General features: G+C 47.1%; 1 long non-coding RNA gene and 1 pseudogene across 1 annotated transcript; both read left to right on the forward strand.

The window, feature by feature from the left end:
• The first annotated feature begins 1,491 nt into the window (after positions 1 to 1,491).
• LOC134911713 (uncharacterized) lies at positions 1,492 to 31,599 on the forward strand. Its single transcript, XR_010176789.1, has 3 exons — positions 1,492 to 1,716; positions 2,072 to 2,178; positions 29,440 to 31,599. It is a non-coding gene; the product is annotated as an uncharacterized LOC134911713 (long non-coding RNA).
• A 31,559-nt stretch (positions 31,600 to 63,158) lies between these two features.
• On the forward strand, positions 63,159 to 63,277 carry LOC134913874 (5S ribosomal RNA; annotated as a pseudogene).
• The last annotated feature ends 8,812 nt before the right edge of the window (positions 63,278 to 72,089 follow it).

Consider the following 72,089-nt stretch of genomic DNA (forward strand, 5'->3'; position numbering starts at 1 on the left):
GACCAGTGACCACCAGTATTATACGATGTCTGCCTGAAAAACGCTCCATATCTGTGCTCAGTGTGCTGCATATATCTGTGCTCACACTGCTTTATTGTGGGGACTGGGGACCAGCAGTATTATATAGGAGGAGTACAGTGCAGAGATTTGCTGACCAGTGACCACCAGTGTTATACGTTCTCTGCCTGAAAAACGCTCCATATCTGTGCTCAGTGTGCTGCATATATCTGTGCTCACACTGCTTTATTGTGGGGACTGGGGACCACCAGTATATAATATTGGAGGAGTACAGTGCAGAGTTTTGCTGACCAGTGACCACCAGTATTATATGTTCTCTGCCTGAAAAACGCTCCATATCTGTGCTCAGTGTGCTGCATATATCTGTGCTCACACTGCTTTATTGTGGGGACTGGGGACCACCAGTATATTATATAGGAGGAGTACAGTACAGAGTTTTGCTGACCAGTGACCACCAGTATTATACGTTCTCTGCCTGAAAAACGCTCCATATCTGTTCTCAGTGTGCTGCATATATCTGTGCTCACACTGCTTTATTGTGGGGACTGGGGACCACCAGTATATTATGTAGGAGGAGTACAGTGCAGAGTTTTGCTGACCAGTGACCACCAGTATTATACGTTCTCTGCCTGAAAAACGCTCCATATCTGTGCTCAGTGTGCTGCATATATCTGTGCTCACACTGCTTTATTGTGGGGACTGGGGACCACCAGTATATTATATAGGAGGAGTACAGTGCAGAGTTTTGCTGACCAGTGACCACCAGTATTATACGTTCTCTGCCTGAAAAACGCTCCATATCTGTGCTCATTGTGCTGCATATATCTGTGCTCACACTGCTTTATTGTGGGGACTGGGGACCACCAGTATTATATAGGAGGAGTACAGTGCAGAGTTTTGCTGACCAGTGACCAGTGACCACCAGTATTATACGTTCTCTGCCTGAAAAACGCTCCATATCTGTGCTCAGTGTGCTGCATATATCTGTGCTCACACTGCTTTATTGTGGGGACTGGGGACCACCAGTATTATATAGGAGGAGTACAGTGCAGAGTTTTGCTGACCAGTGACCTGTGACCACCAGTATTATACGTTCTCTGCCTGAAAAACGCTCCATATCTGTGCTGCATTGTAGTATATAGTAGGAGTACAGTGCATAATTTTGCTGACCACCAGTATATAATATATAGCAGTACAGTACAGAAGGCCACTGCTCTACCTACCTCTGTGTCGTCAATTATAGTATCCATCCATACCTGTGGTGCATTTCAGTTTTGCACAGTTTGCTGACCACCAGTATATAATATATAGCAGTACGGTACAGTAGGCCACTGGTCTACCTACCTCTGTGTCGTCAAGTATACTATCCATCCATACCTGTGGTGCATTTCAGTTTTGCACAGTTTGCTGACCACCAGTATATAATATATAGCAGTACCAGGGGCGGAACTGTGGGAGGCAGTGGAGTCGGCTGCCGCCGGGCTCCTGACCACAAGGGGGCGCATCTCCTCCACTGTCTCCCGCAGCCTGAGAACTGCGCTGCTATTGTGGACGGAGGAGCAGTCACTGACACGGAAGCTGCCTCCTGTAGGGAGAGATGGCACTGGCTGCAGCTAGGGGGAGCTCCAGAGCACAGCTCCTCTTCTAGCCAGCCGAGGGAAGCTCTCTGCTCCGTCAGCCTGATGATGAAAGCCAAAGGTAGACACTGTGTGGGGGGTAGGGGAGAGGTGTATTTGGGGGGAAGCACTGTGTTTTGTGTGTGCTTGTTTTTAAGTGAGGTGTGTGTGTGTTTTTAATGAAAGTTGTGCATTCAAGTAAAAGGCATGTGTGTGAGTGATGTGTGTGTGTGTAAGTGAGAGACATGTGTATGTAAGTGAGAGGCATGTATGTGTGTGTAAGTGGGAGGCATGTGTATGTAAGAGAGACTTGTGTGTGTAAGTGAAAGAGACGTGTGTGTGTGTGTGTGTGTGTGTGTGTTTAAGTGAATGAGGCGTTTGTGTTTTTTTTATATATATATCTAGTGTTCACGCTAGGTGTCTGCACCTTTTTTTAGACAGATGAATCCCACCCTGCCCGTTTTTGTGCGCCCTACCAACCCGCCGTTTTCTGCCTGCCGTACCCCGCCACGCCGCCAGACCCAGCCGTGCGCCGCCGGACCCGGTAAGCACATGAGAGTCCCCCTGGGCTAAATTAACCTTGTAAGTATTTTGCAGCTGTAAACTTCAATCTCAGTGCTCTCTACCTGGTGCAGTGTGCCTCAGTGCTCTCTACCTGGTGCAGTGTGCCTCAGTGCTCTCTACCTGGTGCAGTGTGCCTCAGTGCTCTCTACCTGGTGCAGTGTGCCTCAGTGCTCTCTACCTGGTGCAGTGTGCCTCAGTGCTCTCTACCTGGTGCAGTGTGCCTCAGTGCTCTCTACCTGGTGCAGTGTGCCTCAGTGCTCTCTACCTGGCGCAATGTGTATAACGTGCTCTATCTGTCGCAGTGTGTAGGATGTTCTATCTGGTGCAATGTGTATTAGGTGCACTACCGTGTGGTGTAATGTGAATTGCCACTATTATGAAACAACGCCGCTAGCTTTTTGGAGCGCGCCTTCGGCGCGGACTGTCCATGTTTTGGCCCATAGGTATGGGAGCACCAAGCATTATAGTATGTACCTAAGTTTGCCCATCCCTCCCCGTGATCAGCACCCTGCCGTAAAAAAAATCCTACAGTGAACACTAATTATATCGGCACACCACTGCGCCAAAGCATCTCCATCGAGACCTGCTGGCGGGTGAGGGAGCACTGTAGGTGTACTATAATGGTATGCTGGTGTCTGTTTTATTGTAATAACTGACTTGGTGTGCATCCACTTTGTATGTGTATCTATATTACTACTGGGAAAGGTACCTGAGCACGCTGCTACTGTTCACCCTTAGTGCCGGATAGCTACATATGGTATGTGTGTGTATGTGTATATGTAGGGGGGCACCAACATTTATCATGCCTCCGGGCGACTGGGACGAACTTACGCCACTGAGCAGTACGGTACAGAAGGCCACTGCTCTACCTACCTCTGTGTCGTCAAGTATACTATCCATCCATACCTGTGGTGCATTTCAGTTGTGCGCAGTATATATAGTAGTAGGCCATTGCTATTGATACTGGCATATAATTCCACACATTAAAAAATGGAGAACAAAAATGTGGAGGGTAAAATAGGGAAGGATCAAGATCCACTTCCACCTCGTGCTGAAGCTGCAGCCACTAGTCATGGCCGAGACGATGAAATGCCATCAACGTCGTCTGCCAAGGCCGATGCACAATGTCATAGTAGAGAGCATGTAAAATCCAAAAAAATAAAGCTCAGTAAAATGACCCAAAAATCTAAATCAAAATCGTCTGAGGAGAAGCGTAAACTTGCCAATGTGCCATTTACGACACGGAGTGGCAAGGAACGGCTGAGGCCCTGGCCTATGTTCAAGGCTAGTGGTTCAGCTTCACCTGAGGATTGAAGCACTCATCCTCATGCTAGAAAACTTAAAAGAGTTAAGATGGCAAAAGCACAGCAAAGAACTGTGCGTTCTTCTAAATCACAAATCCCCAAGGAGAGTCCAATTGTGTCGGTTGCGATGCCTGCACCTCTTTTTTCTTTAATTTTTCTTTGCATCATGTGCTGTTTGGGGACTATTTTTGGAAGTGCCATCCTGTCTGACACTGCAGTGCCACTCCTAGATGGGCCAGGTGTTTGTGTCGGCCACTTGGGTCGCTTAGCTTAGTCACACAGCTACCTCATTGCGCCTCTTTTTTTCTTTGCATCATGTGCTGTTTGGGGACTATTTTTTTGAAGTGCCATCCTGCCTGACACTGCAGTGCCACTCCTAGATGAGCCAGGTGTTTGTGTCGGCCACTTGGGTCGCTTAGCTTAGCCATCCAGCGACCTTGGTGCACCTCTTTTTTTCTTTGCATCATGTGCTGTTTGGGGACTAATTTTTTGAAGTGCCATCCTGTCTGACACTGCAGTGCCACTCCTAGATGGGCCAGGTGTTTGTGTCGGCCACTTGTGTCGCTTAGCTTAGTCATCCAGCGACCTCGGTGCAAATTTTAGGACTAAAAATAATATTGTGAGGTGTTCAGAATAGACTGAAAATGAGTGGAAATTATGGTTATTGAGGTTAATAATACTATGGGATCAAAATGACCCCCAAATTCTATGATTTAAGCTGTTTTTGAGGGGTTTTTGTAAAAAAAAAACGAATCCAAAACACAACCGAATCCGACAAAAAAATTTCAGGGAGGTTTTGCCAAAACGCGTCTGAATCCAAAACACGGCCGCAGAACCGAATCCAAAACCAAATCACAAAACCAGAAAAATGTCCGGTGCACATCACTAAAAATAACCCACCCAAATCTAGCTCTCTCTGCAAATGTTATATCTGCCCCCCCCCCTGCAGTGCACATGGTTTTGCCCAATTGCTAACAAACTTGCTGCTGCGATCAACTCAGAATTACCCCCTATATTCTGTATCCTGGGCTAGGTGCGTTTGGGTCATACAATATACTGTAGTGTGCACAGAGTTTATTTATAGCCTATATAAGTATATATATTACTCCTGTGTTACAGTCACATTATACCCTGTTTTATTCCACAGGTTATTGTGTTTGTCTGGCTATATAATCATACTGCATAGGTCCAATTGTTTACATTGTTCAGTGCTAAATAAAAAAGGGCACCAAATCTGCGGAGGCTCCTGCAACATGCAGAGCATGCTCAGTGGATTTATCAGAGGGGGAATCATTGCATGAGGGTCTATGTACTGCTTGTCATGCACCTCCCAGTCAGTCCGCAGCTCCTCAGAAGTCAGAAGCCCCCATGGGCAGCACTTGGTACTCTAGTGTAGCGCCTTGCACCCCCTATGGGGCCACCGTTGCCATTACCTCCACAAATTGTCCCTATGGTTAATCCACCTTTGGCGGAAAAATTGGCTAATCAACTGCAGCAACTAAATCAGTCTCTGGTTAGACAGAAATCTACCTCACTCCCGATCCCTGGTCCTTCTAAGAGGGCTGCTTACTCCTCACAGTCTACAAACCTCTCTGATGTCTCATCTGAAGAGTAAGGGGAGCATACGGTCCTGTTTGACACTGAATCCTCTGTTAGTGACGAGGAATCTTCCTTACTAATAGATGTCCCTGCCCTGGTGGTTGCCCTTAAGCATATCCTTCAAATCACAGATGAGGAGGATTCCACCACTGGTGCAAAAAAAAACTGATAAGTTTAAACAGCAGAAGGTGGTTAAAAAAACAGTATTACCCCATTCTGATCATTTAGTGAACATCAGACGGGAACCTTGGTCAAATCCAGGGAAGAAATTCCATATTCCCAAACGGACTTTGGCTCACTATCCTCTCCCTGCAGAGTTGTGTAACAAAAGGGAGACTCCACCACCAGTGGATTCTCATCTCACCCACCTAGTGGTGTCATCCACTCTGCCTGCCACCATTGTCAACAGATGAGACAACAGATAAGCGTTTTGAGTGATGCCTGAAATCTCTATACTCACTTACAGGGCCTATTCATAGACCCACTATAGCTGCCTCTTGGGCTGCAAAAGGTATTGAGGCGAGGGTTCAGGTGTTAGAAGAAGAGCTGCCCGATGATATCTCTGACAATGCCAGACAATACCTGTCTCATATTACCAATGCTTCTTATTACATTTAAGAAGCGTCCTCTGAGGCGGGTGCCCTGGCGTCCAATGTGTCGGCTACATCTGTCCTGGCACAACGCATTCTGTGGTTGAGGTCGTGGAAAATGGACTTGGACTCCAAAAAGATGCTGGAAGTCCTCCCCTTCACTGGGGACATTTTGTTTGGGGAAGACCTAAATAAAATTGTGTCTGAATTAGCAGCTGCTGACACAGCTTTGCCCCCCTCACGACTAATCCTTCTCAGGAGGCAAAAAGTACCACTTTTCGTTCCTTTCGGCCTCAAGGGTAAGCGAAAGGTAAGACAATCCTGAGACAATCTCGCGTTTCCAAAAAATCCAAGCCCAAGATGAAGCAGTCTTGGGCAGCCCGTCAGCCTGCTGCAAAACATGACAAGCCTGCTGCATGATGGGGCGGGACTCCCCCTGGGGGACCCCAGGGTGGGTGACCAACTTCTATAGTTCGCCCAGGTCTGGCTCACGACCACTTCAGATAATGCTTGGGTACTGGAAGCTGTCTCTCACGGGTACGCTGGCTCATTCAAGAGACGTCCACCTCACCAGTTCTGCACAAAGGCTCTCCCGTCGGACACATTGAAAGTGCAGGCTCTACAAACGGTTGTAAGCTCCCTACTGTATACTGGAGTGGTTGTGCCGGTACCTCAGTCCCAGAGGGGCAGAGGTTATTACTCGACCCTGTTTCTAGTCCCGAAACCCAATGGGTCCTACCAGCCTATACTCAACCTCAAAACATTGAACAAGTTTGTCAAGTCTCATATGGAAACGCTGCGCTCAATAGTGCTTGCTATGGAATCCGGAGACTATATGGTATCCCTGGATATACAGGATGCATATCTGCATATTCCTATTGCCATCTCGCATCAGCAGTTCCTGCTGTTTGCTATTGGCGACCTTCACTACCAATTCCAGGCTCTGGCATTTGGACTGGCTACGGCTTTTCGGATCTTCACCAAGGCCATGGCCGTGATGATGGCCCACCTCCGTCATGAGAGAATCAGAATCCTCCCGTACTTAGATGACCTACTGATTCTGGCAAGTTCACACAAAGTCCTCCTCAGTTTTCTACAACTGATGGTACTTTCCTACAAGCAAACGGGTGGCTAATAAATTGGAAGAAGTCCTCGCTGGTCCCAGATCAGAGCATGGTGCACCTAGGGGCATTCTAGGATACACACAGTCAGAGACTGTTCCTGTCTTCAGACTAAGTCCTGAAACTTCAGGACAGGATAAGGCGCTTTACTTCAGCACCCCAGAGTGTCGATACACTCGGTGATGCACTTACTTGGCCTGATGGTGTCGGTATGCTCAACGCTCAATTTCACTCTCGTCTCTCTGCAACGGTTGATCCTATCCAAGTGGGATGGCCTACCTCATCGGATCAGGTACCAAATGGTCTCTTTGACTCCGGAAGTTCGTCAGGCCTGTTCAGGTACAATCAGACAATGCCACCACTGTGGCATACATAAACCATCAAGGCGGCACTCAAAGCCGCATGGCAATGTTGGAATTGTCAAAAATCCTCTGTTGGGCAGAACGCCATCTGCCAGCCATATCAGCAGTATTCATTCCAGGCGTCCCGAACTGGGAAGCAGACTTCCTCAGTCGCCAGCACGTTCACTCAGGAGAGTGGAGCCTTCATCCAGAAGTCTTCCACCTCCTGGTGGACAGGCGGGGCCTACCAGACGTGGACCTCATGGCGTCTCGACACAATCACAAGGTTCCGATCTTCGGATCAAGAACCATGGATCCTCAGGCAGCATTCGTGGACGCACTGGTGGTTACGTGGAACTTTCAGCTGTCTTATATGTTCTCCCTGGTGTCACTCCTGCCCAGGGTACTGTGGAAGTTCAAGCAAGAATGAGGAATGCTAATTCTAGTCGCTACTGCGTGGCCCAGACGGCATTGGTTCTCAGAGCTGCAGGATCTATCGACAGAGCGTCCTCTTCTACTTCCTCAGCGTCAAGACCTCCTCGTATAGAGCCCTTGTCTCTACCCGGACCTGACCAGACTGGCTTTGACAGCGTGGCTTTTGAAGCATCACTCCTGAGGGCCAAAGGATTTACTGAGGCGGTTATTCAGACTATGCTGAAGGCACGCAAACGGCTTTTGCCCGGATTTATTACCGGGTTTGGCATTCTTACTTCACCTGGTGTGCTGATAAGAATTATGACGCTTATAGATTCAGTACTTTAAAGATTCTGACTTTTCTTCGTCTGGCCTCCCTCAAGGTTCACATTTCTGCCTTGTTGATATGGTTTCATCGCAAGATTGCCTCTATACCTGATGTTCATACATTCACTCACGGTGTTCTACGTATTCAGCCTCCCTATGTCCTTCCAGTGGCTCCATGGGACCTGTCTATTGTGTTGAAAGCCCTTCAAGAGTCTCCCTTCGAACCTCTTGAATCGGTGGACCTTAAATGGCTCACGGCTAAGGTCCAATTCTTGATGGCTATTGCCTCTGCAAGAAGGGTCTCAAACTTAGGCGCTTTGTCCTGTCGTCTGCCTTTTCTGATTTTCCATTGTGACAGGGTGGTTCTCCGAACCAGGCCTGGTTATTTGCCTAAGGTGGTGTTATCTTTTCACCTGAACCAAGAGATAGTGTTCCCAGCCTTTATCTCTTCTAACTTGTCGGCTTAAGAAAGGTCTTTAAATGTGGTTAGGGCTCTCCGTGTCTATGTGGACAGGACTGCTTCTATTAGATGGTCTGATGCCCTATTTGTCCTGTTTGGATTCCACAAACGTGGCTGGCCTTTGAATAAGCAAACCATGGCCAGATGGATTAGAATGGTGATTGCACATACTTATGAGCAAGCTGGTCTTCCAATTCCTGCTTCAATTAAAGCTCATTTTACCTGGTCTGTTGGACCTTCTTGGGCGGCCCTCCGTGGCGTGTCTGCAGAACAATTGTGCAAGGCGGCTACATGGTCCCCAGTGAACACGTTTCTTAGTTTCCATGCCTTTGATACCTTTGTCTCCCAGGATGCTTCCTTTGGACGCCGGGTTCTCACATCCGCTAAGGCGCGTCCCCTCCCTTGAGGAACTACTTTAGGACATCCACGATGTTTCTTTGTGGAAACCAATGTACAGTACCTTGCTGCAGAGCAGGAGAGTTATGGTAGTCTTACCATTGTTAACTCTCTTTCTGCAAAGTACATTGGGTTCCACAGAGAAACATCGGGTGTAGAGTGGATCTGGATCCAGAGGCACCAACAGGTAAAGGTTTAGCTGTCCCAGGATGCATAGGGGCCTCATCTATAACCCCGCTTCCAGGCACCGTGAGCTCAGTTTTGTTAACGTTAATGTTTAAGGTAGCCTAGCTGCAAAGGCAGATTGCTACCCACCATGTTTTGTGTTGCAGCGGCTGCGTGTGATGTGACGCAGCCGTTGCAACCTGCCCCGCAAGAGCCTGCATTGTCTGGACCGCCACCCACACACACCACTGTGACGCCCCTTAAACGCTGCCGCGATGCCCCCTCCCGCTCCGCAAATGCCTCTGCCTGTCAATCAGGCAGAGGCGTTCGCAGTTGTGAGATGCCGTCGCATAAACATGGTCAATGTTGACATCATTTATATGACGACATGATAAATGTCAACATTGTAACTGTCTAATATATCAAGCCCTTTTGATTTATCTGTATATCCAATGGGTCTGCTTCCATGATCTTTGTTCATAGGCACAAATGACGAATGTTTGCATACAGAGCATGATGTGAGTTTACGCTTGAGTCAGATGAAACTTGGTCGGGTCTGTCTTTGTGTGAAGTAGGTTGTTTCAGTACAGGAATGACAATGCGATCGCATGTAACTACCCTGATGTGCAGCTAAAGCTCTGTGTGATGAGTCATGCGTACTCCCCCCTCCCCCTACACCCATCCCACCCTGCACTGCTCCTCCCCCAAACGCACCCTCCCCTGCACCCACCCCTCCCCCACGGACAGCACCTCCAGACCCCCTCCTTCATCCGCGGACCCCAGCACCCGCCCCTCCCCCACTAGCAGCATCTACTTACCCCTTCCTCATCTGCACCCCCCCACTCCCCTCCCCCACTTGCAGCACCTCCTGGAACCCCTCCCCCATACGTGTCTCCACTGCAACCGCCCCTCCCCCACCCGCGGCACTCCCGCACCTGCCCCTCTCCCACCCGTGGCAACCCCGCAACCGCACCTCCCCAATCCCGGTCCCCTCCCCCATCCGCGTCTCCCACGCACCTGCCATCCCCCAACCACAGCACTTACTAGGTGATTCATCGTGCCCTGCGTGCAATGTTCGCGCCGTCTCAAGGGGCTACGGCCCCTTAACCATCCAGCACCCTTTGTCCGTGCAATTTTTAACCACTCACAAAATTATGATTGGAGGTAATACTCCATATAATCAAAATTAATAATTCAAGGACGTGCAAGGGTTAAAGGGGCATAGCCCCTTGTGACAGTGTGAAGAGCGCCCACAGGGCGCGATGAATCACCTAGTTCAATATAATAGTGGTGCTCTAAAGGATTGCAAACTGATATAGTGATAAATTGGGAGGGCAAAGAAGCACAAGACACTTGTAAGAGGGCCAAAGCTTGTCACAGCAAGACCAGAGCTTGAAGTTCAAGGTGGGGCAGATGATATGGAAGGCTTCACAAGCCCTCCTCCTATCTATACCTCAATAAAACTAGCCCCCCCCTATGCAGACAACACCCACACAGTACTGGCCGCACCTCCACATCGCTAATCACATGGCTGCAATAACACACAATAGGCCCTTCAAAAAGTTCAGCTCCAGGCCCATATGGACCTTAATCTGGCACTACATATGTCTACCATATGCCTTTAAACTACCAAATATAGATTTCATTCAAAGGTCACTGACCTAAAATTGTATTCAAAATAATATATATATATATATATATATATATTTATTTTTAAATATCCTTTGTGTCAGTGAAATTTGTTTTGCCACTCCTATACATAGGCAATCATATATATTTAAAATAATTGACTCGTGTAAAAAAACATTTCAACTTTATTAACAAGGAAACTAGTGAAAAGTTCAAATTTGTTTGAGCAAGAAACCCATTATTTGGGGGCCACTAGTGTCTAATCCTCTGGCCATCTCCACTGTTGGGGTTGGCTAGAATAAGAGTCCAAGGCCACAATTGTCTAATCCACCTGGCCACCCCCACTGTTGGGGGAGGCCAGAATATAAGTCCATGGACACAATTGTCTAATCCTCAGGCCACCCCCACTGTTGTCGGTGGCCAGAAGAGTACAGGGCCATAATTGTCAAATGCTCTGGCCGCCAGAATAAAGGCCCCCATACACAGGTCCGATTTGGCCTATTTTCATCCGATTCTGATGGATCGGGCCGACGGATCGGATGAAAACTGGCCAAATCGTCTGTATTTTGACATGAGGTCGGATCCAATGCGCGTTCCCGTGCGCATCGGATCGGAGTTGGAGATCGGATGTGCTGCACGTCCGACCACCGACTTGGGGCGGGCTCCGGCAGCGGGGAACGGGATCGCATGCGACATGTCACATGGAAAAAGGGCCTCATGCTATATATCACATGCGATCCTGCCACCCGCAAAGCTTCCAGGTAGCTCAAGGGGCATCGGCTGTGATTTCTCCCGTATGAGAAATCGCACCTGTGTATGGCGGCCTTAACCTTCATAGGATGTTTGGGTCTTTTTTGACCCATATCAAATTACACCTTAGATGTATGCTCCATTGCAACACCCTAGGAAGGTTAAGAGTCCAGTTAGGCCTTCATTATTTGGGGGCCACAAATGTCTAATTCTCTGGCCAGTATCCTCTGGGGGTGGCCAGAATAATGTCCATTATAAATACATTGTCTCTCTTTTATTTATAGAAATGTCTCTAGACCAAGAATGAGATTTCATCTCCGGTTTCCTGGACTGATACAAACAACATGAATGTCTCTGTTGTGTGAAATCCTGCGTCTATGCCAAAAAGATCAAGCGTAACCAGGCATATGAAGAGCTTGGCCGCTTCAGCAAGCCATTCCACGATGCAGCCTCTGTCCTCTGGGTATGCAAAAAAAATACAGAACCTGAGGACTGTCTTTCTCAAAGAATATAAAAAGACAGAAGGGTCAAAGAGGTCAGGAACCGGGACCGATGACATATACCAAACTAATCAGTGGTATTATCACCAGTTATTATTTACTGTGAATCCAGTCCAGGCATCTGTTGTCCTCATGGAAGAGGCAGAAGAGGACAGAGCGGAGGCAGTGGATCTGGCTAATCACCTGAAGCATAATCGGTAAGTAGAGGCCCAGCAATCTCAAGTGTCAGAAATTGTCACTGACCTGGATTGGGAGTGTTGTGAACTCGGGGGCTCCTCCGATGGTCGGAAAGAGGAACCACAGCTGGGTCGGAGCAGAGAAGGCCGGATATAGGTTTTCCTCATACAGGACTCTGACAATTATGTTTGATGAAAAAATGCTGAAGAACTTTATTTAGGGAAGGGAGCAATACAGCAACACATGGAAGAAAGAGGACTTGTGGGCAATGTCAAAGGCTACTGAAGAATTTGTGAGCGATGTTTAGAGATACATGAATAAATAACTTGTGAGCGATGGTGAAAGACACTAAAGAATTCGTGAGCGATGTTTAAAGTCACTGGTGAATAAAGAGCTAGTGAGCGATGTTAAAAGACACTGAAGAATTTGTGAGCGATGTTTTAGAGACACCGATGATTGAAGAACTTGTGAGCGATGTTTAAAGACACTGATGATTGAAGAACTTGTGAGCGATGTTTAAAGACACTGATGATTGAAGAACTTGTGAGCGATGATAAAGACACTGATAAATGAAGAACTTGTGAGCGATGATAAAGACACTGATGAATGAAGAACTTGTGAGCGATGTTTAAAGACACTGATGATTGAAGAACTTGTGAGCGATGTTAAAAAGACACTGATGATTGAAGAACTTGTGAGCGATGATAAAGACACTGATAAATGAAGAACTTGTGAGCGATGATAAAGACACTGATGAATGAAGAACTTGTGAGCGATGATAAAAGGCACTGAAGATTTTGTGAGCAATGTTCAAAGACGCTGATGATTGAAGAACTTGGGAGCGCTGTTTAAAGACACTGGAGACTTGGTGAGCGAGCAGAACGATATGCTGGGAAAGTTGACTGGATGCTGGAAACTCTAGGAGATAGCACAGCAGTCACAGGAGCACTGGAGATCACCTCTGGAAAAGCGATGATACTCAGGCGCCGGCGCTCTGCCCGGCATCTGGTTTTGAATCTTCCGCCCTAACAGGATTGGTGGAGCGGTTCTGTGACGCCACCCGCTCCCCGCCCACGTGACGCCGGGTGCAATGGCGGCGCCCACACTCCGGGGAACCGCAGGGAGCAGCGCCAGCCAGACGCTGGGACCCGACGACCGCCGGAGGCGGGGGCCACCAGACGGACCAGCAGACACGCAGGGGTAAGCGCGGTGGCCGCTGCCTCTGGTGTGTGACAGTACCCCCTCCTCCAGGAGTGGCCCCCGGACACTTCCCGGGCTTTGTTGGATGTCTGGAATGGAAGATCCGCACTAGTCGGGGAGCCGTGACTTCAGCAGCTTTGACCCAGCTCCTCTCCTCAGGACCATAACCTTTCCATTCTACCAGATACTGTAGATTCTTGTGAAGATAATGAGAGTCAAGAATAGCTTTAATTTCAAATTCCGTTCCAGCTTCAGTCTCTACAGAGGTTGGGCTAGGAGATTCTGAATGGAATCGATTCAAAACAAGAGGACGAAGGAGAGAGACATGGAAAGAAATTGGTACCCGAAAGTGGGAAGGCAATCCCAATTTGCAGACAACCGGGTTCAGGACTGGCAACACGGGGTAAGGACCAATGAACCTTGGAGCAAACTTCATAGCAGGCACTCTTAAACGGAGATTGCGGGTAGAGAGCCATACCCTGTCACCAACTTTGTATTGGGGAGCTGCCCGTCGCTTCCTATCCGCAAAGAATTTGTAGCGGCCGGAGATTTTCTTGAGGTTAGCATGAACCCTACTCCAGATTTGACTGAAGTGCCGGAGAGTAGAGGCTGCAGCAGGGACATCTTCCGGAGGACAGATGGGTAATTCTGGAACTTAAGGATGGAATCCATAATTAATAAAGAATGGAGACTCACCAGTGGAGGAGTGGTACAGATGATTATGGGCAAACTCGGCCCAGGGTAACAGTTCCACCCAATTGTCTTGCGAAGGAGAGAGATAAACGCGGAGAAAAGTCTCTAAATCTTGATTGACGCGTTCAGTTTGCCCATTGGTTTGAGGATGGTAAGCAGATGAGAACTTGAGCTTTATTTGTAAGGCAGAACAGAGGGCCCTCCAGAACCTTGCCATGAACTGCACCCCCCGATCAGAGACTATCTCCTGAGGTAACCCGTGCAGGCGGAAGTGTTCACGAATGAATAATGAAGCCAACTTGGGAGCTGACGGTAACCCGGTCAATGGAATAAAATGTGCCATTTTAGAAAAGCGGTCAATAATCACCCAGATGGTATTATGACCCTTGGAGAAGGGTAATTCGGTAACAAAGTCCATCGAAATATGGGTCCAAGGTCTCTTAGGAATGGACAGTGGATGAAGCAACCCCGCAGGAGGCAGACGAAGAGTTTTGTGCTGAGCACATTGAGGACATGAGTTGACATAATCCTGTATATCCTTCTTCATAGTGTCCCACCAGTATGACCTTCGTAGAAATTCCCAAATTTTTTGAACTCCAGGATGACCGGAAAACTTGGAGATATGAGCCCACTGCAACAGCTTCGGTCGAAATTTAGCTGGTACAGACATTCTCCCAGGAGGAGGACCCAGAGTGGTAGGAGCTGCCGAAATAGAGACTGGACTGAGAATTAAAGCCTTTTCAACTGAATTTTCTTCATCCGAGGCCGTTAAGGAACGAGATAGAGCATCAGCCTTAGTGTTAAAAGTCCCGGCTCGGTACTTAATGATGAACGAGAAACGAGTGAAGAAGAGCGCCCATCTAGCTTGACGGGGATTCAAGCACTGGGCCGTCTTGAGATACAGCAAGTTCTTGTGATCGGTGTAAATTGTAATTAGATGTTTAGCACCTTCCATTAAGTACCTCAATTCTTCTAGGGCAGACTTTATCGCCAAAAGTTCCTGGTCTCCAATGGTGTAGTTTCGTTCAGCGGGAGAGAACTTGCGAGAATGGAAACCACATGGATGTAACTTCCCATCAGAGGAGCACTGGGAAAGTATGGCACCGATGCCTACCGAGGAAGCATCGACCTCCAAGAAGAATGGTTTTGAAAAATTCAGTTGCTGGAGTACCGGAGCGGACATAAAGGCTGCTTTCAACCGGGCGAACGCTGCTACCGCTTCAGAAGACCAGTGACTTGGGTCAGACCCCTTTTTGGTTAGGGCAGTAATAGGTAAAACAATGGTAAAGAATCCCTTTATGAATTTCCGGTAGTAATTTGCAAAACCCAGAAATCTTTGTACCGCTTTGAAGGAGAGAGGCTGAGTCCAGTCCCGAATGGCAGTGAGTTTTTCCGGATCCATGCGGAGCTCCGTACCTGAGATGACATGGCCAAGAAATGGAATTGAAGGGACCTCAAAGGTACATTTGGAAATCTTGCCGTAGAGATGATTCCTTCGTAGGCGAAGAAGTACTTCCTTGACCTGTACTCTGTGCTCTGTGAGATTCTTAGAAAATATCAGAATGTCATCCAAATATACCACTACGCTTAGGTATAACATATCTCGGAATATCTCATTCACAAATCCCTGGAAAACGGCAGGGGCATTGCTGAGGCCAAACGGTATTACCAAATATTCATAATGCCCGTCCCTTGTATTGAAGGCCGTCTTCCATTCGTCCCCCTGTCGGATGCGTATCAAATTATAGGCTCCCCTTAAATCGAGCTTAGTGAAGACGTGGGCTCCGCGAACCCTATCAAATAGCTCCGTGATGAGCGGCAAAGGGTATTTGTTCTTAACGGTGATATCGTTTAAGCCCCGATAGTTAATACATGGTCTTAACCCTCCGTCCTTCTTCTTCACAAAAAAGAAACCTGCTCCCGCCGGGGAGGTAGAGGGGCGAATGAATCCTTTCAGCAAATTAGACTTGATGTAGTCCGATATAGCTTGGGTCTCGGGTAATGACAAGGGGTAAGTACGTCCCCGGGGTGGCATTTTCCCTGGGATGAGCTCAATGGGACAGTCCCAGGGTCTATGGGGTGGTAACTGATCGGCCGCCTGTTCCGAAAAGATGTCTGTGAACTCCCGATAGACCTCCGGAATGAGCTCTTCATCCGACTTGGAAGATATCCGGAGCAGGTAGACAGGAGTGAGACAATTAGAATGACAAAAAGAACTCCAGGACAGTATTTGTGACGACTTCCAGTCGACGTGAGGGTTGTGAATTTTAAGCCATGGAAGACCTAGAACCAGATCGTGGGGCATCTCCAGAATCACTAGGAACTCCAGATGTTCTTGATGCAGAGCTCCCACCTGCAGCTTGATTGGCACTGTGCGACTGGTAATAAGACCATTAGAAATTTGGGTACCATTGATGGCGGTCAACGTAATAGGCCGTTTGACAGACTGTAACTGTAAACCTAAGTTCTGGACACAAGAAAGGGAAACAAAATTCCCTGCAGCCCCAGAGTCCAGCAAAGCTTTAACAGGTTTGGCTATTGACTCAGGAAACAGAGACACGGAGAGTAAACAGTCCACTGTCGGAGAAGGTTTAGATGTAATTCCTAACTCGACTCCTCCGGAACAAGCTAGGACTGCCCGTTTCCTGGACGGGACTTGCAGAACTTGAGAAAATGATCCGCGGCTCCACAGTAGAGGCAGAGTCTACCCTCACGACGTCGCTGTCGTTCTTCCGGGGACAGCCGAGATCGATTGATTTGCATGGGTTCGTCTGGACCTGGAGTAACCGTTTGCTTAGACGGGAGAGACCGGAATCTGGATCGATCTGACCGACTACGTTCGCCACCTCGTTCCTGCATGCGAAGATCCACCTTTACACAGAGTGAGATCAACTGTTCTAAGGAATCTGGCAGATCCCTAGTGATCAGTTCGTCCTTTAGGCGGTCGGAGAGCCTGTTCCAAAAAGCAGCCCGGAGAGCATCATTATTCCAGCGTAGTTCTGAAGCTATGGTCTGGAAATGAATCACATACTGCCCCACTGAACGGGAGCCTTGTCGTACTCGGAGCAAGTCTGAAGAAGCAGCGGTCGTTCTGCCGGGCTCATCAAAGATCCTTCGAAATGACGCAATGAAATTGGTGTAACTAGAAACCAAAGGGTCAGATCGCTCCCACAATGGTGACACCCAATCCAACGCTGAACCTTCCAGCAAGGAAATAATGTACGCCACCTTGGACCGATCCGTGGGGAAGTTGTGCAAAAGAAGTTCAAAATGCACCTCGCATTGGTTGAGAAAACCACGGCAATTCTTTGGATTCCCATTATAGCGAGAGGGAGTGGGAAGCTGAAGGCGTGACCTAGTTCCAGACAAGGATTGAACATTACTAGGGACAACCACTGGAGCGGGCACTGGAGCTGGAACTACTGAAGCCAGAGAAGCCTGAATTTGATCCAGCCGGCCGGATAATTCCTGGAGATACTGCATCACCTGGCTCTGTGCAGCCTCCTGACTCTGAACTCGGGAAACCAAGTCCTGGATGGCGCTTGCCTCTGGGTTCCGATCCCCCGGGTCCATGAGGCCTGAGTATACTGTCACTGACCTGGATTGGGAGTGTTGTGAACTCGGGGGCTCCTCCGATGGTCGGGAAGAGGAACCACAGCTGGGTCGGAGCAGAGAAGGCCGGATATAGGTTTTCCTCATACAGGACTCTGACAATTATGTTTGATGATAAAATTCTGAAGAACTTTATTTAGGGAAGGGAGCAATACAGCAACACATGGAAGAAAGAGGACTTGTGGGCAATGTCAAAGGCTACTGAAGAATTTGTGAGCGATGTTTAGAGATACATGAATAAAGAACTTGTGAGCGATAGTGAAAGACACTAAAGAATTTGTGAGCGATGTTTAAAGTCACTGGTGAATGAAGAGCTAGTGAGCGATGTTAAAAGACACTGAAGAATTTGTGATCGATGTTTTAGAGACACCGATGATTGAAGAACTTGTGAGCGATGTTTAAAGACACTGATGATTGAAGAACTTGTGAGCGATGTTTAAAGACACTGATGATTGAAGAACTTGTGAGCGATGTTAAAAAGACACTGATGATTGAAGAACTTGTGAGCAATGATAAAGACACTGATAAATGAAGAACTTGTGAGCGATGATAAAGACACTGATGAATGAAGAACTTGTGAGCGATGTTTAAAGACACTGATGATTGAAGAACTTGTAAGCGATGTTAAAAAGACACTGATGATTGAAGAACTTGTGAGCGATGTTAAAAAGACACTGATGATTGAAGAACTTGTGAGCGATGATAAAGACACTGATAAATGAAGAACTTGTGAGCGATGATAAAGACACTGATGAATGAAGAACTTGTGAGCGATGATAAAAGGCACTGAAGATTTTGTGAGCAATGTTCAAAGACGCTGATGATTGAAGAACTTGGGAGCGCTGTTTAAAGACACTGGAGACTTGGTGAGCGAGCAGAACGATATGCTGGGAAAGTTGACTGGATGCTGGAAACTCTAGGAGATAGCACAGCGGTCACAGGAGCACTGGAGATCACCTCTAGAAAAGCAACGATACTCAGGCGCCGGAGCTCTGCCTGGCATCTGGTTTTGAATCTCCCGCCCTAACAGGATTGGTGGAGCGGCTCTGTGACGCCACCCGCTTCCCGCCCACGTGACGCTGGGTGCAATGGCGGCGCCCACACTCCGGGGTACCGCCGGGAGCAGCGCCAGCCAGACGCCGGGACCCGACGACCGCCGGAGGCGGGGGCCTCCAGACGGACCAGCAGACACACAGGGGTAAGCGCGGCGGCCGCTGCCTCTGGTGTGTGACAGAAATTACACAATTGTTCCAGAGTCCGCTCCAGTTCCCCTTCAGTTTTCCGCATATACTCCTCCCGCCACGGCACCAGTCTGTCTCCATTGAAGTAGGCCATATATTCGTCTCCGTTTTGGCCAGAGCACTCCCAGTTTCTGCCTCTGGTTGTAACGCCACTGAGGGAACTGAGCAACCTCCTCCGGATGGTCTAGGTCTTCCACCACAGTTGTGCCTAATGTCCTTTGCTGGGTGGCTTTCTTCTGCAGGAAATTGTGCAGGACACAGCATGCAGTGACGACCCAGTCAATCTTCTCCACCTTTAAATGAATTGCGGTCTGAAAGATCTGGAATCGGTTGTTCAAGATCCCAAAGGCGTTCTCAACAATACGCCTTGCCTGAGACAGGCGGAATTGAAGACCCGCTTTTCTTTACTAAGGGCCCTTTGCGGGAATGGCTTCATGACATTCTCATGAAGGGCAAAGGCCTCGTCAGCAATAAAGACAAAGTTTAGGCCATGTTTCGTTGCCTCTCGAGACCACAAATGCCGGGTCTTGGTGGTGTGCTGGTCGTAGAATGCCGTGTTCTTTAATGAGCCACCGTCAGAAGTAAGGCTGTTCTTCCCCACATCTAAAACAGAAACACGTAGTTGGCATTCACCACCGCCATTAGACCCACACTGAAGTACCCCTTGTAGTTATAGTAGTACGACCCGCTGTTAGCAGGTTGGGTAATACGAATATTCTTGCCATCAATAGCTCGTCCGCAGTTAGGAAACTGCCAACGGCTGTCAAATTGATCCCCAATGGCTATCCACTCTTCCATGATTGTAAGGCACTGTAAAAGAAATAATAAGATTTTACTTACCGATAAATCTATTTCTCGTAGTCCGTAGTGGATGCTGGGGACTCCGTCAGGACCATGGGGATATAGCGGCTCCGCAGGAGACAGGGCACAATAATAAAAGCTTTAGGATCAGGTGGTGTGCACTGGCTCCTCCCCCTATGACCCTCCTCCAAGCCTCAGTTAGGATACTGTGCCCGGACGAGCGTGCATAATAAGGAAGGATATTGAATCCCGGGTAAGACTCATACCAGCCACACCAATCACACCGTACAACCTGTGATCTGAACCCAGTTAACAGTATGATAACAACGAAGGAGCCTCTGAAAAGATGGCTCACAACAAGAATAACCCGATTTTTGTAACAATAACTATGTACAAGTATTGCAGACAATCCGCACTTGGGATGGGCGCCCAGCATCCACTACGGACTACGAGAAATAGATTTATCGGTAAGTAAAATCTTATTTTCTCTGACGTCCTAGTGGATGCTGGGGACTCCGTCAGGACCATGGGGATTATACCAAAGCTCCCAAACGGGCAGGAGAGTGCGGATGACCCTGCAGCACCGAATGAGAGAACTCCATGTCCTCCTCAGCCAGGGTATCAAATTTGTAGAATTTAGCAAACGTGTTTTCCCCTGACCAAGTAACTGCTCGGCAAAGTTGTAAAGCCGAGACCCCTCGGGCAGTCGCCCAAGATGAGCCCCCTTCCTTTTGGAATGGGCTTTTACCGATTTTGGCTGTGGCAGGCCTGCCACAGAATGTGTAAACTGAATTGTATTACAAATCCAGCGAGCAATCGTCTGCTTAGAAGCAGGAGCACCCATCTTGTTGGGTGCATACAGGCTAAACAGCGAGTCAGATTTTCTGACTCCAGCCTTCCTGGAAACATATTTTTCAGGGCCCTGACAACGTCAAGTAACTTGGAGTCCTCCAAGTCCCTAGTACCCGCAGGTACCACAATAGGTTGGTTCATGTGAAAAACAGAAAACACCTTAAGGAGAAATTGAGGACGAGTCCTCAATTCTGCCCTGTCAGAATGAAAAATTAAGTAAGGGCTTTATATATGATAAAGCCGCCAATTCTGACACACGCCTGGCTGAAGCCAGGGCTAATAGCATCGTCACCTTCCATGTGAGATATTTTAAGTCCACAGTGGTGAGTGGTTCAAACCAATGTGACTTTAGGAAACTCAAAACAACATTGAGATCCCAAGGTGCCACTGGGGCACAAAAGGAGGCTGTATATGCAGTACCCCTTTTACAAACATCTGAACGTCAGGCACTAAAGCCAGTTCTTTCTGGAAGAAATTCGACAGGGCCGAAATTTGAACCTTAATGGACCCTAATTTTAGGCCCATAGACAGTCCTGTTTTCAGGAAATGTAGGAAACGACCCAGTTGGAATTCCTCTGTAGGGGCCTTCTTGGCCCCACACCACGCAACATATCTTCGCCAAATGCGGTGAAAATGTTTTGCGGTTACATCCTTCCTGTCTTCGACCAGGGTAGGGATGACTTCATCTGGAATGCCCTTTCAGGATCCGGCGTTCAACCGCCATGCCGTCAAACGCGGCCGCGGTAAGTCTTGGAACAGACAAGGCCCCTGCTGGAGCAGGTCCTTTCTTAAAGGTAGAGGCCACGGGTCTTCCGTGAACATCTCTTGAAGTTTCGGGTACCAAGTCCTTCTTGGCCAATCCGGAACCACGAGTATCATTCTTACTCATCTCCCTCTTATGATTCTCAGTACTTTTTGTATGAGAGGCATAGGAGGGAACACATACTCTGACTGGTACATCCACAGTGTTACCAGAGCGTCCACCGCTATTGCCTGAGGGTCCCTTGACCTGGCGCAATATCTAGTTTTTTGTTCAGGCGGGACGCCATCATGTCCACCTTTGGTTTTTCACAACGGTTTACAATCATGTGGAAGACTTCCCGATGAAGTCCCCACTCTCCCGGGTGGAGGTCATGCCTGCTGAGGAAGTCTGCTTCCCAGTTTTCCACTCCCGGAATGAACACTGCTGAGAGTGTTATCACATGATTTTTCGCCCAGCGAAGAATCCTTGCAGTTTCTGCCATTTCCCTCCTGCTTCTTGTGCCGCCCTGTCTGTTTACGTGGGCGACTGCCGTGATGTTGTCCCACTGGATCAATACCGGCTGACCTTGAAGCAGAGGTCTTGCTAAGCTTAGAGCATTGTAAATTGCCCTTAGCTCCAGTATATTTATGTGGAGAGAAGTCTCCAGACTCGATCACACTCTCTGGAAATTTTTTCCTTGTGTGACTGCTCCCCAGCCACTCAGGCTGGCATCCGTGGTCACCAGGACCCAGTCCTGAATGCCGAATCTGCGGCCCTTTCATAGATGAGCACTCTGCAGCCACCGCAGAAGAAACACCCTTGTCCTTGGAGACAGGGTTATCCGCTGATGCATCTGAAGATGCGATCCGGACCATTTTTCCAGCAGATCCCACGTAAAGGTTCTTGCGTGAAATCTACCGAATTGGATCGCTTTGTAAGAAACCACCATTTTTCACAGGATCCTTGTGCAATGATGCACTGATACTTTTCCTGGTTTTAGGAGGTTCCTGACTAGCTCGGATAACTCCCTGGCTTTCTTCTCCGGGAGAAAACATCCTTTTCTGGACTGTGTCCAGAATCATCCCTAGGAACAGTAGACGTGTCGTCGGAAAAAACTGCGATTTTGGAATATTTAGAATCCACTCGTGCTGTCGTAGAACTACTTAAGATAGTGCTACTCCGACCTCCAACTGTTCTCTGGACCTTGCCTTTATCAGGAAAGCGTCCATATTTCTTTTAAGAAGAATCATCATTTCGGCCATTACCTTGGTAAAGACCCGGGGTGCCGTGGACAATCCAAACGGCAGCGTCTGAACTGATAGTGACAGTTCTGTACCACGAACCTGAGGTACCCTTGGTGAGAAGGGCAAATTTGGACATGTAGGTAAGCGTCCCTGATATCCAGTGACACCATATTGTCCCCTTCTTCCTGGTTCGCTATCACTGCTCTGAGTGACTCCATCTTGATTTGAACGCTTGTATGTAAGTGTTCAAATATTTCAGATCTCACCTAGCCGTCTGGCTTCAGTACCACAATATAGTGTGGAATAATACCCCTTCCCTTGTTGTAGAAGGGGTACTTTGATTATCACCTGCTGGGAATACAGCCTGTGAATTGTTCCCAATACTGCCTCCCTGTCGGAGGGAGACGTTGGTAAAGCAGACTTCAGGAACTTGTGAGGGGGAGACGTCTCGAATTTCCAATGTACACCTGGGATACTACGTGTAGGATCCAGGAGTCCACTTGTGAGTGAGCCCACTGCGTGCTGAAACTCTTGAGATGACCCCCTACCGCACCTGAGTCCGCTTGTACGGCCCCAGCGTCATGCTGCGGACTTGGCAGAAGCTGTGGAGGGCTTCTGTTCCTGGGAATGGGCTGCCTGCTGCAGTCTTCTTCCCTTTCCTCTACCCCTGGGCAGATATGACTGGCCCTTTTGCCCGCCTGCCCTTATGGGGACGAAAGGACTGAGACTGAAAAGACTGTGTCCTTTTCTGCTGAGATGTGACTTGGGGTAACAAAAGGTGGATTTTTCAGCTGTTGCCATGGCCACCAGGTCCGATGGACCGCCCCTTTATACGGCAATACTTCCATGTGCCGTCTGGAATCTGCATCACCTGACCACTGTCGTCTGGCAGATATGGACATCACATTTACTCTTGATGCCAGAATGCAAATATCCCTCTGCGCATCTCGCATATATAGAAATGCATCCTTAAAATGCTCTATAGTCAATAAAATCTTGTCCCTGTCAAGGGTATCAATATTTCCAGTCAGGAAATCCGACCAAGCCCCCTCAGCGCTGCACATCCAGGCTGAGGCGATTGCTGGTCGTAGTATAACACCAGTATATGTGTATATACTTTTAGGATATTTTTCAGCTTCCTATCAGCTGGCTCCTTGAGGGCTGCCGTATCTGGAGACGGTAACGCCACTTGTTTTTATAAGCGTGTGAGCGCCTTATTCACCCTAAGGTGTGTTTCCCAACTCGCCCTAACTTCTGGCGGGAAAGGGTATACCGCCAATAATTTTCTATCGGAGGAAACCCACGTATCATCACACACTTCATTTAATTTATCTGATTCAGGAAAAACTACAAGTAGTTTATTCACACCCTACATAATACCCTTATTTGTGGTACTTGTAGTATCAGAAATATGTAACACCTCCTTCATTGCCCTTAACATGAAACGTGTGGCCCTAAAGGAAAATACGTTTGTTTCTTCACCGTCGACACTGGAGTCAGTGTCCGTGTCTGTGTCGACCGACTGAGGTAAATGGGCGTTTTTACAAGCCCCTGACGGTGTCTGAGACGCCTGGACAGGTACTAATTTGTTTGCCGGCCGTCTCATGTCGTCAACCGACCTTGCAGCGTGTTGACATTATCACGTAATTCCTAAATAAGCCATCCATTCCAGTGTCGACTCCCTAGAGAGTGACATCACCAATACAGGCAATTTGCTCCGCCTCCTCACCAACATCGTCCTCCTACATGTCGACACACACGTACCGACACACAGCACACACACAGGGAATGCTCTGACAGAGGACAGGACCCCACTAGCCCTTTGGGGAGACAGAGGGAGAGTTTGCCAGCACACACCAAAAACGCTATAATTATACAGGGACAACCCCTTATACAAGTGTTTTCCCTTATAGCATTTTTATATATGTAATCATATCGCCAAATAAGTGCCCCCCCTCTCTGTTTTAACCCTGTTTCTGTAGTGCAGTGCAGGGGAGAGCCTGGGAGCCTTCCTCACAGCAGAGCTGAGCAGGAAAATGGCGCCGTGTGCTGAGGAGAATAGGCCCCGCCCCCTTTTCGGCGGGCTCTTCTCCCGGAGTTTGTGAGATCTGGCAGGGGTTAAATACATCCATATAGCCTCAAGGGCTATATGTGATGTATTTTAGCCATAAAAAGGTATTATACATTGCTGCCCAGGGCGCCCCCCCCAGCGCCCTGCACCCTCAGTGACAGTTGGTGACTGTTGGTGAAGTGTGCTGACAACAATGGCGCACAGCTGCAGTGCTGTGCGCTACCTTATGAAGACTGAAAGTCTTCTGCCGCCTGTTTCTGGACCTCTGGACCTCTTCAACTTCGGCATCTGCAAGGGGGGTCGGCGGCACGGCTCCGGGACGAACCCCAGGGTGAGACCTGTGTTCCGACTCCCTCTGGAGCTAATGGTGTCCAGTAGCCTAAGAAGCAAATCCATCCTGCACGCAGGTGAGTTTTCTTCTCTCCCCTAAGTCCCTCGTAGCAGTGAGCCTGTTGCCAGCAGGACTCACTGAAAATAAAAAACCTAACTTAAACTTTTATTCTAAGCAGCTCAGGAGAGCCACCTAGATTGCACCCTTCTCGTCGGGCACAAAAATCTAACTGAGGCTTGGAGGAGGGTCATAGGGGGAGGAGCCAGTGCACACCACCTGATCCTAAAGCTTTTATTATTGTGCCCTGTCTCCTGCGGAGCCGCTATATCCCCATGGTCCTGACGGAGTCCCCAGCATCCACTAGGACGTCAGAGAAATAAATAAAAAATAGAGAGAGAGAGAGACCTGGATTGGTCGGCACTCTGGTAGTAATGAAACGACTGCCCCGGTGCCCTCCTTGTAAAGTTACACAGTCACTGGGGTCCCTTAGAGAGGGGTTAACGTTTGCCCACTCCCAATACTTTAGAACCAGGCTAGGACTGCTGAAAAAACTGTAAGTTTTTAGTTAAACATCAAGTGTAAAAAAAGGCATACCATTGCCAACGTTTCAGCGCCGCGCAGGACGCTTTTCTCACTCTGCCTCTTGAAAAAGCCACCTGGGGTGGGGAGAAACGCGTTGAGGGTACAGAGAGAAGGGGTCGCTTAGACTAACAGTGCCCACAAGAAGAAAACTCCGCTTTCATAGCAGCTGATTGTCCTCCAGCATCTGTCGGCAATTGCTCATCTGTAACGAGACTGCACCATTCATTCCTTTCGCTGCACTGGGAACTCCCTACACACCGTCTCGCTGAGCACTATTTCAACTGTGCCGGGGGTGTTGCACGGCGGCTCGGTGCATCAATACTGTGCCGCACGGCGGAGAGCGGTTCCCCATTCTATCGTGCCGCTGACGGATGTCTCACCCGTGCACAGGGTGATATAGAGCAGCTTTTAACAACCAACGTTGTGCAGTAAGGACAGTCACGATTATACAGTGAGTAGCAGTAACCATACAGCTTTACATCTCTGCATTATGTATCTACTCAGTGGACTATTCAGTTGATGGACATTTTCCAGCTGTGATAAAATCCATACTGATTCAGGACACACTTATGTATGGTTCTTTATGCTAAACATACTGGCTGAAGGATTAATTCTTGCTTAAATTGTGGGCTGCTAATTAAGCACGAGAGACTGATTAAATCAAAATTGAGAGTCTCTTCTATATAAGTTTCAGCGACGACCTTTTATCTTTTCACAATTAGTGTAAATTATAACATCAGATATGTATTAATGCCAATATTAGAGGTATTATATACCTCAGTTTGATATGGTTAATATACCTTGGTCTATTAATTTTTAAATTGTATATGTGGTTTTTTTTAGGCTTGTTTAATAAATTGTGTTTTTTATATACCTCTGGGAACATCATTGGAATTAAGCGCTGGCCTGGCATTGGAATTAAGCGCTGGCCTGGTGTTTGTTTGCATTTGTTTTCGTTGTTTGAGGAGGCTGGCTACCTCCTCACCAGGTGGCTACTGATTCCAGGGTGTAAACCCACACAGACCTGCTCAGCGCCAACAAACCTTATTTTTTTGTCCGCTTTTCTCAAGGCTGTATACTGTGGAGAAAAACAAAACCAAAACAGTGCAAAAGATCCTATCTTTATGTGTCTGTAAACCTGTACGACTGCGTCGCAGGGCAGCGGGAGCTGGCGTTAGGCGGGACTTCCGGTGAGTTCCTGAGTCCGGTTACCAGGAAGTGACATCATCTGGTAACCAAGGCAACCGCAGGCGTCCCGGCCTCCGCTGGTAACCCGCTGGAGCTGGCGGAAAGAAGTGAGAAGAGTGTAAAGTGTGATACAAAGTGCAGAAACGCTACTGGCTACAATAGATCATTAAAGCAGAAAGGCATGGGCAATGCATATGGTGGTACAAATAGTGATATGAGTGGTCCCCCTGTGTGACAGATGCTAGACGACCCATGCATATGGTGTGACCTATGTGATATTGGCCAGAGCGTGAGTGATAAAAACAATGTGATAAAGAAGCTAAAAAGGTTAAAAACGTGTGTGGTATATGCAAATACAGAACATGTCAGCAAAGCTAATGATGAAATAATTGTGCTCGAAAAAGAATAAACATCAATTACTGTGCTGAAGAGACAGCGTGCTGGCTGATAGTGAAATAACTATCCCATCCCCAACATTATGCTGCCGAACTAGAGTATATGACTACTTAGTCAGAGACAAAACCCAGATCACAGGATAATAATCAATTATGAAAAACAAACAATACTTTGGTAAAGATGCAAGCGAGAAAGAGCGGTTGCTTGTACTTTATAAGAACACGCTCCAGGCGATATGTTCATTAAGTCCCTCAGGAGCTAGTGCAGATAGACAGTGGATCCATTCAATCTCCCTTTGTGCTAACATCTTGGACCGATCACCTCCTGGGATATGTGGGGGAATGTGATCAACGATCATGTAACGTAATTGCTGTAGTCGGTGCTGTGCATTCTTAAAGTGACGGGCAACTGGTTGATCATTTGGTTTACCCTCCATCTTATTGTACAAGCGGTATATTGACGATCTCTTACTTTTTTGGACAGGTGGGGCTTCTGAATTGGCCAGCATGTGCGCAAGCATCAACAATAGAGATTCTCCTATCAAATTAAGTATTAAATCCAGTCAGACATAGGTACATTTCATGGATGTACAAATTGACATCATTAACAACAGCATCCACACGTCCTTATACTACAAACCTACGGACCGCAACACCCTGCTGATGAACAATAGCTTTCATCCCCCCGCATTAAAGAAGGGTCTTCCCAGGTCCCAAATGCTCGGAGTCGCTAGGATCACGAGCGACAGCCACCAACTGGAGACAGCATTAAATCATGTTATCGTACAATTCACACAAAGGTGATATGACATGCGACAACTGGAATCCACAAAATGTGAAATCATGCTAATTTCCAGAGATACACTCTTTGGATTATTGAAAAGAGATACCAACAAGAAGATACCACTCATCACCCAGTATACAACAGCCAGCTCGGTCATAACCAGGGCCACACGTGCCCTGTGGCCCATAGTCAACACTGATCCATCATTGCCTTGCTTTAAACAAACGTCAATCATGCCTTGCTTTAAGAGAGGACGAAGATTACGTGACATTCTAGTAAAAACTGCCGTCATCCACAAAAGGAAGCCTATTCAAAAACAGGGGTGCCAGCGCTACCCTTCTTGCACGACATGCAAATTTATGGACACGGGCCCAACCTTTACTCATCCTTAAACTAAACAAATTTTCAAAATCAAACATTATGTCACATGCACATCTCAGTACATCATATACGTCATCACATGCCCGTGCGGACTGATATGTGGGACAAACCATCCGAACCTTTAGGGAGAGTATGGCTCTCCACAGATCAGCCATTAAGGCAGCATTGGAGGGTAAACCAAATGATCAGCCAGTTGCCCGTCACTTTAAGAATGCACAGCACCGACTACAGCAATTACGTTACATGATCGTTGATCACATTCCCCCACATATCCGAGGAGGTGATCGGTCCAAGATGTTAGCACAAAGGGAGATTGAATGGATCCACCGTCTATCTGCACTAGCTCCTGAGGGACTTAATGAACATATCGCCTGGAGCGTGTTCTTATAAAGTACAAGCAACCGCTCTTTCTCGCTTGCATCTTTACCAAAGCATTGTTTGTTTTTCATAATTGATTATTTTCCCTATCTATCCTGTGATCTGGGTTTCGTCTCTGACTAAGTAGTCATATACTCTAATACGGCAGCATAATGTTGGGGATGGGATAGTTATTTCACTATCAGCCAGCACGCTGTCTCTTCAGCACAGTAATTGATGTTTATTCTTTTTCGAGCACAATTATTTCATCATTAGCTTTGCTGACATGTTCTGTATTTGCATATACCGCACACGTTTTTAACCTTTTGTAGCTTCTTTATCACATTGTTTTTATCACTCACGCTCTGGACAATATCACATCACCATATGCATGGGTCGTCTAGCATCTGTCACACAGGGGGACCACTCATATAACTATTTGTACCACCATATACATTGCCCATGCCTTTCTGCTTTACTGATCTATTGTAGCCAGTAGCGTTTCTGCACTTTGTATCACACTTTACACTCTTCTCACTTCTTTCCGCCAGCGGAGGCCGGGACGCTTGCGGTTGCCTTGGTTACCAGATGATGTCACTTCCTGGAAGTCCCGCCTAACCACAGCTCCCGCTGCCCTGCGACGCGGTCGTACAGGTTTACAGACACATAAAGGTAGGATCTTTTGCACTGTTTTGGTTTTGTTTTTCTCCACAGCATACAGCCTTGAGAAAAGCGTCCTGCGCGGCGCTGAAACGTTGGCAATGCTATGCCTTTTTTTACACTTGATGTTTAACTAAAAACTTAGTTTTTTCAGCAGTCCACAGAGTGCCGCCTGGTTCTTAAGTATTGGTAGTGGGCCAACGCTAACACCTCTCTAAGGGACCCCAGTGACTGTATATGTATATATATATATATATATATATATATATATATATATATATATATATATATATATATACACACATGAAATAGTTTTTTTTTTCTCTTTTAACAGACACCAATTACACCTGGCATTCCCAGCACCCCGGACCTGAGTCCATCTCCTACTCTACCCACTCCCTGCGAAAGAAACAACGGCCAAAAAAAAGCACCCAGGAGAAGGAACCCACTACTAAATTGAGCATAGAGGCTTGGACGCAGACCAAAAAATGCAATTTGAAGGATTGACGTCCATATCTTCAAAGCATGCAGTGGTCTCCTGACCTCTGAGACAAGCATAACATCAGGCCCACTGTTCTTCTCCCAGCTCAACTCTCCTCCCCACCAAACACCTACTATTCCACCCAGACATACTTTGCACCAAAGCCCGACTAGATCCCCCTCCTACCAACCAGCTCCCACACACCCCTCCTACCAACCAGCTCCCCCACCCACCTCCTTCTGACCAGCCTCCTACAACCAACATGCTCCCTCACCAACCTCTTACCAACCAGTTCCCACACCCCCTTCCTACCAACCTGCTCCAAAACCCACCTCCTCCTGATAACATACTCCCCCACCAACCGCCTACCAACCAGCTCCCACACCCCCCTCCTACTAACCTGCTCCCTCACCTCCTCCTACCAAACAGCTGCCACACACCCCTCCTACCAACCTGCTCAAACACACACTTCCTCCTACCAACCTGCTGTTATGATCTGTTTTTATTGGGTCAGCTTGCCATGTTTTCCTGCATTCCCAATTCATTTCATATTCCTGCATGTTCCTGTGTGTTCAGCTTCAGCTGCAGTATAATGAGTTTTGTGTTTCCTGTCCCTCATTCCATGCTGGTCATAGATCCTGGTTGTTGCAGTAGCCTTTGTCTCTAGGTCCCAGTTCAAGTCGAGGAAATCTTTCTCTGGTTTTCTGTTTCTGTCCCCTGCAGTATACCTGTATTCAGTTCTGTGTCAGTTATGCAATTATCTGCATCCTACTCAGTATACCTGTGTCTAGCTCTGTGCCAGTTATATAGTTACCAGCATCCAACTCTGTATTCCTGTGTCCAGCTCAGTGTCAGTACATAATCTTTAGCATTTTACTCTGTGTTCCAGTCTCCGTCTGCAGAATTCTCACCTGCCTGTCAGCACTTATCTACAGTGTAAGCTCTGGTGTCATGCCTCAGCTCTGTACCAGCCTTCCATATAATAACCTTGCTGTATTATATACCCTTAGTCTTTTCTTTAGTATTAGCGAAGTACTAGCTGTTAGTTATAGTACTGTTCCTCCCAGCCTGGAGGTTATCCCCAGTTAGGGGTATAATTTGTGTTTACTCTCCTCAGTATTAACCTCTTCCTGGCCCGGCAGTCCCTTTTCCCCTTAGTACTTTAGTCCTAGTTACTTTGCCATTGTTTGCCTTCCCTTCTCTCCGTTCATCCCTGCTGCCCACTTAGTTATCTTAGGGTTCAGTTGTTGCCGGCTTTGATTCAGGTCACCTAGGGGTTGAGCTCATACTACAGCCAGTGGCGTAAATCCTGGTGGGCTTCCCAGTACCGGTAGATGCATAGAGTCTTATGGGAAAAGCGGCTTTTATAGGCAAGGAGACCTGCTGTGTGTGTTCTATGAGTCTCAACCTTGGGTTAACAGGGGTCACTGCCTGAAGACCTGCAAGCAACTCTGAATCCCAAAGGAAGATCTCCATTCCACCGTAACACCTGCCTTAACACCCACCTCCTCCAACCAACTTGCTCGACCACCCTGTAGTTTCAGCTTTACTGGAAGCTCAGTAGTACAGTTCGGACTTGTTTACATTGTGATGTGTCCCCCCAGTAATCTACAAGTATCCTTACATCTTGATAAGTATCGTGCTGTCTGCTGCATTGTGCTTTTGTGGCACAGATTCAGGCAGATTAATGAAACACATATGGCCGGGCCATTGAATTTGCCCTTGCAGCATGTGTTTTGTTCTCCAATCTGAAACTGTGACAAAACCACCAAGCAATTTACAGCACCATATTTATACATAGTTATCAGGGATTGTGATACTTTCACATCATTTTTGCATACTATACTTTCTTGCATACCAAAAAAGTGTCATGTGAGCAAAGTTTTACATATTTTATATATGTTGTGCATTATATATACATATATATATATATATATATATTCTATTTTTTATAAAACTCTGTATTTAAGCAGCCGTGCTGGCATCAAAGAAAAGAAGAACTATTTTTTTTAATTGAGGTTAATATTAAACATAATTTTTTTTTAAAGGTTTAATAAAACATTTTTGTTATTTCACAACAAAAAAAAAGTGTAGTGTGTGTTTTATTTCTTGCCTTACAATAACGGAATTGCAGCACCTTGATGATAGCCTTGCAGGTCTCAGGGATATTGCGCCCCAAAGCTTGAGCCAAGATCCCAAACTTCAGGTCTTCAAACAACCGTCTCATAGCCAGGTACCTCAGTGTAGCCAAGAGCGTTTCCCTGGCCGGAATGACCGTCTGGAACTTGGTGTATGACCTCCGGATATGAGGGTCACCAGAAGCAGCAACTCCTGGTAGGTCTCATCGTCCATTAGAAGGAAATTTGTGATAATCTTCTGGATTATTCTCCCTAATCTCCATCAGCAGGATCGACTCTTCCTCTCCAGCAGCCAATCTTTGGTCCAGCAGGACCTCATCCTTCTATGCTGGGCCCCCTCCCTCTCCTTACGCTTGAAGACAGCATAGGACAGAAGAACTCTATAGCGACAGGAATCCATCACCATAGAATGCAGGATAGAGCACGGGGAATACAGCAGGATAAGCACTTTGTAATGCCAGGCAGAATAAAGCAATGCACAGTAGCTAGCAATGTGGAGCATTCAGCAGGGGAAAAAACCAAGCCTCAATAGTTACAGTAAAACAGAAGTGCACAGAACTAAATTGGCGCCTGCTTATATACCCCCTAGTGAAGGCCAGCCCACTATGTAAATTTAGCTCAAATCTGTTAGATGATTGTATGCTTTTGAGGAATACGATGGATCGTGAGACGATCTATCGTATGGGGCGCACGATGGATTGTAAGATCGTATGCACATAGTGTGTCGAAAAAATACCAAGTCGTGTGTCCAGGACTGTCCAAGACTGCCAGGGAGCTCCAGCGGAGTTCAAGGGGAATTGTAAATGATGGGTCAGTGTCCCACTAATGTGAATATGCTCTGTCCTTGCGATTTGTGAGATTGCGACCAGTAAAGCCATAGAGATAATTTTCCTGTGTGCTTCTATCGGCTGCAAAGCAAAATCTGTAATGTTTGTGGCCACAAAATGCCGGGGAAACGGTCCAAATGCAGGCAACCCATGCCCATCGTTTTTAATGCAATTCTCCTCCATGAATAATGTCTGCAGTAATTGATACTAGTGATCAATTTAAATGAAAAACCAGGACACTCATGACACTAGGGCCAGGATGTAATGATGTCCGAGTTCGCCCGATGTGCGGGATGCCGGCTGAACTCTGACTTTTTTTTAAAGGGGCTGTTATTTACAAGGCATAACCATGCCTTGTAATTGATTGCCCCTTTAAAAAAACATCCGAGTTCGACTGGCATCCAGCATGTCGTGGTGAATTGAGACTCCATTACACACTGCCCTAGAAGTATGCATAAACTGTACAATCTATCCCACATCTTCTTTTACAACTTAAACAAGGAATCTACTGGATATTGTACTGTTAAAACATAGAATTTGATGTCAAATAAGAGCTAAATGGCCCATCCAGCCTGCCCTTTATGGTTAGAGTATTAGGAATAGGGTATTATGGTTGGTTTTGGGGTTAGGCATTCCTCCCAAATGTCCCAATTTGGCAGGACAGTCCAGTTTTTCTGGGCCACAGTGTCCTGCGGTGGTGGTGGGGTGGAACAGATGATAGACCCTCTATCACTTGCTGCTCTGCTATGCATACAGCGTCTATTCACTGGGAAAACGAGGCTTAAGGCATGGGCAGGAGTTCAAAGAGTGCTGGGCTTGCCCCCACAGTGATGAAAAAGAGGATTTTAATACCTATCGGTAAATCCTTTTCTCCTAGTCCGTAGAGGATGCTGGGGTCCACTTCAGTACCATGGGGTATAGACCATTCCGCAGGAGCCATGGGCACTTTAAGACTTTTCAAGGGTGTGAACTGGCTCCTTCCTCTATGCCCCTCCTCCAGACCTCAGTTATAGGAACTGTGCCCAGGGAGACAGACATTTTGAGGAAAGGATTTACTTTTATACTAATGGTGAGATTCATACCAGCTCACACCTCAACCATGCCGCACAACATGGCATTCAACATGACACACGCCAACAGGCATGAACCATTTACAGCAACATGCTGAAAACAAATGAAACACAACTTGTGTAACTATAAAGAACAAACTGCAGGTAAAGTACACACTGGGTCTGGTGCCCAGCATCCTCTACGGACTAGGAGAAAAGGATTTACCGGTAGGTATTAAAATCCTATTTTCTCATACGTCCTAGAGCAGTGTTTCCCAACCACGGTCCTCAAGGCACACTAACAGTCCTGGTTTTAGTGATATCCAGGCTTGAACACAGGTGACTTAATTAGTAGCTCAGTTATTTTCATTTAACCATCTGTGCTGAAGCCTGGAAATCACTAAAACCTGCACTGTTGGTGTGCCTTGAGGACCGCGGTTGGGAATGCCTGTCCTAGAGGATGCTGGGGTCCACTTCAGTACCATGGGGTTATACCAAAGCTCCAGTGCGGGCGGGAGAGTGTGGATGACCCTGCGTACCGACTGACCAAACTTGAGGTCCTCATCGGCCAAAGTGTCAAACTTATAAAACTTAGCAAATGTGTTTGACCCTGACCAAGTAGCTGCTCGGCAAAGTTGTAAAGCCGAGACGCCCCAGGCAGCCGCCCAGGATGAGCCCACTTTCCTAGTAGAATGGGCCTTCACCGACTTCGGTACCGGCAAGCCTGCCGTAGAATGAGCGTGCTGAATTGTCCCTCTGATCCAGGGCGCAATAGTCTGCTTAGAAGCAGGACACCCAATCTTTCTGGGAGCATACAGTACAAACAGAACCTCTGTTTTCCGTAACCGAGCTGTTCTTGCGACATAAATCTTCAAAGCTCTAACCACATCGAGAGACTGTGACTCAGTGAAAGTGTCAGTAGCTACTGGCACCACAATAGGTTGGTTTATGTGGAAGGACGAAACCACCTATGGAAGAAATTGTTGACGAGTTCTTAACTCTGCCCTATCTTCATGGAAGATCAGGTAAGGGCTCTTGTGAGACAAGGCCCCCTTGCGGATGCCAAGGCCAAAAGCATCACCACTTTCCAAGTGAGAAACTTCAATTCTATCTCCTGCAGAGGTTCAAACCCATCTGATTGAAGGATCTGCAACACCACATTAAGGTCCCATGGTGCCACTGGAGGCACAAATGGAGGCTGGATGTGCAGAACCCCTTTCACGAACGTCTGAACTTCTGGAAAGGAGGCCAATTGTTTTTGAAAGAAAACTGATAAGGCCGAAATCTGGACCTTGATTGACCCCAATCTAAGGCCCGCATCCACACCAGCCTGCAGAAAATGGAGAAAACGTCCCAACTCAAACTCTTCCGTTGGAGCCTTCTTGGATTCACACCAAGACACATATTTTCTCCAAATACGGTTGTAATGTTTAGACTTTACTACTTTCCTGGCCTGAATAAGAGTGGGGATGACTTCCTCGGGCTAGGATCCGACGCTCAACAGCCATGCCGTCAAACATAGCCGCGGTAAGTCTTGATACACACACGGCCCCTGCTGTAGTAGGTCCTCTCGAGGAGGAAGAGGCCGAGGATCTTCTATGAGCAACTCCTGAAGATCTGGATACCAAACCCTCCTTGGCCAGTCTGGGGCAATGAAGATTGCTCAAACTCTTGTTCTTCTTATTATTTTGAGTTTTTTTGGAATCAGTGGAAGTGGAGGGAAAACATATACCGACCAAAACACCCACTGGGTCACCAGTGCATCCACTGCTATTGCTTGAGGGTCTCTCTCCCTGGAACAATATCTCTGAAGCTTCTTGTGTAGACGAGATGCCATCATGTCAACTTGAACTCCCCAAAAGACTTGTCACCTCTGCAAAGACTTCTTGGTGGAGGCCCCACTCTCCTGGATGGAGATCGTGTCTGCTGAGGAAGTCTGCTTCCCAGTTGCCCACTCCCGGAATGAAAATTGCTGACAGAGCTCTTACATGTCTTTCTGCCCAGAGGAGAATCCTTGTCACCTCTGCCATTGCCGCTTTGCTTTTCGTTCCACCTTGCCTGTTTATGTATGCGACTGCTGTTACATTGTTCGACTGGATCTGCACGGGATGATCTTGAAGAAGATGTACCGCTTGTAGAAGGCCGTTGTAAATGGCTCTCAATTCCAGAACGTTTATGTGAAAGCAGGCTTCCTGACTTGACCATTTTCCTTGGAAGCTTTCCCCCTGTGTGTCAGTTCCCCAGCCTCCGAGACTTGCATCTGTGGTTATTAGGACCCAGTCGTGAATCCCAAACCTGCGTCCCTCTAGTAGGTGAGAACTGTGTAGCCACCACAGGAGCGAAATCCTGGCTTTGGGGGACAGGATTGTTTTCCGGTGCACGTGTAGGTGGGATCCGGACCACTTGTCCAACAGGTCCCACTGGAATACTCTGGCATGAAATCGGCCAAACTGTATGGCCTCGTAGGCCGCTACCATTTTCCCCAACAACCGAATGCATTGATGGATCAACACGCTTGTTGGTTTCAATATTTGTTTGACCATTTTCTGGATTTCCAGAGCCTTTTCCACTGGAAGAAATACTCTCCGTACTTCTGTGTCCAGAATCATCCCTAAAAAGGACAATCTTGTCGTCGGTTCCAACTGCGACTTTGGAAAATTCATGATCCAACCGTGTTGTTGGAGTATTGACGGGAGAACGCGATGTTCTGCACCAACTGTTCCCTGGATCTCGCTTTTATCAGGAGATCGTCCAGATAAGGAATTATATTGACTCCTTTTTTGACGAAGGATGACCATCATCTCCGCCATCACCTTGGTGAATACCCTCGGTGCCGTGGTGAGTCCGAACTGCAACATCTGGAACTGGTAATGGCAATCCTGTACTGCGAATCTCAGATAAGCTTGGTGAGGAGGATAAATGGGAACATGCAAGTAAGCATCCTTTATGTCTACTGACACCATGAAGTCCCCCTCCTCCAGACTGGAAATCACTACCCCCAGGGATTCCATCTTGAACTTGAACCTTTTCAGGTAGAGATTCAGATTTTTCAGGTTTAAAATCGGTCTGACCGAGCCGTCCAGCTTCGGAACTACAAAGAGGCTTGAATAAAAACCTTCTCCTTGCTGTGACAAGGGTACCATGACAATGACTTGATCCTGACATAATTTTTGAATTGCCGTTGTTACTGCCTCTCTTTCTGGAAGAGAAGCTGGCAAGGTCGATTTGAAAAATCGGTATGAGGGGACGTCTTGAAACTCTAGTTTGTACCCATGGGACACTATTTGTAAGACCCATGGGTCCAGGCCAGATTGAATCCAGATTTGACTGAAAAGTTTCAGATGTGCTCCCACCGGAGCGGACTCCCGCAAGGGAGCCCCAGCGTCATGCTGCAGATTTGGCAGAAGCAGGGGTTGACTTCTGCTCCTGCGATCCGGGAGACGCTGCGGATTCCTTTCCTTTTCCCCTTCCCCTACCTGCAAAAAAGGGGGAACCTTTGGCCTTTTTGTATTTGTTGGGCCGAAAGGACTGCATGTGAGAGTGATGTGTCTTTTTCGCCGGTGTAGGAGCATAAGGCAAGAATGTCGACTTACCTGTGGTAGCCGCCGAGACTAACGCATCCAGCCCATCACCAAACAAGGCCTCACCTTTATACGGGAGAGCCTCCATATTTCTTTTGGAATCTGCATCAGCATTCCACTTGCGAATCCACAACGCCCTCCGAGCCGATACTGCCATGGTAGCGGTTCTTGATCCCAAGAGACCAATATATTTCATGGTTTCTAGTACGTACGCAGCAGCATCTTTGATATGACCTAACGTTAGGAGTATCTCGTCTCCATCTATTGTGTCAATGTCTAATGACAAGTTTTCTGACCACTTTTCAATAGCACTATTCACCCACGCACAAACAATGGTAGGCTTGAGTAGTGTCCCATTGGCCTTGCGGTCTGTCGGCTCCTTAAGAGAAGCCATTCCAGGCGCAGGGAGAAACACCTTTTCTCTTTTATGACAGGGCCCTGTCTAAAATGCGGGGTGACTCCCACCTTTTGGCAAAAGGTAAGCTGCCTGAATTCCTTTTGGGAATCTGAAATTTCTTTTCAGGTTAAATCAGACTCCCTCCAAGAGACTGTTCAACTCTTGAGGTGGAGGGAAAATTACATTACTTCTTTACTAAAGTAAACCCTCTCCTTGTGGTAAAAGAGGGGGCTTCGTAACTTCTAACACCTCCTTTATAGCTAAAACATGTTTTGAATGCTTTTTGCTAACTTAGGACCTATTCCTCTGGAATCACTAGTGTCGACATAGGAATCGGAGTCCGTGTCGGTATCAGTTTGTACTACTTGTGCAAATTTGTATGTGACCCAGAGGGGTCCCTGTGGATGAAAGGCAGAACTATTAAAAATCACATCTTCAACAGATTATTTTCAGTTTTCTGCATGAGATTAAGTCCAACCTGTTACTGATATGATTCACACTATCATGTAACCTTTCACCCAGTCAGGCTCTTGGTGTCATATTACACCTTTGTGTCCCTAACATGTTTCCCACAGAGGAAGAGTTCCCTGCCTCAGACATGTCACACATGTGCCCAACCACACTACAGACACTCCAGGACTTATAGGGGACAGACCCACAGTAAAATCTGTCAGAGGGACACAGATAGGATTTGCCAGTTCACAACCCAGCGCCAGTAACACAATGTCTGTGAACACAAAATGCCCACTGACATGCAGCACTTTTATAATGTTAATCACACAATTATATAGCACCAAATTCACTGTGGCCCCCCCTGTTTTGCACCCTGATACTTGTTCAGGAGTGGAGGACCAGCGTTCTTCTCTGCAGTCTGAAAGGAGAGAAAATGGCACTGAGCAGTGTGCTGGCTGACTGAGGAAGCTCCACTCTTCAATGGCGTGTTTCTCCTCAGCTTTTATGAGGTATTTTTTATACTGGCGGGGGTAGGACTGTGCCTCAGCAATTTATGCCCCTTATTTATGCCAGTTTCAATAGGTTTCATGCTGCCTAGGGCGCCCCCCCCCACGCCCTGCACCCTGCAGTGCCTGTGTATGTGTGGGCAATATGGCGCGCTGCGCTCCCGCCAGCCGCGCGGTACCTTTAGCCATCACTTTCTTGATTGAAGATCTCTCTTCTAACACTCACCTGTCTCCTGACTTCTGGCTCTGCAAGGGGGGTGACGGCGTGCTGTGGGAGTGAGCATCTAGGCACGGCTAGCTTTCAGTTCCCTTTATGAGCTAATGGTGTCCTGTCAGCCAGAAGCAGAGCCATGAAACTCTTTAGGAAGTTGGTTCCTACTTCTGCCCCCTCAGTCCCACGAAGCAGGGAGACTGTTGCCAGCAGTTCTCCCTGAAAATAAAATACCTAACATAAGTCTTTTCAGAGAAACTCAGTAGAGCTCACCTGGAGTGCATCCAGTCTGCCTGGGCACATTTCTAAAACTGAGGTCTGGAGGAGGGGCATAGAGGGAGGAGCCAGTTCACACCCTTGAAAAGTCTTAAAGTGCCCATGGCTCCTGCGGAACCGTCTATACCCCATGGTACTGAAGTGGACCCCAGCATCCTCTAGGACGTATGAGAAATGAGGGTGTGGCTCGCAATCAAAACATTCCCATGAAGGCCCCTTTCCTGAAGCTACATCCCCTTTTCGGGCGCGTGCGCCTTTCGGCACACAGGAAAGTCCCAACCAGGGGTGTATCTATGGGTCTGAGCGCCCCTGGCAAAGTAAGGAATTGGGCGCCCCCCACCTCCCCCATCCAGGGACACAGAGGGGGGAGTTACAGATAGGCTGAGGTCAGGGACAATGAGGGAGAATTACAGGGAGGGTATGGGCAGGGACACTGAGGGGGAATTACAGGAATGTGTGGGCATGGACACTGAGGGGGAATTACGGGGAGGGTATGGGCAGAGACACTGAGGTGGAATTACAGATAGGCTGAGGTCAGGGACACTAAGGGGGAATTACAGGGAGGGTTTGGGTAGGAAAAATGAGAGGGAGGGGCTACAGGGAGGCTGAAGTCAGGGACACTTGAGGGGCAATTACAGGGAGGGTGCAGAAAGGGACACTGAGAGGGAATTACAGGAGTGTGCGGGCAGGGACACTGAGGGGAAGTCACAGGGAATCTGAGGTCAGTAACACTGAGGGAAAATTCCAGGGAGGGTGCAGGCAGGGAGACTGAGGGGGAATTACGAGGAGTGTGCAGGTAGGGACACTGAGGGGGAATTACGGTTAGGGTGCTGGTAGGGACACTGAGAGGGAATTACGGGGAGGGTGCGGGCAGGGATACTGAGGGGGAATTATGGGAAGGGTGCGGCCAGGGACACTAAGAGGGAATTACAGGAGTGTACGGACAGGGACACTGAGGGGGGAGTCACAGGGAGGCTGAGGTCAGGAACACAGCAGAGGAATTACGAGGAGGGTGCAGGCGGGAAGACTGAGGGGGAATTACGAGGAGTGTGCAGGCAGGGAGACTGAGGGGGAATTACGAGGAGTGTGCAGGCAGGGACACTGAGGGGGAATTACAAGGAGTGTGCAGGCAGGGACACTGAGGGGGAATTATGTTTAGGGTGCTGGTAGGGACACTGAGAGGGAATTATGGGGAGGGTGCGGGCAGGGACACTGAGAGGGAATTACAGGAGTGTATGGGCAGGGCCACTGAGGGGGCAGTTACAGGGATGGTACGGGCAGTGACACTAAGGGGGAATTACAAGGAGGCTGCGGACAGAGACACGGAGGGGATATATGCACACATACATACAGTTTAAAACCCATTTCTAGGTGTGATTGCACTACATGGCCCAGCAAATCCAATTGACAAGGTGTGCTGGGACTTGTAGTCTCAACACAGCTGGACAGGCAGTCACTGGTCTAGATACCTCTCCATACAGAGCTCTTTGTAACCTGTGATCCAGACTGCCAGGATAGGCCATGCAGTGCAGCTACGGTACCGCAGAAAATGTACAGGCATGCTCATGCTGCACTGCTGACTGGTGCTGATTGTAGTGGCTGGTGTTTAGTGACAGACTGCGTGGGACCAATGAGAAGGGGAGCGGATGAGGAAGAGGAGGTGCCTCGCCCCTCCCCATACCTGGAAGTGCCCCGCTCCCTGGCTATATTCACCATCATTGTGACCGTAGTCACAGATAGAGTCAGAGTGCAATACGCTTCTGAGAGTCTGGCAGTGGATGAGCACTGCTAAGGGATGTACTCAGTGAGAACTAATATGTCATTCTACCTCCTGGCACGAGTGGCACTGCAGGGCGGCGCCCCCCCACCCCCCTCCCCACCCCTCTTGGCCGGCGCCCCTGGCAAGTGCCATCCTGGCCAATAGGAAGATACACCCCTGGTCCCAACTACAGGATGAAGAATGTTGGCAGGTATAGGTTAGGTTTAGGGGATGGGATAGAGTATTAGGGTTGGGTTAGGGGTAGGGTATTAGGGTTAGTTGGGGGGTTTGGGTAGATGTTAGGATATTAAGGATAAGATATTGGGTTTTGTGTAGCGATTTGGGTTAAGATATTAGGGTTAGGGGTTATGGTTACTGAAAAGTTTGGGGTTAGGGTTGTTAGGGTATTAGGACCAGGGATAGGGTATTAGGGTTAATGTTTAGGGTTAGGTTAGAGTACTAGGGTTAGAGCAGGGTTTCTCTTTGTCCCGGATTTAGCATTGTACTGGATTCAGGGTATAACAGATGCTGACATAAAGATGTATGGAAATTAGAAGGTTACATAAAGGAAAATGGCAGTTAGTTGCCAACATTTATTATTTATTTATTTATTTATTACGTTATTTATACAGTGCACACATATTTTGCAGTGTTTTACAGAGAATGTTTGGCCATACATATAAATCCCTGCCCCAGTATAGCTTACAATCTATACTCCCTACCACATATATACACACACATTCACACTAGGGTTAATTTAGTTGGGAGCCAATTAGCTCTGTGAGGCAGTTGTGCTAACCATTAGACCGTCTGTGCTGCCTACATAAAGATGAATGGCAGATTCTTATATAAAGGTGTATGGCAATTAGATGGTTACATAAAGGAGAATGGCAGTTAGATGCCTACATAAAGATGAATTGACAGAGGCTTACATAAATGTGTATGGTAATTACGTGATTACATAAATGTGTATTTATTATTATTATTTAGTATTATCCTTTATTTATATGGCACCACAAGGGTTCTGCAGCGCCCATTACAGAATATATAAAGAAATAATCAAAACAGGAAACCAGCAACTTACAGTTGAAGACAATATAGGACAAGTACAGGGTAACTAAGCATAGCTACATCAGAAAATGACACTGAGATAAGTATCAGGGTGGCAGAAAACCACATGATTTGGTGCAGTTGAAGATTATTAAAGTAAGAAAAGGATAAACACATGAGAGAAGAGGGCCCTGCTCATGAGACCTTACATTCTAAAGGGGAGGGGCAGAAAGACAGGGGTGATACAGATGGGGTAGACAGAGCAAGTAACAGAGGTTTAGGATGAGATTTGGCTAGGGTTGGTGAAGAAGTGGGGCTTGAGAGCCCATCTGAAGTTTTGTAGAGAGGTGGAGAGTCTGAGGGGGAGAGGTAGGGAATTCTAGAGAAAGGGAGCAGCACGTGAAAAATCTTGGAGGTAGGAGTGGAAGTAATCAGGCAGGAGAGTCAGCATGCATTAGCAGAGCGAAGAGGATGGGTGGGAGTGTAAATAGGATTTGAATACCTACCGGTAAATCCTTATCTCTTATTCCGTAGAGGATGCTGGGGTCATCATAGAACCATGGGGTATAGACGGGATCTGCAGGAGACATGGGCACTTTAAGACTTTGAAAGGGTGTGAACTGGCTCCTCCCTCTATGCCCCTCCTCCAGACTCCAGTTATAGGAACCGTGCCCAGGGAGACGGACATTTCGAGGAAAGGATTTATTGTTAAACTAAGGTGAGATTCATACCAGCTCACACCTCAAACATGCCGCACAACATGGCATTCAACAGAACACAAGCCAACGGCATGAACACTTGCAGCAACATGCTGACAATAACGCAACACAACATGTGTGTAACCACAACTAATAACTGCAGATACAGTATGCACTGGGACGGGCGCCCAGTATCCTCTACGGACTAAGAGAAAAGGATTTACCGGTAGGTATTAAAATCCTATTTTCTCATACGTCCTAGAGGATGCTGGGTTCATCATAGAACCATGGGGTTATACCAAAGCTCTAGAACGGGCGGGAGAGTGCGGATGACTCTGCAGCACCGATTGACCAAACTTAAGGTCTTCATCGGCCAAGGTGTCAAACTTGTAGAACTTAGCAAAAGTGTTTGACCCCGACCAAGTAGCTACTCGGCAAAGTTGCAATGCCGAGACCCCCCGGGCCGCCGCCCAGGATGAGCCCACCTTTCTAGTAGAATGGGCTTTTACCGATTCCGGTAACAGCAATCCAGCCGTGGATTGAGCATGCTGAATCGTGTTACAGATCCAGCGTGCAATGGTCTGCTTGGAAGCAGGACACCCAACCTTGTTGGGATAACACAGGACAAACAGAGCCTCTGTTTTCCTAATCTGAGCCGTTCTGGCGACATAAATCTTCAAAGCTCTGACCACATCCAGAGATTTTGACTCAGCGAAGGCGTCAGTAGCCTGAGCCACAGGTATCACAATAGGTTGGTTCATGTGGAAAGAGGAAACCACCTTCGGTAGAAATTGTTGACGTGTCCTCACTTCAGCTCTATCTTCATGGAAGATCAAATAAGGGCTCTTGTGAGACAAGGCCGCTAACTAAGACACCCACCTTGCAGATGCTAAGGCCAACAGGATGACCACTTTCCAAGTGAGGAATTTCAACTCCACCTTCCGTAAAGGTTCAAACCAATGTGATTGAAGGAACTGCAACACCACATTAAAATCCCATGGTGCCACTGGAGGCACAAATGGAGGTTGGATGTGCAACACGCCTGTCACGAAAGTCTGAACTTCTGGAATGGAGGCCAATTGTTTCTGAAAGAAGACCGATAAGGCTGAAATCTGTACCTTAATTGAGCCCAATTTTAGGCCTGCATCCACACCTGCTTGTAGAAAATGGAGAAAACGTCCTAGCCGAAACTCCTCCATATGAGCCCCCTTGGATTCACACCAAGAAACATATTTTCTCCAAATACGGTGGTAATGTTTAGACGTTACCCCTTTTCTGGCATGAATAAGTGTGGGAATGACTTCACTGGGAATACCCTTACGGGCTAGGATTTTGCGCTCAACCGCCATGCCGTCAAACGTAGCCATGGTAAGTCCTTATACACGCACGGCCCCTGTTGTAACAGGTCTTCGCGCAGAGGAAGAGGCCAGGGATCTCCTATGAGTAATTCCTGAAGATCTGGATACCAAGCCCTCCTTGGCCAGTCTGGGACAATGAGGATCGCCCGGATCTTTGTCCTTCTTATGATCTTTAAAACCTTTGGAATGAGAGGAAGTGGAGGGAATACATACACTGACTGAAACACCCATGGTGTCACCAGTGCATCCACTGCAATTGCTTGAGGGTCCCTTGACCTGGAACAATATCTCTGAAGCTTCTTGGTGAGATGAGATGCCATCATGTCTACTTGAGGCACTCCCCAATGACTTGTCACCTCTGCGAAGACTTCTTGGGGGAGGCCCCACTCTCCTGAATGGAGATCGTGTCTGCTGAGGAAGTCTGCTTCCCAGTTGTCCACTCCTGGAATGAAGATCGCTGACAGAGCGCTTGTATGTTTTTCCGCCCAGCGGAAAATCTTTGTGGCTTCTGCCATTGCCGCTCTGCTTTTCGTTCCGCCCTGGCGGTTTATGTACGCTACTGCTGTTACATTGTCCGACTGGATCAGTACCGGTAAATCTCAAAGAAGATGTTCCACTTGCAGAAGGCCGTTTTAAATGGCCCTTAACTCCAGAACATTTATGTGGAGACAAGTTTCCTGACTTGACCATCTTCCTTGGAAGTTTTCTCCCATTGTGACTGCCCCCAGCCTCGGAGGCTTGCATCCGTGGTCACTAGGATCCAGTCCTATATCACGAACCTGCGTCCCTCTAGGAGGTGAGAGTTGTGCAGCCACCACAGGAGTGATACCCTGGTCTTGGAAGACAGGATTATCCTCCGGTGCATGTGTAGGTGGGACCCGGAGCACTTGTCCAACAGGTTCCACTGGAACACTATGGCATGGAACCTGCCAAACTGAATGGCCTCGTAGGCCGCAACCATCTTCCCCAGCAACCGAATGCATTGATGGATTGACACTCTTGCTGGTTTCAGAATTTGTTTGACCAGACTCTGAAGTTCCAGAGCCTTTTCCACTGGAAGAAAGACTCTCTGTAGTTCTGTGTCCAATATCATTCCCAAAAACGACAACCGCGTCATCGGAATCAACTGTGATTTTGGCAAGTTTAGGAGCCAACCATGTTGCTGAAAAAACTGTCAGGGAGAGTGCAACTTTTTGCACTAACTGGTCCCTGAATCTCGCCTTTATCAGGAGATCGTCCAAGAATGGGATAATCGTGACTCCTTGCTTGCGAAGGAGAACCATCATCTCCGCCATCACTTTGGTGAAAATCCTCGGAGCCATGGACAGACCAAACGGCAACGTTTGAAATTGGTAATGACAATCCTGAATTGCAAACCTCAGGTAAGCCTGATGCGGAGGATAAATGGGAACATGTAAGTAGGCATCCTTTATGTCTACCGACACCATAAAATCCCCTTCCTCCAGACTGGAGATCACAGCTCGGAGAGACTCCGTCTTGAATTTGAATTTCTTTAGGTAGAAATTTAGGGATTTCAGGTTTAGGATTGGTCTGACCAAGCCGTCCGGCTTCGGGACCACAAACAGGCTTGAATAAAAGCCTTCTCCCTGTTGTGACTGAGGAACCCTGACGATAACTTGATTTTGACACAACTTTTGTATTGCGTTGCAAACTACCTCCCTGTCCGGAGGAGAAGCAGGTAAGGCTGATTTGAAAAAACGGCGAGGGGGAACGTCTTGAAACTCCAGCTTGTACCCTTGGGACACTATTTGTAAAACCCATGGGTCTAGGTCCGAAAGAACCCAAAACTGACTGAAGAGTTTGAGACGTGCCCCCACCGGTGCGGACTCCCGCATTGGAGCCCCAACGTCATGCGATGGGAGCCTGACAAGGCTGGTGATCGTTTACCTCTTCCCCTTCCTCTAGTAGCAAGGAAGGACGAACCTTGGCCCTTTCTGTATTTATTGGGCCGAAAGGACTGCATCTGATAGTGATGCCTTTTCTTTTGTTGTGGAGGAACATAAGGCAAAAAGGATGACTTACCCGCGGTAGCTGTAGATACCAAATCATCAAGGCTGTCACCAAATAAGGCCGTACCTTTATACGGTAGAGATTCCATACTTTTCTTGGAATCAGCATCAGCATTCCATTGGTGAATCCACAACGCTCGTCTAGCTGAGACTGCCACAGCATTGGCCTTTGATCCCAAAGGACCAATATCTCTTGCAGCTTCCTTAAGGTATGCTGCAGCGTCCTTGATATAACCCAGCGTCAAAAGGACGCTATCCCTATCTAGGGTATCTATTTCAGAAGACAAGTTTTCGATAGCACTACTTACCCACGCAGACGCAATGACAGGTCTGAGTAGCGTACCTGTGGTCGCATAAATGGACTTTAACGTAGTTTCTTGTTTACGATCCGCAGGATCCTTAAGGGCCGCCGGGTCAGGTGATGGGAGCGCCACCTTTTGAGACAAACGTGACAGCGCATTATCCACGGTGGGGGGTGACTCACAATTTTCCCTATCCGCCGAGGGAAACGGATAAGCTACCGTAATTCTTTTGGGAATCTGAAACTTTTTGTCAGGAGTTTCCCAGAGTTTTTCAAATAGCGTGTTCAATTCATGAGAGGAAGGAAACGTTACCTCAGGTTTCCTTTCCTTATACATACAGACCCTTTTATCAGGGACAGCCGTGGTCCTCAGTGATATGTAGTACCTCTTTAACCACCACAATCTTGTACTGAATGCTTTTTGCCAATTTTGGATCTAATCTGGAATCGCTATAGTCGACACTGGAATCAGAGTCCGTGTCGGTATCAGTGTCTGCCAACTGGGCCAGCGTCCGTTTCTGTGACCCTGATGGGACCCTACTTTGCAATAACATATCTTCTACAGATTTCTTCCATGCCTGGGTCTGAGTCTCAGACTTATCTAGCCTCTTACTAATAAGAGTCACATTAGCATTCAAGGCGTTCAACACATTTATCCAATCCGGCGTCGGCGGTGCCGACAGGGTCACCCCTGCAGCCGTTTGTGTCCCTAATACAGCCTCCTCCTGGGAAGAGCCTTCAGCCTCAGACATGTCGACACACGTGCACCAAACACCCACAGACACACCGGGCATATAGGGGACAGACCCACAGTAAAGCCTGTCAGAGAGACGCAAAGGGGATTTGCCAGCTCACACCCCAGCGCCCAATCACCGGTTCTGAAGTGCCCAATAAATGCCCCAGACCTGTAGCGCTTTTAATATAAAGTATATTGCACCAAATTAGCAGGTCCTCCCCCCCAGTTTTGCACCCTGATACTTGTCAGTGTGAAGGAAGGACCAGCGTCTCTGCAGCCTGATGGTGGAGAAAATGGCGCCGAGTGAGCTGTGAGGACGAAGCTCCACCCCCTTAATGGCGCGCTTCCGTCCCGCTTCTTTTATGATTATACTGGCGGGGGTTTTGGACAGTGCCTCTGCACTAATGTCCCTCTTGTGCCAGTGTCCACTGAGGATTTATTAGCTGCCCAGGGCGCCCCCCCGCGCCCTGCACCTTGTAGTGCTGTGTGTATGTGAGAGCTTGGCGCGCAGCGTCCACGCGCTGTGCAGTACCTCAGAGAATGCCGTCACTGAAGTCTTCTTTTCTTCTGACTTCTGGCTCTGTAAGAGGGTGACGGCAGGCTGTGGGAGTGAGCATCTAGGCGTACCCAGCGATTAGCACCATCAGGAGCTAATGGTGTCCTGTAGCCAGAAGCAGAGCCCTTGAACTCACTGGAAGTGGGTCATACTCCTCTCCCCTAAGTCCCACGAAGCAGGGAGACTGTTGCCAGAACCCCCCCTTAACATAAAAAAACCTAACAAAAAGTATTTTTCAGAGAAACTCAGTAGAGCTCCCTGTAGTGCGTCCATTCTCACTGGGCACAATTCTAAAACTGGAGTCTGGAGAGAGGCATAGAGGGAGGAGCCAGTTCACACCCTTTCAAAGTCTTAAAGTGCCCATGTCTCCTGCGGATCCCGTCTATACCCCACGGTTCTATGATGACCCCAGCATCCTCTAGGACGTATGAGAAAAGTGAGATAAGATCAGAGATGTGGGTGTGAGAAGCTTGAATTGGATTCTGAAAGGAAAGGGAAGCCAGTGGACTTTTAGTAGAGGGATAGTGGACGTAGTGCGTTTTGTGAGGAAGATGAGCCGGGCTGCTGCATTGAAGATAGATTGGAGTGGAGAGAGGCATTTGTCAGGGATGCCATTCAGGAGGAGATTACAGTAGTCTAGTTTGGAGATGACCAGTGAGTGGATAAGGGTCTTACTAGCATCCTGAGTCAGAAAGGGTCTGATCCTGGAAATATTTTATAGATAAAAATGGCAGATTTGTGAGAGGTGCTGAATGTGTGGTTTGAAGGAGAGGGAGGCATCAAGGATTAATCCAAGACAGCGCACTTGGGAGCTAGAGGAGATAGTTGTGCCATAAATAGCTAATGAAATTGTGGGAGGTGAGGTTGAGCAGGAGGATGGGAAGATTATCAGCTCAGTCTTAGACATGTTAAGTTTAAGAAAGTGCTGGGACATCCAAGAAGAGATAGCAGAGAGACAGTTGGAGATACGAGTGCGGAGAGCAGGAGAGAGGTCTGGGGATGAAAGGTAGATTTGAGTATCATGAGCATAGAGATGATATTGGAAGTCAAAAGAACTAATCAGTTTACTTGAAAACATAAGGTTGAAATGGAGAAAGTCTGTCTTAGAGCGTGATTTCCTTCAGTGTCGCTCTGCAGTACGTGAGCATTTTTGCAGTTATCTGGTGCATTTGGTGTGCCCGGGTTGAGGTGTTAATTTGCGAGGGTGAATAGTGGTTGGTGGAGTGACAGAGTCAAGAGCAGAAGTAAGGGATGCATTGTTTAGGGAAGTGGCTTGAGAGAGAGAATAAGAGAGAGTAGTGAGTCAAACACAGAGTATAGGGATGTGGTGTCGATAGACTCAATTTTACGCTTAGTGCTGGTAGCCTTAGGATGTAGAGATGGGGAAGCAGAGAGAGATAAGTTAAAAGAGAGCAGGTGGTGGTCAGAGATGGTAAATGGGGAGTTGGAGAAATCAGAAATATCACACGGTGAGTGAAGACCAGATCCAGTGAGCTCCCATTCACATGGGAGGGTGAGGAGGTCCACTGGGAGAGACCAAATGAGGATTTGATGTTAAGGAGTTAAGAGGCAGGTGATTTTGTGGGGATATCGATAGGGATGTTGAAATCACCTAAGATAATGGATGGAATGTCAGAAGAGAGGAAGTGAGGAAGCCAGGAAGCAAAGTTGGAATTTGGAGGCAATGCCAGTGGGGCAGTAAATGACAGCTACTCTAAAATGGACAGGTTGGAAGATGTGTATACCATGGACTTCAAATGTAGAGAATGTAAGAGATGGTTTTGGGGGTATGAGTTGGTAGGAGTAACTAGAAGGTAAAAGGACCCCAACCCCACCACCATGGCGACTCCCAGGTCAGTAATGTCTAGGAGATGTAGGGAGTTGGAGATGAAAAGGTCATGCATGAGTAGGGACCAGTTTGTTACAAACAGATCTGGCATTCCAGAGGGCAAAGGATGGGGGGTATGAGTTTGTGGGAGAGATGTGAATGAGATTGTTAGGGTTGCTGTAGCATTGAGGTGAGATTAACTTTGAGGGCAGGGATGATAAGAGAGTAGTGTTGGTGCGGGTGCCTGAGCTAGGATGGGAAACTGCAGGAGGTGGGTAGGTAAGTAGTTCAGTTTGATGTGGATGGCGGGGTGTGGAGATGACAGGGAGAGGAGGGAGGTAGCAGGGCTGAGTGATGGGGTAGTAGGACCATGGGGCAGAGGTGAATGAAAGTGGGGTAACAGGAAAGAAGGGGAAAGGAAACGGGTGGAGGGGAGACAGAGGAGGGGAGAAAAGAGGAGGTGTAGGAGACTAAGGGGGGAAGGATAAAGGTAGGAACAGGGGGCAAGATACATGATTAGGCAGACACTGAGTGATGTGGGGAGTAGAAGAAAACCTTGACAAAGTGTGGAGTGGGTAAATAGGTGAGAGAAACTGGAACTAGGAGTGGAGGCTGTAAAGGGGCCTACACACTGGGCAATATCTTGAAAGATATGAACGATATCATTCATAAATTAACAATAAATCGTTCATATCTTTTAGTGTGGATGCCTCAAAGATGAACAATGCGCATACCCGCAATCGTTCATCGTTGATCGATCATTGTTGATACATGCCAGTCAATTTGGACAATTTAGTTGTATGTACTCTTATTCGTCCAAATTGACCATCGATATCGTCGAGTGTGTAGGAAAAATCAACCATCTATAATATCGTTGACCGATAATATCGATGGTCGAAAACATCGCCCAGTGGGGGTCATTCCGAGTTGTTCGCTCGTTGCCGATTTTCGCAATTGAGAGATTAAGGCAAAAATGCGCATGCGCATGGTTCGCAGTGCGCATGCAGTTAGTATTTTAACACAAAATTTAGTAGATTTACTCACGCCCGAAAGAAGATTTTTCATAGTTGAAGTGATCGTAGTGTGATTGACAGGAAGTGGGTGTTTCTGGGCGGAAACTGGCCGTTTTCTGGGAGTGTGCGGAAAAACACAGGCGTGCCAGGGAAAAACGCGGGAGTGTCTGGAGAAACGGGGGAGTGGCTGGCCGAACGCTGGGCGTGTGTGTGACGTCAAACCAGGAACGAAACTGACTGAACTGATCGCTATTTGTGAGTAAGTCTCGAGCTACTCAGAAACTGCTAAGAATTTTCTATTCGCAATTCTGCTAATCTTTCGTTCGCAATTCTGCTAAGCTAAGATACACTCCCAGAGGGCGGCGGCTTAGTGTGTGCAATGCTTCTAAAAGCAGCTAGCGAGCGAACAACTCGGAATCACCCCCAGTGTGTAGGCTCCTTAAGGGAATCAGAGCAGAAGAATTGCGGAAATGCAGTGTAAGCTCAATTGGTATAAATTTAGTTTGAAGTAGTGATGTGCACCGGAAATTTATCGGGTTTTGTGTTTTGGTTTTGGATTCGGGTCCGCGGCCGTGTTTTGGATTCGGACGCGTTATGGCAAAACCTCCCTGAAATTTTTTTGTCGGATTCGGGTGTTTTTTTACAAAAAACCCTCAAAAACAGCTTAAATCATAGAATTTGGGGGTCATTTTGATCCCATAGTATTATTAACCTCAATAACCATAATTTCCACTCATTTTCAGTCTATTCTGAACACCTCACACCTCACAATATTATTTTTAGTCCTAAAATTTGCACCGAGGTCGCTGGATGGCTAAGCTAAGCGACACAAGTGGCCGACACAAACACCTGGCCCATCTAGGAGTGGCACTGCAGTGTCAGGCAGTATGGCACTTCAAAAAAATTGTCCCCAAACAGCACATGATGCAAAGAAAAAAAGAGGCGCACCAAGGTCGCTGTGTGACTAAGCTAAGCGACACAAGTGGCCGACACAAACACCTGGCCCATCTAGGAGTGGCACTGCAGTGTCAGGCAGGATGGCACTTCAAAAAAATTGTCCCCAAACAGCACATGATGCAAAGAAAAAAAGAGCCGCACCAAGGTCGCTGTGTGACTAAGCTAAGCGACACAAGTGGCCGACACAAACACCTGGCCCATCTAGGAGTGGCACTGCAGTGTCAGGCAGGATGGCACTTCAAAAAAATTGTCCCCAAACAGCACATGATGCAAAGAAAAAAAGAGGCGCACCAAGGTCGCTGTGTGACTAAGCTAAGCGACACAAGTGGCCGACACAAACACCCGGCCCATCTAGGAGTGGCACTGCAGTGTCAGGCAGGATGGCACTTCACATTTTTTTTCCCCAAACAGCACATGATGCAAAGAAAAAAAGAGCCGCACCAAGGTCGCTGTGTGACTAAGCTAAGCGAAATAGATACACACAGATTAAAGGTATATTTGTGTTTATTATGTACTTGGTATGTGGCTGGAATCCAGAGCTACACACCCCTGGATCAAGGCATCACCCATCTCTTCAAACCGACCAATGACCTCTCCTGTACTGTAAACGACCATCCCTCCAACCAATCAGTGGAGAGCATACAACCCCATTGTATTGTATTTTGGGCAAGGGTATATAAACCTTGCACCTGGGCCGGTCACGCTCTCTCTGCTTTTTAAAAGACTCATAGGTCATCTTGCCAGATCGACTAGAGGACCGGATCCGGGTTGCGCAGGCAAACAAAGCGTACGTATCATTGGGTGTGACTCTCTCTCTGTGATTGAATTGTATTGTGTTGTACCATTATATTTTAACTTATTGTAAACCCCTTTTACAAATATATTATTACTTGTTGCTGCTTTGGACCACAACATACAATCAAATACTGGTGTCGCATTCAGTTTCTGTTGAGCGTTTGTATAGTATAATTGCCACACCTAGAGCTGCCTCGTGCTCTCAGCGTGTCGGTCTGTGTGTATGCACTGAGTGTAAGCTGCACGGCTATTCCAGCGTGTGTACGCTAACTGGGGACAGAGTATTTATTACAGCAGCCGCAGCGGCTTCAGTTACAGTGTGCAATAGGGGTTAGTGGCTGTTTTTCCAAGAAGTCTGTCGAACTTCTCAATTGGGGACATCGTCCGGCTCGTCTCATACCCGGCTTTTGCACAACAGTACAGGCGCTTGCCAGCAGCAAAGGGTGGATTAGCATTATTATATTGTGTTGAGCAATCTTGTGCTGATGAACCGCGCCTGTACTGCATTGGTTAGGGATGCTGGCGTGAACCGCAAGGACAAAGGGAAAAAAGCCATTTAAAAGTTTTTTTGTTTTTTTTCTTCTTTTTTTCTTTTGCACATGTAACTTTGCATAAAGGTGCACACAGCGTACCCATACTTTGCATCCATCCCACATATTGTTGCCATAGGTTATAACGGTCATTTATAAGTTTGTGTGAAACCGGATACATCTGTGTTGCTATATACATTTTGAAGTAACTGTGTTAATGATATAGTTGTAAGAACACAAAATGCAGCTCTGGCCTAGTATTTTAGGTTAAAACAGAGCAATTGTGGGGTGTGTTCGTGAGCGACAATAGTTTATATCGCTCACATTTATACTGTGTGATTTGTTTTAGTGCGGGTGCACTTTTGTACACGTGGCCCGGACAAAGTACGTGAGCACGCACAAGTGTGAAAAGGCACGTGCGGTTGCGTAATTACGCAAGTTGCGTAAGATCGCTAACGCCAAGGACAAACCACACAATAGTTCTATTTAAAGCGGAGTAGTAGATGTTTATCTACAAATAGCACATAACTATCCGGTTTCAAACACAGATTAGAATAACATTGATAAAGTGTGTTACCTCTGGGGAAAGCTATCAGTTAACAGGGAAGGATATTTTTCTGATCAGAAAACTATAGAGTGCTAGTGTGGGCTGAAAAAGGTGTGAATGTATTGAACTCTGCTTGGTGGACTTGGTGAACTCGGTGAACTCGGTGAAACTCGGCGAACTTGGTGAGCACGGTCTAGGTGAACACGTGCAACGGAGTGTGATAAAGCTTTGTGAAGTTGTTGTTTTAAAGGTTTTTTTTCTTGGTATTACACTCCGGCTGTTTTGGAGCACAGTGTGAAGACTCCAGTGATCCTACAACTTATAGATAGCAAGTGTCTATAAGCTGTACGATTGGACCGCACGGTTGTGTGAGCGATACGTGGCGCAACGTGATACGAAGTTTTGCATATTTGTGCGTATTCCTCGTCATCATACGCATTGTGTAAAGCACATGCAAGCGTGATTTGTGTAAAAATTGTCTTTTAGGCAGATATTCACTGGGTACGGTAAGTTACTCCTAAAGGCCCAGGGGATATAGGCCGAAGTAGGGCCTGCACTGGCTACGCGTGTCTGCTAAACAGGGCGGATCCGTGGTACTCGGAGCATAAGAAGTTAGTGGAAGAACTTTGAGGACTTCCACCGTTAGACTACTGTGTTTGGAGCATTTTAGGAAGTTTTCCCGTGTTAAAAGGGTCCACAATGGGAGCCAAGTGCACAACACAGGGACGTTCCTCAGTCAGGGTTCAGACAGCAGAATTGAGACCCAGGGGGTCAGCTCGGTTGGTAATGTGGGGGAAGTATGGTCCCCACACTGAGACCTTTTGTGATGAATGGACACGAATGACTGTGGGGGATAAAGCATCATTTCCTGGGATAGGTAGTTTTGATCCAGAGGTACTACACAATGTAAGGATTAGAATATGTCTGCTCAAATCCAGAAAGCAAAGTGTAAGGCATACAGATTGTTTAAACTTGTGGCAACAAGAGGGGGATGTGCAAAGGGAGCTTGCTCGCACAGCAAGTTCCAAACCAGGCAGAAGCGTGAATGCGACAGCACCACCACCACCATATGTTGATGGAGAGAAGAGTGTCACCACCAATGATACAAAGGTAGAGGTCAGGGAAATGCGCAGCGAATGTATTAAAACTAACGCTTGTACCTTGTACCCTGTTTTACCTTCTCCCCAAGATTACAGCAACGTAGAGGATGAGCCTAGCATGATCTCAGCCCTTGCCCTGGCTGCCACCATACATGACACAAGGGTGGGCATTGCCCAACCACCAAGGGCAGTGGCCATATCAGCCAGTGAGGGGGCAGATGAGATCGTGGCGACTGGTAAGTACGGTACCGTCCATTATGCAGAAACAGTGACTCCCCGTATGGTAGAGACAAACAAGAAAGATGTGGTTGAGTTGCATCCAGTTAGGGTGATTGCAGTCCCTAACGGGAGAACTGACACTCAGGGGGTGACCCCAATCAGGAACATTGCAATGTACTGTCCCTGGTCCCGTATGGAGCCGAGGTCAATTATGGCAGAATTCCCTGACCCCAGAAAGGATTTAGTTGGATGCCAGAAATATATAAAAGATTTAGGACTTTCCTAAGAACCAACAAACAAAGATTGGCGGACGGTGTTGCGAGCGAGTCTCCCCTCTAACATTGACATCCCAAAATTTATTACAGACTGCAACCTAGATGCAGAAGTGCCACTCACTGATGCTTACAATCAGGAGAATGTCAGGCAAATCAATATACAACTAGGTTTGTATTTCCCAGCCATAGTTAGATGGAATAAGATTTTTTCCATAAGACAGAAAGAGAATGAACTGGCATCCAAATATTTCCACAGAGCTTTGATGGAAATGGCTAAATTCACTGGGGTTGAGGATATTAGAGACAATGTCAACCACAGGGAAGTAGCTGTCTCTGTATTAATGGAGGGATTGAAGGAGGCACTGAAAACCAGGGTGCAAACTTCTATGCCAAACTGGAGGGGTATTACGGTGACTGCACTTAGGGAATCAGCACTGGAGCACGACCGTAATATCCAGAAAACCAGGGAGGCACAAGGGGAGCGGTTGATGGTTATGAGCATCCAAGCACTGGAAGGAGCACCAACTCGACCAAAACCCCAGGCCCCTGACACATGGAAAAAGTCAAGAGTTTGTTATCTGTGTAAAAGGGAAGGGCATTATGCCAGCAATTGTAACAGCACACAAAAATTCAGACCCCCTAGACAAGAACACGAGCAAAGTAATTATACACATAGAGGAGATCAGGGATCATACAGGAGAGAGTACGAGCCGCAAAGAGGGGAAACAAGGAGGTATCCACCACGGGAGGACTGGCGAGCCCCCGAAGACTTACCGTTATCCCCCTCACATATCATAGCCGCCAACGCCCAAAGGGTGGGTCGACGGCCCCAATAGAGGTTAGGCCACACCTGTAGTCTGCAGCCTGTGAAGCTGATCGCTGGCCCTGGGAATGAACCTGAGGTCTTGGTCAAAGTAGCAGGAACACTACAACCATTTCTTGTAGATACAGGGGCGGCCAGGTCTGTACTCAAAGCTCCAACCAATTTACTGACCATGGGCAAACCATTTCGGCTATGGGAGTAACAGGAACGGTGCAACTCTACCCTTTGAGTAGACCGGCAGAGATTACGATAGGGCCCCTGCAGACCAAACACTCTTTTCTGCTGGCTGCATCGGCTCCGACTAATCTGCTCGGCAGAGATTTATTGTGTAAAATGCGGTGTGTCATATATTGTACTCCTGAGGGTGTCTTCTTGGATATACCCGAGAATCACGTTCAAGAAGTGCAAGATATATTAGACACCCCTCAAAGGCTAATGTCGCACTCTGCTGTATTAGACAAATGTCCATCAAAGGTAGAGGAAATGATCTCACAAATACCGGGTTCCCTTTGGACCAAAGATGGACAAGACACTGGATTGATGGCGAATGTAGCCCCAGTAGTACAAGTAAAAGATGGTAGGATAGCTCCAAAAATCCCTCAGTATCCTCTGAAGCCAGAGGTAGAATTAGGAGTGTACCCCGTCATAGAGCGCTTGCTACAACAGGGCATCCTAGTCAGGACGTCCAGCACAGCCAATAGTCCCATCTTCCCTGTGAAAAAGAGTGGGGGGAGGGGTTACCGGCTAGTGCAGGATTTAAGAGGGGTGAACAAATAGTTGAGAGTCAATTCCCCGTAGTGCCCAATCCAGCTGTCATCTTGATGCAGATCCCCGCAACCTCTTTATACCTCACTGTCATTGATCTCTGTTCTGCCTTCTTTTCTGTCCCTCTCCACCCTGACAGTCAGTACCTTTTCGCCTTCTCTTACAGGGGAGTACAGTACACCTGGACTCGTCTCCCCCAAGGCTTCATTGACAGCCCAAGTATCTTCTCCCAAGCACTGCATGACTGTTTGCAATCCTTTCAACCTGAAAATGGCTCAGTGCTAATACAGTATGTTGATGACTTATTGTTGTGCTCTGGACTCATTTGAAACGTCCTTGGCAGATACGAAGCAGCTGCTGCTTCACCTCTCCCAGACAGGACACAAGGTTTCAAAGGATAAATTACAGTTGTGCAGTAAAAGGGTGAGGTATTTGGGGCATTGCTTGACACAAGGACAACGACACCTCACTGCTGATAGGATAGAAGCGATTCGCAACATGACTCTGCCACAAACCCAGCAACAGATCCGTACTTTCCTAGGAATGTGTGGGTACTGCCGAAACTGGATCCCAGGGTTCTCCATACTGGCTTTACCTTTGCAAGAGATGGTCTCTTCAAACAAACCAGATCGGATTTCGCACACAGATGAGTCCAAACTGGCATTTGAGAGACTCAAACAGTGCCTATCACAGGCACCTGCATTAGGTATGCCAGATTATGGGAAACCCTTTGAATTGTACGGTACAGAGAGTGCTGGGTGTGCGGCAGGTGTTTTAACACAGAAACATGGTGATGCCAGCAGACCAGTAGCATACTACAGTGCACAATTGGACACTGTAGCACGGTCTCTCCCCACATGCTTGCGAAGTGTTGCAGCGATAGCTTTGCTAGTGAGTAAGAGCGAAGACGTAGTGTTAGGACACAACCTGACTATCCATACACCTCATGCAGTATCAGCCTTACTGAACTCCGCCCAAAACAGACATGTCTCATCGGCACGATTTACAAAGTGGGAATTAGCTCTAATGGCCCTTGTAAACATCACTATAAAGAGATGCAGCGCACTAAATCCTGCAACTTATCTGCCAAGTGTGCCTGGACAGGCACAAAGGGTGGAGGATGAGAATGATGGTGAAGGAGGATTTAGTGCATACACTGATACGCATGATTGTATGGAATATCTGAACCAGACTTTCACTGCGAGACCTGACATTAGTGACAACCCACTGGAAAACGTAGATTTTACCTTCTACACTGACGGTAGTTGCCACAGACAGACGGACACGGGAGACCTGTGCACTGGGTACGCAGTTGTAGACGACAGAAGTATCATAGAAGCTGAGCCCCTGGGCCCACCGCGCTCAGCACAAGTTGCTGAGCTGGTCACCCTAACCAGAGCGTGTGAATTGGCTAAGGGTAAGTCAGCTAATATATACACAGATTCTAGGTATGCCTTTGGAGTGGTACATGATTTCGGGGCCCTATGGCGCCTCAGAAATTTCATGACAGTAGCTGGCACACCCGTGGTGCATGCGACCCACATCAAAAGATTGCTATCAGCAATACAAGACCCCGACAGAGTGGCTGTTATCAAGTGCAAAGCCCATACTTACAGTCAAGACCCAGTGTCACTTGGTAACAGCCGGGCAGATGAAGCTGCCAAGGCAGCAGCAAGTTCAGCCACACTAACCAACATCACACCACTGATGACATTTAACACAATAAGCACACAACAACTCATTGAAATGCAAGATTTGTGTTCCCTGCAGGAGAAGTCCGTCTGGAAGGCGAAGGGATATGGAAGAGAGTCTTTGGGCCTCTGGACAGATGGGCACGGTAAGCCAGTGGCTCCCAGAGCATATCTTCCAAGCTTAGCTGAGGCGGCACACGGTATGACTCATCTAGGTAAAGAGGGTATGTGTAAGCTGGTGAGAGCCTACTGGTGTGCGCCAGGATTCTCTTCTCATGCGGGTAAGAGAGCAATGACATGTCTTACTTGCTTGAGCAAGAATATTGGAAAGTCAATACCAACAGAACCATCCCATATCCCTCCGACAGACGGTCCTTTTCAGGTAATACAAATTGACTTCATACAGTTACCACCCTGTAGGAATTTAAAATATGTATTAGTCTGTATTGATGTGTTTTCCAACTGGGTAGAAGCGTTCCCTGCTGCCACAAATACTGCTACGTTCACTGCAAAGAAAATTGTGCAGGAATTTGTGTGTAGATATGGTATCCCTAGAATAATTGAAAGTGATAGGGGTACCCATTTTACAGGTGAAGTCTTTCAGGTCATGTGAAAACTGATGGGTATTAATAGCAAGCTACATACTCCGTACCGGCCACAGGCGAGCACAAAGGTGGAGAGAATGAATAGCACTATTAAGAACAAGCTTAGCAAAGTGATGGTTGAAACTGGATTGTTGTGGCCAGAGGCATTGCCACTAGTGTTGTACAGCATCAGAACCACTCCCAGGTCACCACTTAACCTATCACCCTTTGAAGTTCTTTTTGGGCGACAACCTCACGTAATGATTGACCCCCAGGATGATTTGAAATGTAATAACGAAGTGACTGTGCAATATTTGGTTAGGATGAGCCAGCAGCTCAGAAATCAACAAAGAAATCTAAAGCTGGTGATTCCTGACCTACCAAACAGTAATTGTCATGACATTGAACCTGGGGATTATGTGATGATTCGAAATTTCTTACGCTCAGGTTGCCTCATAGACAGGTGGGAAGGACCATACCAAGTTTTGTTAACCAGCACAACAGCATTGAAGGTTGCCGAGAGAGAGACTTGGGTCCACTCGTCCCATTGCAAGAAGGTCGCTGACCCGGAGAAGACTCGTGACAAAGAGCAGGTGGAAGAGAACCTCGTATCACTAGAGTGCTTGTTCCGGGAAAATTGAGAGGCAGGACTGTTGAAAGGCATCTGAGCACGGAGAGTAACGAGAGTTAGAACGGTTGTCGTACCATTTTCTTTTTTCACCTCCCCCTGCATTTTTCCTTTCTTTTCTCCTTCTTATTTTCATCCTTTCCCCTAACTAAATGGATCGGTTACAAGAGACTGCGTTTCGGGTTCTGTTAGAGACTTTGGTTTTAATAAGGACAACTTGTTTTTGTGAGGGTCCCAGAGAGGTGGAGCAAGGATCTGGAGTGAGTTCTGATGGAGAGTATGGGTTGGTAGGACCCCAGGATCAGTGTATCACTTTCACCAAGGCTAGCATCAGAAAAAGGAAATCCACAAACCGGAACCCAACTCATCAATCACCAAAAATGTAATTTTATTGTTGTATGTACCGTTACATGTCTTCTGTTCATCTCTGTAGGGCTAGGTTAGTGAAACACACATAGTCATTAGATAATAGGGACACATAATTGCTCACACATATGGATCCCCACGATGTATCATCAGATAAATGTGCTCCCCATTTATCATATAGCTCGGTGGAGTTTGTTGGACCATGTACAGACCCTTAATACGGGATGAGAAGGAATATAATGAATACTTCGCAAAGCCTAGAAGCTAGTGATGCACGATGATACATCCCCCTCAGGCAGTAACTCATACATACACGTTTTTTTTTTCCTATCACACTAGGCCATCCATTTCTCACCTATGACCTTTTCTCCCTCTTCCAAGGTACATACTCGCCCATTGTAATGTATAGCATGTAAATATTTTTTTTCTCTGTTATTAATATTAGTGGCAGTTATTGTTGACTGCCAAAGGGTGGACTGTCGAAGTCGGAAAATATTGCAATACACACACCACATGCAAACACCACACAGATGGCATCCATATATGTACTTAGTCTGGCGTGCGTGCAGCATACTCGCAAATTGCGTACAATCGCCTCCCACGGGAGTGCGCGTACGGGCGTGGTATGAGCAATTACAGAAAGATTCTTACTTGCAATGGAAATGAATGCAGTACATACCACAGTCTGTGTCGAGTCACTGTTCACACACACACACTAATCTAACCAAACATGCACATCCATCCAACACAATGTCTTGGTATTCCAATGTTTGAACAGACCCCCTGGTCTGTGAAGAAAGATACACACAAACCAAACTGTTATTGTTTAATGGAAACCAGAACAATGGGAGACAAATATCCCAAATAGATACACACAAGCTTGTGGTTACAAATTATTAACTACAGGCAGCCTGCAGTAACACTTGTATATATATATATATATATATACATATATATATATGTATATATGTATATATATATATTTATTTTTGTGTGTATCTTGAGAATGGATGGTCATTTCATGTGTAGGATCATGTTGCTTGAAGATAGCATGACAGGGTAATCTAATGAACATGAAAATATCTGTCACACATTGCATGTTTCCCAAACTTGGTGCACACATTGCACATAGTCTGCCCTTTCCCCTCATGCAACTTTTACTTATTTGCAAGGCACAACAAGGGAATTATACACCTTTACAGTATACGAGGGGACAGTAACTGATCAGAGCATCATGCATGGTATCTACGTGTTCGGATAATTATGAGTAATAATCCGGTGTTGGTTTGGAGAAGATCGCATGTCGTTGCGAAAAGTTATTCGCAAAGGCAGATTAAAGGTATATTTGTGTTTATTATGTACTTGGTATGCGGCTGGAATCCAGAGCTACACACCCCTGGAGCAAGGCATCGCCCATCTCTTCAAATCGACCAATGACCTCTCCTGTACTGTAAACGACCATCCCTCCAACCAATCAGTGGAGAGCATACAACCCCATTGTATTGTATTTTGGGCAAGGGTATATAAACCTTGCACCTGGGCCGGTCACGCTCTCTCTGCTTTTTAAAAGACTCATAGGTCATCTTGCCAGATCAACTAGAGGACCGAATCCGGGTTGCGCAGGCGAACAAAGCGTACGTATCATTGGGTGTGACTCTCTCTCTGTGATTGAATTGTATTGTGTTGTACCATTATATTTTAACTTATTGTAAACCCCTTTTACAAATATATTATTACTTGTTGCTGCTTTGGACCACAACATACAATCAAATACTGGTGTCGCATTCAGTTTCTGTTGAGCGTTTGTATAGTATAATTGCCACACCTAGAGCTGCCTTGTGCTCTCAGCGTGTCGGTCTGTGTGTATGCACTGAGTGTAAGCTGCACGGCTATTCCGGCGTGTGTACGCTAACTGGGGACAGAGTATTTATTACAGCAGCCGCAGCGGCTTCAGTTACAGTGTGCAATAGGGGTTAGTGGCTGTTTTTCCAAGAAGTCTATCGAACTTCTCACTATATATACTGGTGGTCACTGTCAGCAAAACTCTGCACTGTACTCCTCCTATATAATATACTGGTGGTCCCCAGTGCCCACAATAAAGCAGTGTGAGCACAGATATATGCAGCACACTGAGCACAGATATGGAGTGTTTTTCAGGCAGACAACGTATACTGGTGGTCACTGGTCAGCAAAACTCTGCACTGTACTCCTCCTATATAATACAGCTGCTCCCCAGTCCCCACAATTAAGCAGTGTGAGCACAGATATATGCAGCACACTGAGCACAGATATGGAGTGTTTTTCAGGCAGACAACGTATACTGGTGGTCACTGGTCAGCAAAACTCTGCACCGTACTCCTCCTATATAATACAGCTGCTCCCCAGTCCCCACAATTAAGCAGTGTGAGCACAGATATATGCAGCACACTGAGCACAGATATGGAGTGTTTTTCAGGCAGACAACGTATACTGGTGGTCACTGGTCAGCAAAACTCTGCACTGTACTCCTCCTATATAATACAGCTGCTCCCCAGTCCCCACAATTAAGCAGTGTGAGCACAGATATATGCAGCACACTGAGCACAGATATGGAGTGTTTTTCAGGCAGACAACGTATACTGGTGGTCACTGGTCAGCAAAACTCTGCACTGTACTCCTCCTATATAATACAGACAATGTATACTGGTGTAAAACAACAGATATGGTCCTTTGGAAAAGACAAAGAACCAAAAAAAGCAACTATAGGTTGGGTAAGATAGCCATCGGCCCTTGGCCGAAAAACGGGCTCTCCCTGCCCAACCGCGGCTCCCCCTTGCTTTCCCACAGGGTTCACCATGTACTTCCCCATTCAATAGGGGAAAGCAGTTAGTATGGTATATGATATACTTATTCATTCATATCTTTATGATTATTATACATAACATCCCTTCTGGTGTTTGACTACTGTATAAGGGTGGAGAAGGAGGAACCCTCTCACAAGGGACAGATATAATTTGCAAATTACAATATATGCTATAATCAATCTCAGTAAAATAAGGATATTATTACATTATAGATACATCTTCTATTGTCCTGATTATTATGGGCAACACAAGCCCTTCTGTTACTTAGGCTGTTTGGGAGCAAAATTGTAACAGAGTCTATATATTTTTTGGGAATACCTATTCCAAGTTTTCAAAAATCAGTATTATTGTTCAAAGTTTGAATATCACTGACCAGATCTCCCAGTATGATTCTATAAGCCTACTGCCTTATTATTTTAATTCAAGCTCCCCTGTTACTTAGGCTGTTTGGGAGCACAATTGTAATATAATCTATTTTTTGGTAATACCTATTCCAAGATTTCAAAATCGGTATTATTGTTCAAAGTTTGTATACCACCGACTAGATCTCCCAGCAAGAATCCATAAGTCTGCTGCCCTATTATTATTATTGTTAATTTCTGACCATAATATTCATTTATTCTGTGATTGAAATCCTGGGTCCCAATATAATCAGAAAACGGTGCGCCTAGGAGACAGATTTACCTACGGTCAGACCGCACTGAGTATGCCCAAACTCGTCTGATCTTGGAAGCCAAGCACTGCAGGGCCTGGTTAGTACCTGGACGGGGAACCACCAGGGAATACTAGGTACCGTAGGTATTTTACTCTCCAACAGTTAAAGCAATTTGGGACCCATTGTACCAACCTGATCTCTGGTTAATAGCATGTCAGATTATATCGGACTCGAGGTAGTGACCTCATTCATATAAAATCCTAATTATAGAGGATATGTATGAATTTTCTCTATGGATGAGGGTTTATTTATTTCGCTCATTTATATTATTATTTTGCCCATAATAGGTACATTGGTACTTGTAAATATTCATGTTCTTTAATCATTGATGCCAGCTCTCGCTTTTTCTTAAAGTATATATCAGTAAAAGTTATTTTTTAATAATTTCATGATTTCAATTTTTCAAGTGTGCCCAGGAAAAGGCCTATAGTTGCTTTTTTTTGGTTCTTTGTCTTTTCCAAAGGACCATATCTGTTGTTTTATAGTTGTCATAACTATTTTTCTGGAGCACCACCAACTATTTGCTGAACTTATTATTTCAGTAAGCCTCTATGTTGGGCTATTAATAATACCTCTAAATTCACTGAACAAAATGATTGTATCCTGTGCAGATTTATTTCCTTTTGCTAAGAACGTATACTGGTGGTCACTGGTGATGGTGTAGGAGCTTCCGAAGTATAGCAAATATATTGATTCAAGCTTTTTCGCATTGATTAAGATATTTACTGTTAATCACAAAATGTGTTCATGTATCCTTAAATATATTGTAAAGATATTCAGAAAACTATATACTCCGAATATCTTGTCTAAAGCATGAATTGTTCAAGGACATACAACGCCAGATGTATCCAAGGAAGATCGGGAAGAATGTTTTCAGCATATGTCCGAGAGACTGATAATCACAAAGCAATAAACTATATTCAAGAATGTTCTAATTGCTAATTAGAATCTTGTATGACAATTGATGTATTTCAGGTTCTGAGACATACATGGTGTATTCTGATTGGCTAAATGTATTGGCAAGCATGATTCCTTTGTCTTTAAGCTATAAAAATAAACCTGTAACGGCCCCTAAAGCAGGTCAGCTATAGTCTGTTTAGGTTACACATAATCCTGTGTCATCTTTTCATTCACTGACCTCCAACCGGTTGCTAAAGGAACAGAATTCTGACTGATTACTGAAGAGAGTTAATAGACCAGACCTGAACAGGTTAAAATACCCTAACATTTTTGGGAGCATCGTCCGGGGATTTTCCAGCATCTCCTCCACTGGCAACAAATCCTCTGATCTTTCAGGAACCGCTGATAAAAAAAACCGGTAAGTGAGATTTAATGTGTAGATTTCTACCTGCTCACTTGACTCAGCGCTTCTTGAATGGATCTGGGGAAGTCCAGTTGGGAAGATCAGAGAATATCTTAAAGAGCCCAGTGTCAGTCAGAAGAATTTTTTCTTTAAGGTACCATACATGTATGTCATATTGTTAAATTGTGGGTAAATATCTTCAGCTAATTTGTCACAAGTGCACAGGGGGAATTAATCAAATATCCAGGAAACTTTTACATTTTTAAAAGGTGGCGTATGGCCAAGGTGTATTCTAATGCTGATAAACAGTTTGAATTGATAAATAACCAAAGAGGTGTATGCAAATCTTGTACCTGTGTTGTTGTGTTAAGAAAATACAAAGGGTCCGTTGCACCGAAATTGGTGGCAATTACAAGCACTGAAGTCTCATTTGGTTATGTGGAAAATGATGATGAATTTTATTGTACAATAGGTTGTCATTTAAAAAAGGGAATTGTTGGAACATTACATTGAGAATGATTGGTCTAACATCATAACCTATTGTAAGCAAAAATGTACAGATGGCGCTTCAGTTCAAAGGTGCTGCAGTCCCCAGCTGGGATTGTCACCAATTTCCCAAAAAAGTTCAATTGGAGTTCTACGATTTTGCCGAGGTGCGCTCCCTGGGTTACTCGGGGTAATGTTCTTTGTCCCAAAACAAGGTAAAAGTTTCCTTCTACGGGGGGCGTGGCTTCGACGGACATGGAGTAGCACACAGACTGTGTGTCTCTCCAGCTATTATATCCTGCCCAACATCCTGTGTCCCCCCCTGGGCCTGCACTCCGCCCCAATACTAGCACTATAATGTGGGGGTGCCCCTGGGCCGCTCTGAGACCCGTCAGCAAGCTATCCGCTGCAGTGGAGTGAATATAGTGTGCGGGGACCCTGGGCCTGCTACTGCATGTGGGACGCCGCCATCCTGCTGCCCGCACCGAGACCTGTATCCGGCTCCCGTCCTGAGCGCTGCTCACCAGGTCCGCGGCTTCCCCTCTGTTGTTGCTGGGGACGCTGTGGCGGGCGCCTCTCCTCTCGTGCTCCGGCCGACGAGCGCTCCTCCAGCCGCTGCATCACCACGTGACCCGCCGCCGCTCTCCCTGCTCGCTCCGGCGGCCCCAGCCCGTACCTCCGGCTCCTGCACTGTGCTATGCCGCTGGGGAGGAGGTGCACGGCACGGCTGGATTCTATAAGTGCCTGTGCCCTCCCCATAATACTGCTGCCTTGCTGAACTCTGCTCCATTAGGATAAGGAGCATTGATATTAACCCCTGCAGATCCTGTGATACGCTGGTCAACCTCAGCTTCCTGGCACACACTCCATTTCAACTTATTGTCTCTCATATGCTGGGAGGGGAGGAAAGATTTCTTTATCCTGCTGCAATTATTTCTTCTGTGCTAACAGAGGTTCCTGTTAGTCTACACGGTCACTGATCAGTTTTGGTATACTGTACTTACCCGCAAGCAGCGACTGGATAATTCTGATATACTACATTCAGTCATTATTGGCCGTCCATGGACAGTTCTTGATATACTATTTAATAAACTTCTTGCCTCCTCCCGCCCGCTCGGTTATAATGGTCAAACCGCATCAGTCTGCCGCGGCCGCGGCGAAGTTGGAGAAGTATGTCAGAAATCCGCCGACGCGGTCCCAACAGAGTGGGGAGGTGCAGCCGACCTCTGCGCCACCTTCTCCGTCAGCTGGCTCCTCATCTGCGGATGCCACCGATGCTGCTCTGCAAAAGGTGCTGGATGCGGTCACGGCCAGTGAAGCCCGCTTGGCTGACAGGATCGGTCAGGTCCAGTCGGATTTATCCATTATACACCAGGACCTTCAACGGGTGCGGGAGAGGGTCGGAGAGGTTGAGACGCGCACCTCCACGCTGGAAGACACGGTTACGCCTCTTGGTAGACGCACTTCTGCTCTGGAGTCTCAGATGCTGGATGTACATAGAAAGATGACGGATATGGAGGGGAGGTTGCAGCGGAACAATGTCCGTTTCGTCGGACTCCCGGAGAAAGAAGAGGGTACATCCCCTGAAAAATTTCTTGAACATTGGCTGTTGGATGTATTTGGAGCGGAGGAGTTCACTTCACACTTCGCAGTGGAACGCGCCCATAGGGTCCCGATGCGCCCATTACCTCCAGGGGCACCTCCCCGTACGTTTATTGCCAAACTCCTCCATTACCGGGATAGAGACGTGATTCTGAGACTGGCCCGCACCAAGGGCCCCCTTACGTGGAAAGGTTCCCCAGTTTCAGTCTTTCCGGATTTTGCTGTCGATGTCCAGAAGGATAGAGCTCAGTTTGTCCCTGTGAAACGCAGGCTGCGAGAATTGAATATCCCCTATGCCATGCTCTTTCCGTCTAAACTGCGGGTGGTCTCGGATGGGGAAACAAAATTCTTCACGACCCCTCGTGAAGCATCAATGTGGCTGGACGGACGCTTTCCGGCGCGGCGAGCGCTAGCTGCTGATTGAGCTTATGTGTTTGATTTCCCTACTTGCAAGTATACTGCTTCGTTTATGCTTGATATGTTATTGTTATATTGTCTTGGGAGGGATGTATAGTTGTTTGTGGTTATGTTCCTTATGATTCCCTGCAGGATGTCAGTTTGGCTAGATGGACGCTATTCAAATAGGGGAGCGATGGCTGCTGATTGCACTCCTGTCTCTGATTTCTCAGCTAAGTCAATATACTACTGTTTGTGATGTGCTGCTATGTGATTTACGGAGGGGCCATCTGCGGCCCTTACGGGCCTTTATTGGGAGGGGGTAGCTCTGTGGGGACGGGTGATTGGTAGATGTTGCCTTTATGCTGATTTTGGGCCTTAGAAACTCGGTGTTTGCCCTGCCATATAGTCTTTAAAGGGGTAAACGGTTACTCAGTTGGGGTGGGGGTATTGGTCTAGGGGGGGATTGGTTTTGTTTTGAGTTTAGCTGGGAGATTCTCCTGTCTTATGGTCATTAAATTCTTGGCCCCCTTAGTGGATATAGGAATTTGACCTTAATTGGTACTGGCGGAGTATGTTACCGGGCTCTCTGCCTTAGTTGGGATTGTTAGTACTTAGGGTGTTCTGTTGTTAGGGAATCAGGTATGCTGCTAGTTTTAGGTGGTATACGGGGTGGGGATGGGGGTTATTTTAGATTGTTAACATTGAGGTGTTTTCATTTTTTGCTGTGCAATGTGCTTATTTCTGCTATGTTTATGTTGCAGCTGACTGCAGGCGTATCCTTGGTATTCACTGGCGGTGGCTGGCCGCGGGTGCTATGCAAAATCACAACAATGCCCTGTTATGGCGTCGGTTAAGTTTCTGTCGTGGAATGTGCGGGGGATCAATGACAAGATTAAGCGCTCCTTGATCCTTAGACAGATTAAATCTTATGCGTCGGATATAATTTGCTTGATGGAAACCCACCTACTGGGTACTAAGATTATGTCCCTTAAAAAACCTTGGGTGGGATGGGCTTACCATTCTATGCATACTGCAGCGTCCCGGGGAGTGTCGATTCTAATTAGGAAATCTGTTCCCTTTGTGCTTGATTCTGTGCAAACTGATCAATGGGGTAGATATGTATTTCTCAAGTGCAGAATTAACTCCGTCCCCTTGTTATTGCTGGCTGTGTATGTACCCCCTCCATATTCGCACGATGTCCTTAAAAAGGCGTCTGTCTTTATGGCTGCTTCCCCTGATATACCAGTTATCTGTATGGGGGACTTTAACAATGTTTTAAATCACGAGCTGGATAGGTTGTCTAGGGCGTCCTCCAACCCGCGGCCTGGGCACTCCCCGTTTGCAGACACTGTGTCAGAGTTGGGTCTGATAGACCCCTGGAGATTGAAAAATCCTGATTTGAGGCAATACTCGTGTTTTTCACGCTCTCACTCTTCCTTCTCTAGGATAGATTTGGCTCTTCTGTCCCGGGAACTTTTGCCCAAAGTGCAGACTGTCAAGTATGAGACTAGGGGTATCTCGGATCACTCCCCTATATCGTTACATATCGACTTAAACTGTCAGCGAGGCCAAGCAGTGTGGAAATTTAATCCCTTTTGGCTGACGCATGTGGGTGAGGGATCCGATTTGGAGGCTAGCTGGTCAGAATTTTTTGTTATGCATGATGACACCACGGATGTGTCTCTGCTATGGGACACTTTCAAGGCTTTCTTGAGAGGTACATTGATCAAACGGGTAGGGAGTCTTAAATCCTCCTATAGAAAACACGAGTCTGAATTGGAGGCTCGGGTGGCCGCTTCAGAAGTGACGTATGCGCGAGATGGCTTGGATGCTTCTAAATTGGTGTGGCTTCATGCGCAGGGTGAATGGAATGACTATCTGTGGGGGAAAACCCAACACAGACTTCTCTTCTCCTCGCATGTCCAGTATGCTACGGGGGATAGACCAGGTTCTTATTTGGCCAATCTTGCAAGGGGCGACCGTTCCTCTCGTACTGTGGTGGAGATTTTGGATTCAGCTGGGTCGGTGCTGGACCGCACCCCCCAGATTGTGGCGGAATTTGTCTCTTATTATCAGGCATTATATAGTTCTCAGTTGACCTGTTCCCCACTAGAGCTATGTGACTACTTGGATGGGGTCCACTTGCCTTCCATCTCCAGTGAGGCCAGGGCCCTTCTAGATGCTCCTTTGTCGGTGGAGGAGATTGAGATTGCGATCTCTGCCTCCCCCGATGGTAAGGCCCCTGGCCTTGATGGCATCCCGTCGGAACTGTATAAGAAATATATAAAATTCTTTGCCCCTCAGTTGCTTGAGTTGTTCAGCGAAATTCTTGCCCAAAGTGCGCTTCCCCCGTCTATGGCGGAGGCTTTGATTATAGTGATTCCCAAGCCGGATAAAGACCCCAGGAAGGTTGAATCCTACCGTCCTATTTCCCTGTTGCCCACGGATATTAAAATCCTGGCCAAGGTTCTGGCTTCCAGACTTGGCCAGGTCGTCTCCCAAATTATTCACCCTGACCAAACGGGCTTCATGCCTAGCAAGTCCACTGCTGTAAATTTGAGGCGCCTGTTTACTCATTTTCAGGCTTCTCGGGAGGAGGACTGCTCTGCCGTTATAGCCTCCTTAGATGCCGCAAAGGCCTTTGATTCGGTGGAGTGGGCCTTCCTCTGGGAGGCTATGAGTAGGTTTGGTGTGGGCCCCAACTTTATCAATTATGTTAAATTGTTATATTTTCAGCCCATGGCCAGAGTCTCGGTGAACGGGTTTGTTTCGGACTCCTTCCCCCTATCCAGGGGAACGAGGCAGGGCTGCCCTCTGTCCCCGACTCTGTTTGCTATCGCTATTGAGCCACTGGCATGTTTGATTAGGGCAACTCAGGATATTGTGGGTATTAGGGTTGGCGCCAGGGAAGACAGGATAGCGTTATACGCTGATGACCTGTTGCTCTTTGTGGACGATTCTGTTTCCTCCTTACCTAAACTCCTTGACTTGATAACTGACTATGGACGTTTCTCCGGGCTCAAAATTAACTGGGATAAATCCACCATCACTCCACTTAGAGGCCCGGTTTCTGAGGCCCCGGTGATTCAAACCCCCCTTAAATGGGTAGACTCCTTCAAATACCTGGGGGTATGGGTATCGAATAACCCTTGTACCTATGTTTCCCTTAATGTCAGGCCGCTGATGGGGTATCTCCGCTCGAAGGTTAGGGTTTGGGGGTCTCTGCCCCTGACAGTTACTGGCAGGGTCAATTTGGTAAAGATGGTATACTTGCCCAAACTCCTTTATGTTCTCCAGCAATCCCCTATATATATTAACCTGAAGACATTTCGACAGATTGACAGTTTGCTTTCTTCTTTAATATGGGCCAGCAGGAGAGCGAGGCTGAGACTAGACGTTCTGTCTAGGCCGAAAGTGTTGGGAGGCTTAGCTCTCCCTATATTTCGATTTTACTACTATGCCGCGCAGTTGGCACATATATGGGAGTGGGTGAACGCCCCGGATGCTCTCACTTTACAGTCCCATTTGCTTTTCCAGATATACCCTGCCGGATCTCCATTACAGATGCTTCTTTGTGGGAACCCTAACTTGTCCAAGATCCCTATAATAAGACAGGCCGTCCTCATATGGAAACAGGTACATGTTATCCTATTGGGCCAGGGTATTGACCCGGATACTCCTCTGGACAATGCCCTCGGCTTCCCAGAGTTGGCCTCGCTGCGGACTGGGGCGGTGTGGGGGAGGTGGGGTGTGACGTCCCTGGGCCACGTATATAATGATGGTATACTGAGGTCCTTCCTGCAGCTTCAACAGGATTACAATATACCCTCTTCTCACTTCTACCGCTACCTGCAGCTGAGACATGCGCTTAACGCACAATTTCCCGAATCACCTCCAATGATTGCCGACTCCCCGGTCAAGTCTCTCCTGCGGTCCCTGGGAAGCGGACATCTGGTGTCCAACATTTATGCAAGCATGCTCCGCTCTCACTACTCTGACCCGTTGTCCATTCTCAGGAACAAGTGGGAATCTGACTTGGGTGCCATCTCTGATGAGATCTGGGAGGGTGCTCTGTGTTCCCCACGATTATCCACTACCACCACTAGATATCAGCAAATTCAACTGTTTATAATACACAGAGTATATATGACGCCGGTGCGCTTGCGACATATAGGGGGTACCCACTCCTCTGGATGTCCTAAGTGCGATAGTCTGGATGCGGACTTTTGGCACATTATCTGGCTATGCCCCAAGGTTGCCGTATTCTGGTCGAGTGTTATTGACGCCCTGGTGTCAACGGGTATTCCCTCGTCTGTATGCTCCCCGACGACATGTGTGTTATCTGCTGTGGAGGAGGATGCCCTGGACCCCCCTGCCAAACGATATGTAATTAATCTGTGTGGCCTGGCCAAGGTGTGTATCGCCAGGCTTTGGCTAGCCAAGGATGCACCCACACTGCGATCATGGGTCTCCCTTGTAAATGATACGGCCTCTCACGAGAAATATGTATACCTAGCTAGAAAAGCGGAGAAAAAATATCAGGACTTGTGGGGTCGATGGCTTGAGTCCCCGCTCTCCGGAACCCGGGGCGTCTAGATATGCTGCGGGGGATTAAAATGGGTGTGTGACTTTTGATCTGCATTGGGTACACTGTCTCTTTTTCTCTGTGTTATCCCCTGCGCCCGCGGTCAGCCATTCCCGTTCCCATGCCATTGCTTTAGCTATGAAATTAGCTCAAATATATGTTGCGCTGCCATAGATATCTGTGTACAGCTTTCATTGATCTATACGCGCCTTGTTAGCATGCAATATTGATTCTAACTTACAACTTATGTTTCGGAATTTAGGCCTGCACCGGTTTCCTATGATAACTATGATAATTGGTCCCTAATGGACAGGGGAATCTGCGCATTCCCTGGGCTGGGGATCCAATGTGGGTTGTGTTGTTGTTTTTCTTTTTTCTTTTTTGTACTATGTTTAATGTTAAACAGAAAACTAATAAAAAAAGTATTGAATTAAAAAAAAAAAAAAGTTTCCTTCTACAGACAGCTTATTCGGCAATGCTTCTTCATTCCAAGTAATATAAGCGATAACCCCAGAAAGAAAAG

The sequence above is a fragment of the Pseudophryne corroboree genome, chromosome 4 (genome assembly GCF_028390025.1).
Source record: "Pseudophryne corroboree isolate aPseCor3 chromosome 4, aPseCor3.hap2, whole genome shotgun sequence".
Taxonomy (NCBI): domain Eukaryota; kingdom Metazoa; phylum Chordata; class Amphibia; order Anura; family Myobatrachidae; genus Pseudophryne; species Pseudophryne corroboree.